General features: G+C 39.1%; 1 protein-coding gene and 1 long non-coding RNA gene across 2 annotated transcripts; one reads left to right on the forward strand and one right to left on the reverse strand.

Moving 5' to 3' along the window:
- Positions 1 to 19,968: 19,968 nt before the first annotated feature.
- Has2 (hyaluronan synthase 2) lies at positions 19,969 to 47,869 on the reverse strand. The gene is made up of 4 exons (XM_034517236.2): positions 47,732 to 47,869; positions 35,763 to 36,389; positions 24,248 to 24,349; positions 19,969 to 22,970 (listed from the first exon to the last, which is right to left on the reverse strand). Exons 2-4 carry the CDS (start codon positions 36,387 to 36,389, stop codon positions 22,041 to 22,043), a joined length of 1,659 nt encoding a protein of 552 aa, XP_034373127.1. The 5' UTR covers positions 47,732 to 47,869; the 3' UTR covers positions 19,969 to 22,040.
- Positions 46,215 to 48,215, forward strand: LOC143434080 (uncharacterized). The gene is made up of 4 exons (XR_013103273.1): positions 46,215 to 47,217; positions 47,390 to 47,541; positions 47,693 to 47,811; positions 48,078 to 48,215. It is a non-coding gene; the product is annotated as an uncharacterized LOC143434080 (long non-coding RNA).
- The last annotated feature ends 23,874 nt before the right edge of the window (positions 48,216 to 72,089 follow it).

Here is a 72,089-nt window from a genome sequence, read left to right on the forward strand (position 1 = left end):
ACAAAATGAAATTTTTCTTTAATTCTTAAGGCCTGATCCCTTATCACTGTTCAAATTCTACTGTGTTTTCTCCTAGAAGAGTCAGGTCTCTTCCCATCCATGCATTAGTCTCTTCTCTACTGACCTGGTTTCTGAAGACATAGCCTGTAGGTTGTTGTGTTCACTGTGCTGTTAGAAGAATGTAAGAGGATGATGGTCTGCATCTATATGTTTATGGTTTTATACCTGGTAGGTTAAAGTTGGACAGAGGCAAGAAGAGAACACTCTGACCCCAAAATATGAGACTAGGCATTAAGTTATGATAGCCTAATTCTCCTATTCATAAGAATTTAATGGACTAGAATTTAGGTCGACTGGGTGAGATTTCCACAATTTAGATAAGAGACATGGCTTTAGACTCTAATGTATTGGCTTGAAAATGTAGAACCAGAAAACGTCTGTTTATACCACTAGATACACAAAAGAAGATCTATTTCGTCCTCAAAGATGTCAATACCCACACCTTCAGCAACTTAAATTACAGAATCTATGACAGAAGTAAAATAAAGAACACAGTTTCTAACGTAAGTATTATAGGATGATTCTCAAAGCTGAATCTACTTCAACATGTATACAGCATCATAATAAGATGGAAGGTTGGAGGATAAGCAAAACAGAAGATGTGGTCCAGCTCACATGCAGACAAGGGAGTTACCCTCACTTTGGTCTGGACACTGCAGTCCTGTTCATTCAGCCCCAGATCAAATTATCCTCTTGGCAGTCTCACACTGGTGAGTCATGCTGGGCTCCCTGTCAGCTTCAATCGGTAATCCCACTCACATGAGCAGCTGTTTAGCTGCATCTCCCCCATTCTGGCTAGGTGTAGTGCAGCTCGCAGCCTGAACTGAGTTTACAGAGCCCTAAAATTGTTTCATTTACCAGCATGGACACTTAACACACAGTATAATGACCGTGGCACAGAGCTGAAGCCATCTTAAACTGCTATTAATTTGTCCTTTAAAGCTGAAAGTCTGTACAAATCAGTCAGGAATTAGACATAATATCTATTTCCTCAACCTATCATGTCCAGAATCAACAATTTTCTTCTATCTTCCTGGTAAAAAAAGAGAGAGAGAAAGAAAGAGAGAGAGAGAGAGAGAGAGAGAGAGACCACCCAGACTCTTTGTATCCATAGTCTTTTTTACAGAGGACTTGCAGAGAAACTGGAGGATTTAAGCACAGCACAGGAGTACTGCATGCTTCTGGGCTGGTCACACAGACTTTTTAAATTTAGTTCTGAGGCTCATATGTTACAGTGGAAAAGAAGCCTCCTTCACATTGACCTGGCCACACTGAGCAGAAACTGACATTTTCTGAGCACATTCTCTACTTAGATGTAGGCACATTGTGAGTGCTATTTTATTTCATCCTTACAACTTTGCAAGCTACACACACACACTCACACACACACACACACACACACACACACACGCACGCACACACACACACTTTCTGTTTTATAGATAGAATTGTTGTAGTAGAACTGGGGAGAGGGTAAGAATATTGTGTCAGATTGCACAGAAAACAAATAAATGACACAGGACTTGATTTGATTTTGCACTTTGTCTAGATTTAAAAACTAGTGAATAAGTGCAGATTCATTATGTAGACTCCACTTGGCAGTGCTGCAAAAGCAGTCAATTGGGGGAGATAAGGTCTGGAGTGTATGTGATTTGACTCCTACAGGGAAGGGAGATGATGAGATAACACACTTACTTTGCACATAATTCTAGAACAATGCCAAATGAATATTCAAGTTCGTGCTAAGGCCTTAAAAATGATTGGAAATTTTCTCATTAAATCTACCAAACTTACAGCTTTTGATTATTCTGCCAAAGTCTATTTTGTTCCTGAGGAAGAGGGAACAGAAAGAATATGAAACAGAGAATGGAGAGAAGTTTTAAGAAATGGTCTCTTTTGATATAATCTATAATATGTTCCTTTTTGGTAAAATATGGCTATTATACTCAACTCACTGCAGCTATGGTAACCTGAAGACTACCTGCATGAGGTCAAGCCAACATCATCAGAATTCCAATATAACTGAACTCGGTGCATTGTTTATAAAATAATAAAATGAATAACAGGTAAAAAAGGTGGGAACATATTGAAGATGTTTGTGTGTAGTGTATAGTTTTTGCTACCCTGCTTTAAGCTCCTGGTGGACCAAGCTACCAACCCCACCCAGGTTCCCTCAGATCCACAGATGAAAAACACACACATTCATTAGATTATTTTTATATTGCTTTAGCTCAGTTGTTGGGCACTTCTAATCTTTCATGGCTAGTGTGCCCTTCCCAATACTCTTAGTCTCTTAGCTCAGCACCCTAAATCTACCCTCAACTTTAGTTGCTCAGTTACCTTCTCCTTGTTCAGCGATCCAAAACTGACCTCAACTTTAGTTTTGTTTCTAATTTCCCACCTGGAGAAGTGGCCTATGGCTGCTCCACCCAAGATCTCACATGACTGGTCACCTTTTCTCTCTCTGAAGCATGACAAAATTTTTTTTCTCCTCCTTTGTATCTGCTAACTTGCCTGCAGGAAATCTAGAAGTCCTGCTTATTTCATTCAATTCAAATATTGTAATAAATGTAATTTAAAACCCCAGCGAAATGGATTCTCTGACTAAATATAAACAATAAAACTATAAACATCTTAGAATGGGATTTAAAGTAGAATATATGCAGGGATTGGTGAGTAGTTTTTTGGATACAAAAATCACTGTTCAGAAAATGGAAATAAATAACAAACTAAACTTAATGAGCATTTCTGACTTGAGAAAGTCACCCTGTGACAAGAATGACAAAGCAAACTGCACACTGGGAGAAGAGATATGCAAACCATGTCTGAAAAAAGACTTGCATGGAGACCATGCACAGAAGCACTCAGTACTTCAAGATAAAAAAGAAAATTGTTCCTTAAAATAAAGCCAAAGGCATGAAAAAGAAGGATGAATGTCATGGAAAGAAGAATACATAGTTACAGAATAAGCTCTGAACATTGTTTAGTGCACCTGTCACCAGGGAATTAAAAGTTAAGAGCATATCACAAGGTCACTAAACATTTACATGAAGAACTAGAAAATAATATTGACAATGGTGAGAACATAGAACATGGGCTCCTACACCAAGCTGATGGAAGTGTCAAGTAGGACCGCTACTGTGTAAAATCACACAGAACTGGAAAACCATCAGTCAATCAATCAAACAAACAAACATACAAGAACAACAAAAACAGAACCAAAAAAACCCAAATATGATAGCATCTTATCTTCTAATTAATCAATGGTACTTCTGGCCTCCTATTTCCAAGAAATAACACATGGCCTCACCAAAACTTGTACACCGTGTTAACTGCTTTATACCTAAGAGTTCCAAACTGAAAACAAGCCAAATTGACTTTCAGAAAATGTGTGACAGAACAAAGTGGCATAGCTATGCAGAGGAATATTACTCAGCAATAAAAAAGACTAATCCTTTGGTATACACAACTTGGAGGAGTCTCAAGAGAATTGTACTGAGCAGAATTATACATTGTCAAAAGGTCATGTACCAAATAATTGCAATTCTATAGCCTTCCACAAATAAATTTCAGGGATAAGAACAAAGCAGTCATTTTCAGGAGATAGATGTAATATGACAGGAAGTAGGTGTGCATACAAAGCTCAGGGAGAAGTATTAGTAGAATATCTTCACTGCCAGGACCACTGCCTGCATCTATCCATGTAAAAAATATTACAGGTAGTTTATCTACATACTCATGTACTAATTCTAGCTTCCTGGTGATCATATTATATCATCACAGTATACCATGTATCTGTCTAAGTAAAAGCTGGATAAGACTGGTCTGTACTACTTTTGTATTTGTGACTCTATATTTATGCCAGAATTAAAATATTAAAACTTAATACCTCAAATAATAGGCTGGAGTCCAGGCAATTTCTAATTCCTATGTATTATCACCCCATGTTTTCAGAAACACACAAAACTCCTGACTTACTATGCATTTCCTTTTTCATCAGCATTCCTTCTAAGTCTAGGTAATGTAGCAGCTTCATTCACAGCATTTAACAAATGAACTTGTTCCTTTTACAGTCACAAAGAGTCTGGATTCTGTTTCAGGTTCAAACTGGTTCTGTCAATTACTGGCAATGTAATTTTGTCCATCTCACAGCAAAATTGCAGAATTCTTTATTGCTTTGTTACTATGATGTATTATAGTATGCTAAAATTACTGATACAAGTCAATATAGAATCCCCAGTCTTTCTTTATTTTCTCTTTGTATTTATCCTATCTCTTTTCCTTCTTTCTAGCTGTATTCATTATAAAAATTTCTTTTTTATTAACTTATAATTTAATATTATTTTTTTACTTATTCACTTTACATCCTGCTCACTGCCCCTCTCCTGGTCACCTCCTCCCACAAACCTTTCCCATTCCCTCCTCTCCTTATATTCTGAGTGGGTGGGGTCTCCCTGGGCAACCCCCAACCCTGGAACTTTAAGTCTTTTCAATGATAGGTGCTTGCTCTGCCATTGAGGCCAGATAAGGCAGCACAACTAGAACTAGAACATATCAAATGTACAGGCAACAGTTTTGGGGATAGCCCCTGCTCCAGTTGTTTAGGACCCATATGAAGACCAAGCTGCATATCTGCTACATATGTGCAGGGAGGCCTAGGTCCAGCCAGTGTATATTCTTTGGTTGGTGGTTCAAACTCAGAGAACCCCAAGGGCCCAGGTTAGTTGATTTTGTTGGTCTTCCTATAGAGTTCCTATCCCCTTCAGGGCCCTCAATCTTTTCTCCTATTCTTCCATGAGAGTCCCCAAGCTCCATCCACTGTTTGACTGTGGGTGTCTGCATCTGTCTGAGTGAGCTGCTGTGTGGATCTCCTCAGAGGACAACTTGCTTCTGTCTGAAAGCATAACAGAGTATCATTAATAGTGTTAGACATTGGTACTTCCCATGGGTGGGTCTCGATATACATATATATGTATGTGTATGTGTGTATACGTACAATTTTTGTGACTATGTCTTGAGAAAAAGGAAAACAGCTGTTTCTTCCAACACATCTGACTACGACAATAGGTAGGTTAAAATTTATCATTTTTCTTTTATGAATTTAAAAAATTGTATTTTACTACATATCTCTAAACAGTTTATTCCCAAATTATGAGGCCTCTGTTCTCTTTCATTTGCTTTACGTTACACAAAGGGGTGAAGAGAGATAGACAGTCATCCTGGACATCATGGTTTTTACAGTGTCATATAATCGCAGTTTTCAGAAAAATTAGGAGATATCACTTGAGGCACCACCCATTAATCCCCTATCCTGTCCCTCCTCCTCCTTTTTTGCCTTTATACTGTTTAAATTACATGCAAGTATTAAGGTCAGTCCTAGGCTGGGGAACTAGCAATACAATAGATGCAAATAATCAAAGAACAAGCAAGGCAATAAACCCAGATAGTCAAAGAACACGCAGGACAATAAACAGAGTTCTCAGATCACTCCTGTGATCACTATTTCTAAGGGCTTATCGGGATGGCCAAAATATCTGAGCCTACTTCCCTGTCCTAGTCCAAAGTCATTTTCATGCCTGATGTCTACTTCTTTGTTCTAGCTTAAGATTTAGATTCCTGCCTGAAATATCGCTGACATTAGGCTAGAACAAAGAAGTAATTTCAGGCAGAAATCTAAATCCTAGGCTAGAACAAAAAGAGATATTTTTTCCCATTTTCAAAGAGGTAAATACTATGAAGTAAAGGGTTAGAACTTCAACACTTGCATTTATGCTTCAGAGTGAGAAGAGTCAACTTACAACAGAAGCAACTATAAAATGCCTTATGTATATCTTGCCTACAGCTTATGTAGAAACACGGACAGTTTCCTGTAGAACAATGCTCTGAGCCTACATTAAGTATACCATCCCAGAAAAGAAAGTGTATGCCAAGACTCTGACATGAGATATGATAAGAACAACATATCCAAGAAATTTTGTAGTAAGTGTGCTCTCTACTTTTATTACTGAAATATAAAGGTACATTTCATATTACTGTGTAGCACATATATTCTGTAATAGTAAGTTGCAGCTTTGAAGGGCCAGATTTTAAACAGCATCTACAGTTGGATTTAATAACAAATTTATGTGTCTAGTTAGTGAGGGCAAGTTTCCCTACACAAAAGCATCTTGGCAACGGATCTATTTTTACCTAGAGAGGAAAAGAGGAGCTAAGGGGTATTTAAAAGGACAGAGTCCCAACTGTTAGGAATTATGAGTCTGTGTCCTTGTTTAATGGCTTCCTGGACAGCTGCCTCTCCTGCTAGAGCAGCTCTGAAGTGCCACAGCACACCCACAGCCTCTCCAGATGCCTGGTCTGCATTGCCTTGGCTAGTGCATATGTTGCATGTGTGATGGGGGTTGCCAGGCAGCCAAGCCTTCTATCACCTATGACCTTGTCAATAAATGTTTGTCAACCCAGAGAATGCTGTGAGGAAACAAGTGTGATACCTACATCAAGGACTCTATGCAATTTATTTCAATTATTTTGCATAAACAGTCTCTGAATACTCCTGCAATAGCTCAGTGGTGTGTACTGGAAACTAAACTTGGCTCAGAAAAAAAAAATCTTTATTTGTGGTTTACTAGCCGTTCCTTTAGCCTCTGTACAGCTCAGATTCTTCTTTATATTTTTTAATTTATTTTATCTCTAATATAATACATCATCCCCTCCTTGTCTCCCAATCCTCCCAACACACACACACACACACACACACACACACACACACGCACAACTTCTGCCCACCATTCACTCTTCTTCCCTTCTTCCTTTCTCGTCAGAAAAGAGCAGGCTTCCCAAGAAGAATATCAACCAAACATGGCATATCAAATTGCAACAAGACTAGTCACAAGGCTGGACTCATATCAAGGCAGGACTAGGCATCCCAGAAGGAGGAAAAGGATCTCCGAAACAGGCAAGAGTCAGGACAGCCGCCACTCCCACTGTTAAGACTCCCACAAGAAGACCAAGCTACACAACCGTAACATATAAGCAGAAATCAGGTTCGTGCAGGCTCCTTCGTTGTCAGTTCAGTCTTTGTGAGCTATTACGAGCCCAGGTTAGTTGACTCTGTGAGTTTTCTTGTGGTACCATCTGCTCTTCTAGCTCCTTCCTCCCCCTCCTCTACAGGAAATCTGTATAATGTGGTACTGTGGATGGATTGCAAAGCATTTTGGCGTGCTAGGTAAACACTCTACCAAATGAGGTCTATTCCTCTAGCCCCTTACCTTGACGGTTCTTTATTTTTCCTATTCTCCACACTGCCTCTAATGATTCTGAATAGTGTTTCATGTTGATATAAATATATAATATATATATACATATATATATATACATATATATATATATATATATACATATATATATATATATTCCCTGCTTTATTGGGCTCTATTATCTACCACTCTTCCAACCCATATTCCACCTCAGTCTCTTCCAACACCCCAATACGAGGTTGGAGAGAAAGAAGGTTAAAGGGGAAAAGGGAGTGTAGAGCACTTTAGACTACTTCCTGCTGATTAGGGACATCAGGTTCCTTGGGGGCAAATCCAATCTCTGTGGTCAGAATAGCTCCAACCAGCAAGCCAGCAAAAGAGAGGGAGCAGCAGTAGCCCCAGGCCCTCTCAGGGCTCTCAAATATATACCCTCTTTAGAGTCTCCAGAATGCCAAACATAAATTATCTGCAGCTGGCAAAAGTCACGGCCCCGCTAGAGCATGAGACAAAGTTAGTGGCTGTGGACAATCTGAAGCAGCTCCATATCTTACACCTGGGATTAAGACAGAGACATACTCACATAACTTAAAGTGTCCAAAATTCTCACTACAACTTCATTATACGTGTGTGTGTGTGTGTGTGTGTGTGTGTGTGTGTGTGTGTGTGATGGCAGCTTTGTTTTTTGGCATAAGTATCTCCATTCCTCCTCTTCCCCTTTCTCCCCTAATCCTCTCTCATGCACCATCCCTTTTGTTGCTTCTTCGCTCTGTCAACAGCTTTCCATCCATGAGCTGCCTGCAATTGTGGGCTTCTGTTCAGGGGGAGAAATGATTTAGAGATTCCTCCCTGGAGATGATGAAGTAGACTTGAGAACAATGGACAAAATTTTCTCCAACGCCTTTGTTCGTGCCATCGTCATATCTCATACCTGTCATATTGGTGTCACTCTCAGTCACAATGGCAGACAAGAGTCTATTGGGTACTGTGATCTAGTCACTGCTCCCATAGGCTTCATGTCATATTCGTATGAGCACTTCCCTATCGCTCTGGGCTGGTAGGTAATATTCTTTTCCAGCCAATGCAAGCCTCAGTAACTAGAAGGCCAGTGTGACAGGATGGGCAGACACAGACCTTAGACAGGGAGCTGAACTTTCTAGGTGGAAATCTCTGTTCAATATATTCCTTATTTTGCCCAAGGATTGTAATATAATAGCCCTGTGTCCTATTGTTATAATTAAACTAGGGGTGATGGTTATGATAAGATTACCTGTCTCGTAGGAATAGTGTGAAGATTAGATTTGAAAGCATACAGGACTTTGAGTACATTTCAGAGACTAGAAATTCAACAAGTGTTTGTTCTTTTATCTCCACTGATTAGGCGGGGAGATAGATTCTGGGGAGCTGAATGATTATACCGTGGTTGCACAATTTTTAAATAGACAAGCTGAAATTTAACCCAGGCAATGTGATTCTCACAGCTTGTACTCAAAACCTCTAATACTGACCATCTAAAATAGGGCTTAACTGTGAAACCCATGAGCCACAGAGGAGCTGGCATCGTGCCATCTAAATCCACAGGCCAGGGAGTGACCGAGATGACAGGGCCTCACAGAACATCCAGGGGCTGGTGCGAAAGTGAGACGAAACTCTGTTGGGAGATTGCCCTGACACTCTCCCAACAGGGCGGAGGCATTCTGATTTAAACCCCTTCCAGCCGTGGATATTGAGTTGCAGCTAAGGTCAAGAGCTGGGATATGGGAATCCCTCATTCGATGTTTGAAGGCTGGGCTAACTAGAGTTTTAAAAGGAAGCAATTATTGCAGTTATTGCATTTTGCCTCCTTCCTTCCTTCCTTCCTTCCTTCCTTCCTTCCTTCCTTCCTTCCTTCCTTTCTTTCTTTTTTTTTTCTCTTGGGTTTGGTAGACTGAACTGGAGGACAGGCCGTGCTGAGACTGGGTAGAGAACAGAAGTTAGACACCCAGGCTAGTACAGGTTGCTAAACTGAGAATGGAACACAGTCTCTGAGTCCCAAGACTGAGAATGGTCAGGCTGCCCTGCTGCAGTGTTTAGCTTAGGTGTTGAAATGAAAAACCAAGGCAAGCACAAGCCCCACAATGCACCCCAGGTACTCACCTAATGGTTATCTCATGGATTCATTAGCCACAGCTGTGCCTGAGTTTTGACACTGGAGTGTTGATGATAAATAAAAGCTGTGACTCTATTTTATAAGAACACACACTTTTCCCCCCTTCCTTGTTATTTTTTATTATGTGCATAGACCTGAGCCAAGCTTTTCTGGGCTCCAGGACTTTCTTGTTTTGCTCTTTTTTTTTTTTTTTAAACTCCCTTAAAACTGGCATGGTGAATATTGCATGACAGAAGTGATTCAGAAGCAATCTGTAAAGCTGCTACATGGGGGGCCTAGCCAGGCTTAAATAAAAACCAGGATCGCAAACCCTGGGGGAGCCTAAAGTTTGAGAACAAGCTTTGCAACGGGGAAGATTGCCAGGAGCCCGCTCCCAGTCAGAAGAAGTTCAGGATGCTTAATTAGGTATTCCAGGTTGCTGTGTTCTCTGCAAGGCTTCTAGGAAGCAGTGTATATGGCAAGTGGCTCCTTGATTTGATGTTTTCTATTGTGATTTATTTTTAGTTTAAAAGTAGACTCTGATATGTTCATTTATGGAGCCCTTTTATTTAAAGCAGTGTTCATTGTTTTTCCCTTTGGTCATGTGTGTCCTTCACCATCACCGTCTCCCTTTTTATAATTCCTAGGCTTGAGTAAGCTCATGCAGATCCTCAGAGTAGAAAAAAAAAAAATTATTTTACAGTTTCTGGCCCAACATAGAGCTTATGTCTGAAATACACACTTCCTGCCTTGGGCCCACAAACGAGCCTGGAACCCAAGAGAGGTTTGCTCCTGTTCATGTAGAAGCAACGGATTTTATAGATAACTGCATTCACTTAACTAAGAGGATCTTTTAATTCCTCCTGATTACCAAATAATGAAAAATATCTTGGAGATGCTTAACTTCTAAAGTATCTGGACAGTTACTTAGGGAAGAGCAAGGGTCAATCCTTTCTCTTTCTCTCTTGCTCCTAGTTCTCTCCCTACGTTGTCACCTCACTTTCCATTTTCCCTCATTTCCTTTGCTGTCTCTCTTGCTCTGCAATGACAATTATAAATACCACTAACACTTGTCATGGACAGGCATAGCACTGCCCAAACACGATCAGGACCAGGTATAGATTTATTGCCTATCAACTCCCAAACCATTCATTTCCCCGCCCCTCCTGTAGGCATTTTTACTCTATTTACTGGATGAGTAAGGTGTGCTGATAGAAGATTTCTTCAGTTTGGCAGGAAGAAAAATTGCTTCTGGCAATACACACACACACACACACACCACACATACACACACACACACACACACACACACACACACACACACAATGTATATATCCAGCAAGACTCCTATACCATATTTTCCAAAGCTAAATATCTTCAGTGAGCATTTTATGTAGTACCCAACCGTAATAACCCTAATCAACACTGCACTGTAGCAAAGCATGTGGTTCCCCAGGACCAGATCCCAGCATCCTGGACACAACCTCCAGCAACAGTCATGGTTGAAACGAGCAGATCCCCCTGCAATGCTCCTCAGATGGCTTCGTGTTCAAGGGAGCTCCTTTGGGAGAATGCTTCCCTATAAGGGGCTTTTGGGAGCACTTTGGACAAAGAGAACTATTCCGGGATGGTTTAAGATGATGATTGTTTTCCATCACTGTGGCAAACTGTATAGGATAATAAAGTTCAGTTTACATTTTCTAAGCCTTCCATCCACTGCTGCCTCCTGATTGCTTTGGATCCATACCATGATAATACTCATTACTGTAGTGTGTGAGAAAGTAAACAGCTCCCCTCATGGAGACCAGAAAGCAAAACCAAAGAAGAAAAGGGGTCAAAGACCCAATGGCCTAAATTCCCACGCTTGACACAAGCCCTAAAGAATCCACCGCCTTCCAACAGCACCAGGGTCTTCAACACTTCTAACCTCTTTCTCTTAACAGCTTCCTCCGACATTTCACAGCATACCTCTTACTCTGCCTTTGTAGTTTGAATGCAAACCTGACTTCTGGAGTTACATGTATAGTTACAAACCAACAACACAAAAGATTCATACAATGGGATTATAAATGGACTGAAGCGATAAACACATAGATCATACATGGAATAAGAGAATTAAAATCATGCATGCATGCATGCGTGCATGCGTGCATGCGTGCATGTGTGCATGGGCAGCACACACTCGTTCACACACACACACACACACACACACACACACAAACCAAGTGTAGCAGGAGATAGCTCAGGAGGATTGAAACTCGCCTTGCTGTTCAAACTCGCCTTTCTGTTCCTAGTGTTGTTGAAACAGTTTCACAAATGGTAACTAGTCAGACAGTGGAGATGAGGTGGTCTACAGCCTGGGCTCTGTCTGGATAATTACCCCACTGTGTAAATCTCCAATTATCGTACATGAAAAAAAAATGAATGTGAAAAGCTTTCATTCCAGAAAAGAAATATTTTGTGGGTAGCAGGTAGGGCTTATTCTAATCATGCTTCCATTAACTCTAGATATATTATTAGTCTCTAATATTAATATATTATGATTTAACTTGTCCATAGTAGAATGGTTTATCTTGCTTAGGGAAAGTGATCTTTTTTGTTTTTTGTGCTACAGAGAGAGAGAGAGAGAGAGAGAGAGAGAGAGAGAGACAGAGACAGAGACAGAGACAGAGACAGAGACAGACTGCTTGATTGACCTCGTTTTACAAAGAACTTTTTGCCTTAGCATGAAGATGTGTGTTATAACTCTGAGCTATCCTCACTTGTACCTACCTAATGTGGTAAGATTAATAACTTTTTCCTTCAAGAAATATAAATTCAAGTCCAAGATAGGGTCCCATTTGGTATCAGCATCATCATTAGCATTTTGTCCGCCCCACAGTTGCCTGGCAACAGCCAGGTATGCCTGACTCACTATAGAAGGGGCTGCTGCTTGCCCCTTCCTTTCTCTCTTGCTCTCTTGCCTTCTTGTTCTCACTCTGTCCTGTCATCCTTTCCCCGCTCTCTTTCTCCATTCCCCTTCTCCATCTCTCTACACATGCTCATGGCCGGCCTCTACTCCTCTACTTCTCTACTCTCTCTGCCTTTCTCTGTCTCTACAACTCTCTCAACTCCCTCCCCATGGCCTGAAAAACTCTAGTCTATACTATACCATTGTGTGGCTGGTCCTTCAGGGGGAAGAAATTTCTCAGCATGGGCTTGCAGAGGCACCCTCTTACCCCACACCTGACTACACATCCACCAAACATACTCCTGTTCACCTTTATCAAAAAAAAAAACAAAAACCCTATCGTCATCATCATCATCAGTAGTAATATTATTATTACCATTATTGTTGTTGTTATTCAAATTTAGTGTTTTAATGATCCTCAGTACAGTCTCCTAAAATTCAACAGGATTCAGGGACAAAGAGAGAAAATTAATAGCAGGCACCACCTCAGGCCCCTCTGGCATCTAAACTACTGATTCTAGCATTTATTGAAAACACAAATGTTCTATCTAGAGGACACAAAGTCCTCTACTCTGGTTTTGAAGAAAAACGGAGGGTATCACGCAAAATTCTACCAAACTTTATTGCACATATCCTCTGCCCCAGATTTCCCCTGAAAGTGTAACTAAGCACTGTAGTGAAGCACCCCTAAGGACTTTAAGTGTACCAAAGGCTTGCATATAAGAGGTCAGATGTTACGGAAAGTTAGGAAACACTAGGCATGGTGCCTTTCCTTTGGAGGCACCAAAGCTTGGTATCATAATAGAATCTCTTGAGAAAGCAAAGTAGAGAAAATAAGGACTGTGAAGCAACTCAGGAAGCAATGAAATGGGTCTTGGAGTTATGAATTTTCCAGTGTTTGGGGAAGTCCGCTCTTGCCAGGGACAGCATGAGAAATCTTGTAAAAGGACAATTTGCTAATGAAGGAGAGGGAATTCTGCCTGAGAATGGAAAAAAAAAAAAAAAAAGTCTGAGGAAAAAGTACTTCCCATGAGGGGTTGAATTCAAGATCTCATGCAGACGTCTTACCAAAATGGCCACTAGGTTGTTAGAAAGACAGGTTCCTGAGCCCTGAGCAAGGTATTTTGACTAACGTTCCCAATAGGAAACCTGAAATTTAAATAAGCACAGAGCAGAAGACGCCATGCTTGCTTCTGATGCCTTAGGATGCAGCCAAGTGTCGACTACTGTTTTGAATGACAGTTGACTTACTCCCCAGGAATTTCCCTGGTCTGTAGGGAAATACCTACTGCTGAGTCTTTTCCTCTGCCTTCATAATAGCCCTACCCTAACTTTCTTGTAATTGCTAGTTGATACAGTCTGTGGGATGATAGAGACACAGTTTCTTAGTCCTTTGTCTGAACTGAGGTCAATCAGGAGGGCTTTTCTGTCTCCAGAATCCCTGGACAATAGACTAAGGCCTCCGTTCCAGATTAGTCCTCCTGTAGCTTTTTTCTTCTACCTGTTTGTGCCCCCTTGCACTAATTTACAGGTGTTTTTCATGAGTGTGTTTTTTGCTTTAAAGTATCTGGAAAAACAAAAGTAAATTACATCTCAAGGCATTTCAGGAGGAACAAATGTAAAATATATATGATATATTTTGACTTACTGTAAAAATTATATGATAAATATATTTCAGAGTTGACTTGAGGGGTTTGTGGACTTTAGGAATAACCAACCATGGTAAAGCCCTTAGTCCTGGATTGTGTAGTGTAAGCCTCCTGAGTTCTCTCTCATATCAGTATTGTCGGGATAATGAAGGCGAGGAGGTTAAAAGTGGAAGGGACATTACAAGGCGTCAAGCTTATTGTAGATGTGACAGTGGAGTGACAGTTACAAAACAGAAAACAAAGAAGCAAAGCAAACACATAGCCTAAGAAAAGTGAGAGCATAAAATCAAGAAACTCCAGGATGTGCCTTGATTCTAAGCAAATAAAAATCCTGCAAAAAAAAAAAAAAAAAAAAAAAAAAAAGAGCTGTAGTCATGCTGGGCAAAAGGCACAGCATCCAGCACCTCTCCACCTACCCATGCAGGATAGGGTTGAGGCAGAAACTTCCAGAACTTGGAGTACTCTAAGATATTTCATGGAAGATATGGTTGGCTTCAGTAGCCACAATAATACTGCTTCACTAGATTCCTTCATGTTGACTTGTATTACATGAGGAAAAAACTTATTGATTAGGGCCTGAGACTGACACTCTGTCCATCTCCTCTTATCTTCTACATTCTGGGCTCCATGGGCACCATGTGAAAGAGGGGAACCCTACTTCATAGCTATGCTTTCTTATAAGGGGTATGTAGCTCACATGTACTAAATCAAACTGTCTCTTTCAGTGTGCAGTACATAAATTATACTTTTCATATCAGGTAATTCTTCTTTGTTTCCTCTAGCATGAACGTCAATGAAATTCAATAATGTATTGAGTTCATATTAACAGAAAAAAAAGTGACATTTATGGACTGTACTGTGCCAGACATTCAAAGGAGGCAAAACTTAATTGCAGACTAAAATAATAACAAGACATCTGTTACACATAATCTTTTTTTTTCAGAAAATAATCGTATTTGGAAATCATGGTAAATAGCTAATAAAAATTACCCCCTCAGTTCAGACCAACTCAGCGATGGAACAAACTTCACAGCCTTCTTGTTCTCCCTCATAAGGGACTATTTTCAAACTTTAATGGGGTTTCTAACTGAAGCTTCCCATTAGCCAAGTGGACAGTTTTAAACACCTCCAAATAACGTTGTTGTTCTTTGCCAATTCATATATTGTGCCACTAATTGTCCTTCAAGTGTTTGTAGAGACCTAAAGCTCACAGATAATCGGATGTTTGAAGCCTCATAAAGATAATTAACCAAAAATCTCATGACTGAATCAGTGTCTACTGTACACTCTAAAGTTAAGTCTCCCTTCAGTTTACCAACTTATTTTAAGTAGAAAAACATGAACTAATTTACTTTATCAGTGGGTTTAGAGGGAAAGACTTGGTCCATTATCTGTTCTCATTCACAAGGGTAGAAGGGAAGAAAGAAGAGTTATTGCTGACCCATGTTTATCTGACTCCGGAAACTTAGCAGTTACATCAACTCTAGAGAAATAATTCAACTTTTATAAATGAATTCTTGCCCAGTGGTAATTTTGCAGGCTACTCCTTATCTTGTCTATGAAGGAAATGACTCAAGCATGAGGAGGGAAGATGGGAACTAGCTACAGCATCATTGGATTTGCCCCTTGCCAGATAAAGTCATCCCCATGGAGACACTTTCTTAAACAAACCTCATCCAGACTGGGCTTCTGTCCATACCGTGAGATATCATCTCTATATGCCCAGAAGTAATTCTGAACAATTTGGAAAGTGGCCACCTGCTGGGATCACAGCAACTTCAGCAGCCTCAGTCAGTCATCATCTGGGAAGGTCACTGGAAGTTCTCAGCTTCCTTTGTGCTCCTTGATTTCTGTGTGTCCTCTGCCAAAACTTTACTTAGGGAAAGTTACAGATCACAACCCAATACCTAGATCCTCGGTTATATGGAGTAAGCCTTCTTTCAACTGGGGCCAGATGTTTGAAAAGTAGTAACTTCAGTATATACAAGCGTAGTGTTTCCCTCCCTAAGACTCAAGACCCATATTTAGGCAGGAAGTTGTCTAGATAACAAAGACTGATTGAGAGCTTAAGTCCACATTCCCCTGGGATTGATAAAACCATTCTAAAGGGACAAAGCTCTAGTTTCGGAGTCTGCTCAAAATCAAACCATACATTTTTTAAAGAATTTGTTTGGGTCTGCTATGGAATGGTTCTTAATTCATGACCATGAATAGCATGGAAAAGAAACAACCTTCTCTTCTGTCATTAAAATAATAAATGAGGAGTAAATTAGTTTCCTATGTGGTCTGTTTTTGGCTTCAGTGGTGGTCACTCGGATCTAAAGTTAACTATCCTCAAAATTACTTCGGACTATATGTAGACAACATCACATTGTGTGGACAGAAATGCAGCCTGGACAACGTCTGATCAAGAAAGAGCCTCCACCTTTACAAGAAGTCAAAACCTGAACAATATGAAGAAAACACTTGGCCATGGGGCTCCTAGCCCCTATGGATAGATCTACAATAGGAGACATGGCAGAAATAGGATTGGAAAACATTATAAAAGCCAGAGTCTTGTGAAATCTGCTATGGGATTGTGTTTCCTAGAAGGACAGGGAAGCTTCGATGATGTCTCAAAATATGAATGCCTAACCTGATCAAGGACAATACTAACAGACTTGCTAATGTGGAAAGGGAGAAAACTCATGGGCCCTCAGTCCTAGACAAAGAATTACAGGTAACTAAGGAAGGCTAGGAATGGGAGAAGTAGTCTTCCCCTGCAGAGAGTCCCTCTACTTAGATAGATAATACCAAATGATCAGTTGAGAAATCAAGCACATGCAATTCTGGAGACTCTGTAAGTTGTATTCATTTGTGTGTGTGTGTGTGTGTGTGTGTGTGTGCACATGTGTGTGTGTGTGCTTGTGTGTAATAACAACAAAAAAGAGGAGACCAGGAACTTGAAAGAAAATGAGGCAATAGGAGGAGTTGGCATAGAAAATGGAGGAGTGAGGGTAGGTAGGTCAGAGGAAGAAAAAAGAATAAAGGAAAATGATGTAACCGTATTATTAAAAAAAATGTTTTGAAAATTTTCAAAGGGTTTATGGGAATGACATTATCTGGCAAAGGGGAAATCCAATGATGCTATAGGTATTTTCCTACTAGATTTATGCAGAGTTGATATTTGGCATTATACCATATTATGTGAATTCAGCCACATTTGTTAGCCTTTTCCGTGTTCCTAGTACAGTCCTTGGCTCTGAGATACAGAGTATGTCTGGGTTTTCTGATTTGTATGCCCTGTGTACTAAGGGAGTCACAAATCAAGGAAATAAATACATATTCCACTCTGATCATGATAAATTCTTTTAAATAATGTAACAAAACACGATAATAGACAATGGAAGAGATTAGAGGATCCCATTCCATAGCGTAGCCAGGAAAAAACTCTTGAGAAGGTTATCTGTATGACAAGAAGAAATTAACCATGGTAACTTCTTAGAGAAGAGTGCTTTGGGCAAAGTAAATAGTAACTGTTTATAGTCCTAGACAGAACAAGCTCGTCTTGGCCAGGAACAGAAAAAAAAATAGTGCAAATGTGTAATAAATACAGAAGAGGTATGTTTAACAAGGAGCCATGAAAAGAGAGAATGGTAAATGTATTCGGCCTCATGGAACATTGGAATCCTGAGCAGAATTGTATGTAACGGTATCTAAGTAGGTGGGCGATGACCCCTCAAATTGACGGTTTCATAAAAAATTTAAAAATATCAAGAGCAGATAAGACACAGAAGACTCTGACAATGAGCACCTTGTGCTAAGAGCGTGGGTCAAGACAGTCATGATAAGGGTAAAGAGATGTACAGGAAGGCAATCAAAAGATTGCCAAGCCTTACTATATCATGAAGAGACTTTAGCAGTGAACTACTGGTAAAGAGATGTACAGGAAGACGGAAGGAAGACATTTCTCTATCATGGGAAAACTCTGAGGGTCACCCCGTGTTTATAAACAATAACAGCAAAACAAATCTCTAGAGTTTCTCTGAATTTGAAATGGTTTTCCTTTCAGTTTTCATTTTTAAATATCTGTAACACCTCTACACAGGCGGTGGCAAGGGCAATGTTATACTCTTCTACCTGAAACAACTGTGGTATTGAATCAGAAGTGGACCCAGTGGAGTGGAATGAGAACTCCAATCCACTGAGCATCAACAACAGATTCTTCTTCCTAGTGTCCCAGTGTTTTTGGATCTCCTGATACCCTTATTTTGTCAGATACAAACTTGTCAGTACTGAGTTTTATTCTGGATATTAGCACACATTGGATTCTTACACACTTAATAAGAGAGTATTAGACTTTTATTGAAGCTATAGAAAAGTTAAAAAAAAAAAAAAAAAAAACTCCAAGGAAGAAATAACCAGGACATGGTATGATGTGGATTTTGATATCGACTTGATGACACCTGGACTTTTCATGGTAATATATTTCTGAATGTCTTCATGAGTATATTTTTGGCAAAGTTTAATTGAAAATGAAGACTGACCTCAAATGTTGGTGGTGCCATCCTTAGGACCAAGTTCTGTTGGAATAGAAAGGGTAAATTAAGCTGATCCCAAGAACTTTTCTCTTTCTGTTTCATAACTGCCAATGCAATCTGACCAGTTGCTTCATGCACCTGCAATATGATGAACTGTACCTTCAAGCTGTGAGGCAAACAACAAACAAACCTTTCCTTTCTACTTTCTCATTTATTCATATATATACATACATATATATACATATATACATATATACATATATATATCATACACCACACACACACACACACACATATATATACATATATATGTATGTATATATATATATATATATATATATATATATGGTCATTTACATATCACCTGTTCATGTTTTCTTTTGTGCTGAGATGGCAGAAGTGACAATTTTCATGGCATACCATCAATCTATCAACACTAGAAATGTGAACTGTCTTTCTACATCAAAAGATTGCCAAGCCTTACTATATCATGAAAAGACTTTAGCAGCGAACTACTGGAACTAGAATCAATAATGTCTTTGCTCTTTACTGAGGCTGTAATACCAGGTGAATCTGGTTTTATGGTAGTTGACAAAGAATTGAAGGATTCTTAGAAACTCTAAAAAATAAAAAAACTTTAAAATATGGATGAATTTAAATGAAACCTAGGAAAATAGATCAAAAACCCTCAAGCCAGGAAATGCTATTAGATGCCTCAACCTACTTTTTAAAAAATAATATTTATTATCTTTTTTCTTTGTGTAAAGACAATACATATTTAGCATCTTAGAAGAATACAAAAAGTATATACAGAATATGAATTAGTCATATTTCTAGAATTAGATATAACCACATTTAAACACGGGTCATTACAAAAAATCAGATGCTACTGTACAAAATGGTCATGTATATTTTAAGTGTGACTTTCTCCAACATTCTCATATAGTCTCTGGTTACATTGTTTAGTGGCTGACAGTGTTCCATTTAACTGTTATATAATGTAACAAACCATTTTACTGTTGCTCATGTTAGTCAATTTTAATTACTTTAGGATGCTGTTGTTTTATGAATAATGCAATAATAAACTTGTTTATTGCTTTTCTTCACTCTGTGATCTTATTGACATAATTAAAATTTTTCTGCTTTGGGCAACTTTGGAGGATGCATAAAAAAAAAAAGAACTCAGAGACAAAGATTAATTTAGTTGATACAGTTTCCTTATCTTTGTATCTATGATGGTTCCCAGATTTCCAAATAACACCAAGTTGGGAGATTTCTATGCAGCATAAGAATCATTTGCTGACATATTACTTTACACCAAGCATGATATTTTTCACACACTCATTTTAAACTACATAGCACTACAGTGAGAGAAACAAAACCCTTCCCTTAGAAAAGAGAGACGATGATCTTATCAAAAATATTTTATTTACAAAAAAATCAATTATACTATACATCCTATAATGGAAATACATTGAATAATTGCTAAAATAAATACAAGGCAATTTATTCAACTTTTTATAAGAATGAGAAAAATTTGACATTTGAACGTTATCAAAGCTTAACTTAGAACATAAATAGTTAAAAAGGCAAACTCAAGTTTTAGTTTCATTTATTGTCAGGGTGTGTTTGTTTCCCACAAGCTCTCCATAGAGCGAGAGAGTCGGAGTTTTTCAGAACTTGATCGAACCTCTTTGTACTCACAAGGTAGAATGTGCGGCTTTTCCTCATACAGTATCTTGCTACATTTGTGTTGGTGTAGAAGTCTGTCTGCATAGTGAGGAAGCAGAACACTGACACTCTGTGTCTGCTTCACCACAAGTGTTTTGTGCAGCTATTCTCTTGTTCTGAGTGTGTGTCTAACAGGCCTACACAGCACCAGCCACAAGGCAAGATAAATCATGCGAAAAGTCAAATTGAACAACTGAGGCCCCATAATAACTGAATTAGCCAAGTTTGGAGGAACTGGTGCATCACTTTTTGTATTTACCAGTTCTTAGTAATACTAATTACATGTTGACGTCATTTCTACTTGTGGAGATTTTTAGGAAGGCCAAGTGTGGAAGAGATGGAGAGACTACCTGTATAATTGAGAAGAAAAAAAAAATACCCTTCCTGAGAAGTAAAGATGACACTCGGAACACAAATATGCCAGTTTTGAATTGTGTTGCATAACAGTTACAGTTCACCCATGTAAACATCGCTAACAGGCAGGGTGAATTGGCAAACTCAGACACTAAAGGGAGGGGAGGAGAGGGGACACACTTACTGTGCGGATGTTAAAGTCTGCCACATTCAGGCCACAGAAGAAAACTTTTGATGAATTGCATCGTATTTGTCCCAATCACACAGATAAAGTCTCACCAGCTTTCCATTTTTTTCTCTAGGCCTACGCAAATACTGCCACTGTCTCAACAGAGAATCCGTCTTAGATGTTCACATTTATCCAGTACAAAGAGCCCAGTGTTTTGTTTTGTTTTGTTTTTCCAAAAACTAGCATTCCCTTTTGAAAAAAAAAAAAAAGTTTTCAAAAATTGCACTTTTCTACCCTTCGGCCTCAACTTTGATGACTGGCTCTTGTACACATGTGAGTATGTATTTTTACCTAAAAGTTGACAGGTATCTTGGCCCTTTCTAAAAGAAGTAAAATGTTAGAGTATTGAAAGTTTACATTTTTTCACAGAAATAACTGTTCAATTATAAAATGTAGAGGGAAAGAGAAACATTTTATTCTTTCATGAACATCAGTCAACCACGTTTCACATTGTAGGCAGGTTAATTTTTTTATAGTATGGATTTTTTTTTAGAACCTATTTTATTATATATATATATATATAAAAGAACAAAAGTGTATTTTGTCAGAGAAGTAAAATATATACTATGGTGTGAAATTTTGTTTTTAAAAACGGGATACAAAATTTAAAAACACAGTACAATTATATCAAAATACAGCATAGCCAGTGGCTTTTCAATTTTCCTTTGGCATTTCATTTGGTAAAGACAAACAACTTTCCTTAAAAACAAAAATAGAAAGAAAATAATCAGCTATCAAAACAGTCCATAAGTTAGGTTGGTGTAGGTTGAAAGAATGTTCCCTTGAGTTTTCAGAATCCTTTTCTTCCATGTTCACCCACGTAAAGCAGAGCAAGTGAGGTATATAGAACAAACACTGTCAGGTGGATGCACAGTAAGGGAAAAGTGCATAAACCAAGACGTCATCCCACCATCCTAAAACTGTCGGGTTCAACTGGACTTTCTTCTCACTGATGTATCAATTTGCTTTGGCAGAATAAAAAAAAAAAAAAAAAAAAAAAAAAAAAAAAAAAAAAAAAATCAACCCATCGAATGTTTTTGTTCAAGTCCCAGCAGCAGTGATATGTCTCCTGTGGTGGCAGGGTGTGATGCCACAATACTGTACAGCCCCGCCAAGAGCTAAGATGTGTGTGTGGGTCTCCAGCTGTGACTGCAAACGTCATCGTGAGATCATACATCAAGCACCATGTCGTACTGTTGCCCCTTCTTCCGCCTGCCACATTTATTGATGAGAACCACATACAGAGTCAAAAGCATGACCCAGTAGCATGCATAGATCAAGGTTCCCACGATAAGAACAGTCTGTTTGGATTCAGAAAATGGCTTTTTAGATTCCTTATAAATGGTGAAAATCACACCACCTAAAAGGATTGTAAACCACACGGACACTGGAATAAGTCCTATGAAATTAACAACAATGGTCTTCCTTCCAGATGTGCCCCACCCAGCTTTGTTTATGGTTGCGATTGCAAACATCTTGGCAGGAAGCAGACTTGACATGTATAACACTGAATAGAGAGACATGAAGACCATGACGATATTTCCTCTAAGGCAGCTGGCAAAAGATGACTTGATGAGACCCACTAGCTGGACAGTTAACAGGAAGAGGAGGATGTTCCAGATTTTACCCCGGTAGAAGAGCTGGATGACTGTGGCAATGAGAAAGAAAGGAAAGAATCCAGTGATAACCGCTTCGTAGGTCATCCACAAGTGATGCTTGTGAAACCACATGGCATTGTACAGCCACTCTCGGAAGTAGGACTTGCTCCAACGGGTCTGCTGGTTCAGCCATCTCAGATACTCTATGGGTGTTTCAGTAAGGCACTTGGACCGAGCTGTATATTTAGTTGCATAGCCCAGACTCAGCACTCTGTTGGTAAGATGCCTGTCATCACCAAAACTACATTGGTTACCCATAAATTCCTGATTGTACCAGTCTTCCACAAACTCATGTAGCAAGGAGTTTCTGTACATTCCCAGAGGACCGCTTATGCACTGGACACAGCCAAAATAAGACTGGCAGGCCCTTTCTATATTAAAAGCCATCCAGTATCTCACACTGCTGAGGAAGGAGATCCAGGAATCATACTTGTTTAAAATCTGCAAGTAGAAGTACATAAATAAAAGTTAGCTTTAGCCTAATAATGCCAAGAGGTCCCAAAGTATCCTGAGATCACTGCCTGGCATGAAGTCTGTTCTTTTCTCCCTCCATTTTGTCTTCCCTCCTTTCTGTCATTCTTTTATCTTGTCTTCTAGGGTTTTATATTAGGAAGTAAGCTTGGTTGGTTGGGTCTGTATATTAATGGATTTTTACTTCTTTATTTTCATCTTCTTGTGATATTATCTATACTCGTCCATGCTATTGGGCTGTAATGTCTAGTTATGATTTTAAGCATCAATCATCAATCCTAAATTTTCTCAGATGTAAATTACCATCTAAGATTTGAAAAACCTAAGAACCTAGAGAATTCCCTAAATTCTCTCTTAGTTTTCTTCATTCTCTATCTAAATTTTGTATGTTACTATTTAGACACCAATCTATTTCTTTGTTTATCTCATTGTCTTTATCAAAGGCATGCACACATGGGTCACACAACAATACAGAGGATCATTTCTTTGTGCTTCTTGTCTGTTATTAAGATCAAATGACATCAGATCCCATACTTTGGAAGTATTAACCTTTGCATATTTTCACATACTCACCTTTCTGTCTGACAAGCTTCAGCATCCTGTCATTAGTAATTGTTTCTCTGTTGCCAAAAAATCAGGAGCCATTTACTAAGTTTGTCTTTTCTTACTGTTGTGAATTTGAATGGCTATTTCTTTTTCTCTTTTGTGGTTCAGTTTATACATATTTTAAATTTTATGTGTACGAGTGCTTTTGCTGCCTATACTGATGTGTGTTATATGCATGCAATGCCCACAGAGCAGAAAACGGCAACAGAGTTCTTGGAATTGGAGTTATGTATGGCTGTGAGCCATTGTATGAGTGCTGGACCTTGAAGGTTCTGCAAAAATAGCAAATGTTCCTACAATTCAACCATCTCTCCAGGCCTTCATACTACATTTTTAACCAACTCCCTGGTGGCCACGCTGCACCCTGACAGTGCCTGGTGGATACCATTACTCATCTATACATTTGTGTCATATGTAACTTTTCAGTCACTACAAATACATGTTATATACCAGGGCTAAGCATATATGTTTTAAATTATTTCAAGTTAGATATGAAAACAGAATTACAATATATCTGATTCACATTTTCCAATGTGACCAACACCAAGACCACAGAACACTGGACCAATAAAACACCGAATGAATCAATACAAGAGTGTTCTGAAAGCCATCTCATACAAAAATAAGGAGGCCATATGTACCTGGACATCTCCCCCAACACCTCCAACCATAGGGTCTTCTTCTAAGACCTTCACCATCTCCACAGATGAGGCAGGATCAAGCATGGTATCTGAGTCACACACCTGCAAGAAAGAAAGCAGTGGATGACTTGAAGAGAATCATACTGTACCTCAGCCACAACTGAGATTATGCTCTGTACCCTTCACCTTATCCTCACAAGACTGTCAAAAAATGTCACGGATGTGACAGAAGATTCTGCATTCCATTGCCAACATAGAGTGTTTTTCCATTAATCTCAATACACTACTAAGCAGGCTAGTCCAATGATGGTTGAGTGTGGATCATCAGCCTGTCCCAGATTGCCAGGAATGTTTCACATTTTGGCAGCCGAAGCTTCCTGTTTCAGGTAATACCTCAGTTATCCTTTCACACACTCTAGGATTGGTTTTCTGCTTCTTCATCGTGCTGTATCAGGGTGCCTTGAACTTCTCAGTCTCCAGAGCTCTGAGTCAAATAAACTTCACTGTAAATTATCCAGTCTTGGGTATTTTGTTAGAGCAATAGAAACCACGCCTTGGTAAGAACATCACATCATGTATTAATGGGACATAGTACTCTTTTTCTCTGCAACTTGACCAGAGTGATGACTGCTACAGTTTGAATGTGGAATGTCCTCCATGATTTACCATGTGAACTTGATCTCTAGCTAGTCCAAACTTTGTGGAATCTTTACGAGGTAGCTCCTCACTAAAATCCTAAGAGGTGGATTTTGTAAATTTTACCTTGGTCTCTGTCCTCTCTGCTTACTATCCTTAAAGAAGTGAGCCAGTAGCTGCGGCAAGCTTTCTTGATCACAAAGCTGTCCTCCATCATGACTTCCCAGTCATGATGGGTTTTTATTCCTTCAAATCCTCAGGGGAAATAAATCTTCCCTTCCTTAAGGTGCTTCTTATCAGGTATTTGATTGCAGCAATGAGGTTCTGGCTGTACTCACATCATCATCATCCTAGTCCACATTCATCCTATCTGCAGTCATATTCAACATGATGATATTGTGGTCCAAGATGAGCTATACGTTTGCTAGTGGCCCCAGAAGATTATAGCATCTAGTGGCTTCGTCACTTTGTAATGTACGTATGCATGATTCATGGTGTTTGTCCAAGTACAAGAGTCACCCAAAGTGCACTTTCAGAGAATATTACCATTATCAAGCACATCAATAATCAAAATGAGCAATTTTGACAAGTCTCCAAACTTCTTTTAAAAATAATAACTTGAAAAAGTAAATATATTATAGAAGCATGGATTCTCAGGTGTTAAAGTCATTTATTATATGTAGTATTAGTCACTCACTGTATTAACTAAGAAATCAGAACATTTTAAAAAACAGATTTCTTTCACCTTTATTAGCAGCTATTTGTCTGAAAAGTTTTCTTGCTAATGAAGATTACTGGAAACAGTTATTAAATGTGCTATTGGAATTTGTGGGTTTAAATAACGTATGGACATACAAATTTAAAATGTAATTTTATCATTTTAGATTTAAATAAATAATTATAGTAAATTTGTGCTTAAATTGTAGGTTTTACTTTTTTGATTTGCTAAGTAGAAGTACTCTTTTATAAATAAAAAAATCTATTCTTCTTATTGTGGCTGTTTTGCTGATCTTTAAATTTTACATATAGATCAATAGAGTTGTTTATTTTGAGTAGGACTAAATAGGCAGAAGGTAGTCTTAAGTTTCTCATTATAAAACACAAGCATTCACTAATACTTAGTTTGAGGTTCAAGCATTTTAAGTCTGAGTAAGCTATATAAAGTCACCAAAACCTGACCTAGCCTCTCCTATGACTTGTTTACCACAGTTTGCATAAACCTGCATGCTGGGCAGGAGGCCTGGGCTAAGGGAAGAGAGAGGTGAAGGCACATAGTTCAGACACACCTTTAACCAGCATCCAAAGTTAAGGCCACATGTACCTCTATTGACTTAAGTCAGGAATGGTAAAACCAGAAGCTAAAAATAAGCTTAAACCAACAGGAAAGGAGCAATCCAGAATTAATGTTCAAATAGCCCCACCTGCTTCTGAATGTAAGCAAGCAAGGGGAACTGCCACTTCAAAATGGCTAAACTTGAACTGAACCTCTAAGGTGTGACATATTTAATTTGGCCCCTCCCACTGTGCAAAAGAAACCCAGAAGTTCTCTGAGAGAAATTGTTTGGTGAATTTAGCTATATCAGGAAAATAAGTTCTCAGAAATCTCCAGGGAAGGGGTTTGTTATCATAGGATTTAAAAGCTTTAAAGAATTTCAGTTTCTGGATGCTGTTTAGAAACTCAAAGCCAACTAGAAACTCTGTCTTTGCCAGTTGGAAAAAGCATGTGAGCTTAGGGCACCAGAACATTTACTTAATAAGATGTGAAATATACAGCTTTACTCTAAAATTCATCTAATAGAATATTGTATCTACTTTTCTCCTCACCAGTTAATAAAGAGAAATGAATGTTGGCTACCTAACTTAGCATTAGTACCAAGGGCAGACATACACCAGTTCGTGAATAGCTGAACCTCACATAAAGAAACGCTATAGGATGTGCTTTGCACACAGAAAATGGAGCACAGATCAAAAGTCTTTGTCCACACAGGGTATGGTTGTGAATTGCTGAAGCACATAATGATGAGTTATAAAGACTTCTCCGTAACAGATAATGCAAACGGATAATAATAACCTCTAAATAAACAAAATAAATATAAATAAATACAGTAAGCCCAATCTACTGTTGGAAAAGATCAGCCACCTTGGTTTAACCTCAAAAAGACTAGTGCTCTCTGTTTATTACTTCCAGAGATTTAGCCAACAGTTAACAGTACCTTCTCTATAGAACTACGTATTAATCTGGGATTGGCAAACTGAGGCTTAGGTAAAAACCAGCCTGCCACCTATTTTGTTATAATTGTTTAGGGGCTAAGAATGGCTTTATATGTTTGAATCTGAAAGGATTGTTTAAAAAAAAGATATTTTATAAAAAGATATTTTATGATGCACTTAGATTATATGAAATTCAAATTTCACTGTCCATGGTGTCTGGTCATGAGTGTTCTCATACCTTATCTTCAGTCGTATTCACACTACAACAAAGCCAAACAGTGGCAAAACATAATATTTACTCTCCAATGCTTTACAAGCAAAGTTCGCCAACTTTGGCATCAAAGGAGTTGGTTTCAGAAAAAGGCTCTGTTTTCACAAAGAAGTAGCAACGGTGCGGAGATTAAATGTCTTAAATCCCACTTTAAATCTTGCAGGCTTTTTAAAGATTCCCTTCCTCTCTATAAGGTACAAGAAGTGGGACTTAACAAAGCAGAGAATGTCAGCTAGTGTATAGATTTTCTACAGTGTAGGCTACTTGCTTTAAGAATAAATGTTCACAGAATCAAGAAACCTAAATTCATTTTTAATTAATTAATTAATTAATTAGTTAATATCCCAAGTACTGACCCCTTGTGGTCTCTTCCTCACTGAGACCCTCTCCTGTTCCCCCATCCATTCTTTTCTGAATGGGTGTCTCCCCCCACCTCCGAGTATCCTCCAACCCAAGTGCATCAATTTCCTCCCAGATTACGTGCATCCTCTTCCACTGAGGCCAGACAGGGTAGCCTTATTTGGGAATGGATACCACAGTCAGTCTACAGCTTTAGGGAGAGCCATTACTCCAGTTTTAGGGAGCCCGCATTGAAGATAATAAATATAGAAGAGAAAATGGGAAATAGCCTTTAATGCATTAATATAGGAGACAATTTCCTGAACAGAACATCAATGGCTCAGCCTCTAAGAGCAACAATTGATAAATGGGACCTCATGAAACTGAAAAGCTTCTGTAAAGCAAACAATGCTGTCAACAGGACAAAACATCAGCCTATAGATTGGGAAAAGTTCTTCCCTAACCCTTCATCTGATAGAGGGCTAATATCCAAAATATATAAAGAACTCAAGAAATTAGACTCCAACAACCAAATAACCCCATTTTAAAATGGGGTACAGAGCTAAACAGAGAATTCTCAACAGCAGAATCTCAAATAGCTAAGACACACTTAAAGAAACTTGAATTCTTGAGTCCTGTATTTTACTAGTGCATGCCTTTGAACTTACCACCATCAAGGTATGCTAGCAAGACCCTGAGTATATAAGCACTGCATGTGTTACAAAGCACCATACACCATTAGAATAAAGTAGGAACCCTTAAATTATTTACATGTTAAGGGAACCCAAACCTGAAGGATCTTTGCTATGTCAATGGTGCTCAATAGAGAGATGCACTGAAAGGGTCACCGACTGGATTACTTGATTATGTGCAGAGCATCTCTTAAGATGTAAACAGATTACAACTTACCCAGAACCATCTAGACCTGTCCAGAAACTCATAGTAATCTAGTTGTTATGAACTCCTCTCAAGAGTACTTTTCCACTAGTCTAAGATCCAAATCCAAAGGCAGTCTGTATGTTTGACTTGATCTTTTGAAAACAGTCTTTCCTTTCGGCTTCATTAGTGGATCCCTCCATATTTCATATTCATCTTAAATAGCAGTGTAAAATCAACATGGCTACAGGAAATCAGCACTGCTGTGGTTGACGTCTACTAGAAAACAAATTGAAAGGAAATCAAGACACCTTCTGGTAGTATTGGAGTAATCTTTTTCCTGTTCAACTCTTTCTTAATCTTGATCCTTCTTAATCTTGGCCCTTCATCTTAACCTTGAAGCTATAAGACCTATTTCTAGAGTGTTGGGCTTTGGTTTTGGTCACAGCTACAACTTAATTATAAAAGTAAATAGAAGTTCTGCTCCCCTGTCCCCAATCAATGTCTCTAAAAGAAAGGGGAAAGGGTGAGAAGTAAAAGAACAAACAAATAATCAGAAACAACAAAACCCCTCACCAGTACTAATGAGGAAACAGAAGATGGTGACACTCTTTCTATACTCCTCTAATGATACTCCAGTGTGAACTTACCATAAAAAGAAAAGAAAGAAAGGAAGAAATGGAAAAAGGGAGAAAGGGAGAAAGGGAGAAAGGGAGAAAGGGAGAAAGAGAGAAAGAGAGAAAGAGAGAAAGAGAGAGAGAAAGAGAATTTAGTGGTAGAGCACTGGCCTAGAAAGCACAAAGCCCCAGATTTAATCTCTAGACAGAAAGCAAAAGGAGGAGGAAGGGGGTGGAGAGGGAGAGAGAGGAAGGGAAGGGAGAGAGAGAGAGAGAGGGAGAGAGAATGAGGAGAAGAGATACAGAGAGAGAGGGAAAGAAAGGGGAATATAAAAGCATCACGCACGATGCAAGGGTCAAGAATAAACACTAAATAAAATACTTCCCAGTTCACAATCTGAAAGTTGCATAAACTTGGACTAGATTCTTAACTTGAGCCCCAAAGCTCAATTCTCTAGGCTTCTGTCCCTCAAGACAAACATATAGATTATTATTGCTTTTATCAAAAGTTTGTCATAATGGTTTCTTGGTAAGATAATATTTATAAATCATTTAGTAATGGATAGTTCAAATTAAATACTTAATACATAAATGATACACATGAAGAAGTGTAACAAACAAATGCCAAAGACATAAATTCATGTCTCTAGTTCAAAGAAGAGTTCTTGTTAAAGTGAGCATAGCTATAGTTTCCTTGAAACAGAGGGAAGCCAGAGCCTCACTAATACATGACAAATTTAGATCTCACAAGTGATTTAAAATCATAAGTGAAAAAAAATTAGATTGAATTGTTATTTAGTTGAGAGAAGTGCAAAAAGTAAGCACGCCTTGTTTTTGTTTGATTTTTTATCATAATTAACTAATGACTTAGTTGGGGTACAAATTAATCCTTCCAGTTTTTGTTCATCTCTTTTCTCCAAAGTTGAGTCCGTGAACACGATCCTGATAAGGGCCCTATACCGAGCTTTCCCCCTTTCTCTTCATGCCTTGTTTGTTTCAAGACAAGAGCTCATGCTACAGTCCCAGCTGGCCTCAAACTCAGGATCCTTTTGTTCAGCCTTCTCAGTGCTGTGATTACAGATGTATTCCACCAGGCCCAGCTCTTGGTTCCTTCCTTTTGATATTTATTGATATATTAAGGGCTGTGTGTGTGTGCGTGTGTGAGTGCATGTGCGTGTGCGTATGCATGTGTGTGTGTATCTGTGTCTGTGTGTCTGTGTGTGGGGGGGTGCTGTATGTACTTGTTAATACAGTTATATTTGTGTGTGTGAGGGTGGGCTTGCATGTGCTTGTCCTTGTTCTTCAGAGCTCTCCACATTTATTTTTTGAGACAGGGTCTTTCACAGACCCTAAGCTCATGGATTAGTCTAGATTGGGTGTCTAATAAACTTTTAAAAATCACTTATATTGGCCCCTACTTTCATATATCCTGAAGTGCACCCATTACATGTACTCGCTGTGTGCAGGCTTTTTACTTGATGACAGTCAATGGGGGGCAGGGCAAAGAGTAAATTAACAAAATTCTGAAAAACAAGCAAAAATGTGCTTTTCTATGGGTACTATGAGACGCTTTAACAGATATGTATCTTATGATACTTAAACCTAATTAATAATCATTTGCCTTAAGAAAGAAAGTGAAAATGAGAACTGAGATACATGATGAGAATATCCTCATGACTTGCGCATTGTCTACTTCATTCATTCAAGTAGAAAGCCAGTATTTTGCTAGAAAGTATCAAAAGATGGGAGGATCTAGAATCATAGTAAGTTTAGGCTTGATCTTAAAAGGACTTGCTGGATCATGTGTTCTATCAGGTCCCCCCCCTCCAAAAAAAAAAAAAAAAAAAAAAAAAAAAAAAAAACACCCGATGATAGATAGATAGGTAGATAGATAGATAGATAGATATAGATGATAGATAGATAGATAGATAGATAGATAGATAGATAGATAGATAGATAGATAGATAAGCAAATAAAATGGATTCAGCATGGATCAGGTTCACAGAAACTAACAATAGAGCTGTATCTCTTCCCTATGTAAAGATGTTCTCAACCTTATGTCTCCAAATATAATATTCTCATCGCTAGCATGGAGAATATTTCAGTTTCTTAGACTTGTTACACAGAATTGAAACTAGGCACATGTTACACAAAGCAATTATTATTGTTTATGATGTCTGTGTTCTCTAATTTTACATGAAGATAGGAATAGTAGTTATTAAAAATATTTCTAGCATAAATCTATCATTAAGCTTCTCTGAGCATTTTATTAAATTTCCAAACATTGGTTTTTTTACATTCTTATTAGTGTTTTTTTTTTAGAACTTTGTAGATAAATATGCCTAATCAATATATAAACTCTTTGTACTTGTGCTTCTACTCAAATGTCTCTTAATTTAATAAGTAGTTTGACTATTAACACTGAATCATGGCCAGTAACACATGCCTGGAGAAAAACTAATCTCCATGAAGCATATAATAGCTTTCTTGTATTTTGAATTACAAGAACCCGTAATACATGAGTTCAATTTGAAAACTAAACTATCAACAAAAGCACACAAAAATGTATGGATTGTAGCATAAATGGCTATAAAGATAATTATTAAAACAGCAAAGCAAACAATTACCTTGTTTGACCCCAGTTAAAACATGCACATTGGCTCACTCACAATTTTTGTCAGTGTATATGACTCCCCATATATATTCATATTTGTAGAATATATTGTATATATTCTACAAATATGAATATTGATTTGGAGATGAGAAGAAAGTTTTAACGAATAGGAGAATTTGAAAATATAGAATATAAACCCATGAGTTTTTCAAGATGTCTGAGTGAATAAAGAATGAGAACAAGTAAGTGGAAGACCTCAGTTAGAGTCTCTAGAACCCATCTAAGACTGGGTATGGTTGCATGGACATCTCTAATCCTGGTGTCTCAATGACAAGATGTGAGGTGGAGAATAGAGTATCTCCAGAACCTAATGGGGCAGCTAACCTGATATCTGTAGCATCTAACTCCAAGCAGTGACACCGGAGGACCAACACATGTAACACATGCTATAATATTGTTAGGTTAAAATAGTGGTAAAATTGACACTTGTAATTCTCCTTTTAGAAAATGTTCATATTTGTAGGAGTGTTTCTACTTGGGAAATCCCTAATGCACACACCAGGGGTTTTGGCTCTTTTTCTTTGTCTCACAGACTGCTGGCTACTTTGCTATTATGCATGTTCAAAGATAAAATACATGAGTCAACAGCTGTATAACATGGATATTGAAATATGTCTTACCTTCTAATATGTTATGTTAAAAATTAATCTTAAACTTTTGAAAACCCAGGAAAATATCATGGGTATATATTAGAAAGCATTGATTCATCCTTGATTACATATTTTGTATAGATAATTCAACTTAGTTCATTGTGATATTTAAATAGATTAAAAAAGATTTTCATAATGTGTATTGTTTTAATAAATAAAATAACCAAAGTGAGTATGCTTTTGAGGATGTAAAAAAAAAGACTCTTCTGCTTTAGAGAGGCTTAGGCAGTTAGGTTAGAATATCTCATTTCTTGAAAAAACGGTGTCATTTCAAAGTGCATCCATTCAAATGTCTAAAATCTTGCCTTTCCTCTTTCTCCCTTCTCCACCAGTAAAGTTTATTTTCCTTTCACTGTGCTTCCTCACTTTATTTTTTTGTTCTGTTTTTCTACCCTCTCTATCCCTGAGAGCAACAACCATCACCACAGGGAAGGCTGCTACTACACAACCTTTCCCTGTCTGGGAACTCCCTCAGTTCAGGAACAATGCTAGATGTTTGAAAGGCTACACTTTGGGGAAAGTAGTCAGCTGAGAAGACAAAGGTAGAGTTCACAATTACTAAAGATTTATTCCTGAGCAGACCAGAGAAAGTCAAGAGGTCTGTGGAGATTAGCTAGACGGGACAGCATTGATGTAGAAAGTCAGTCAGGTGGAGTGCTATTGAAACAGGATCGATCCACAACAGAGGCATAGTTTTGAGAACATTCAGAAACAGTATTGTTGGGTTTCTCCTTCGTAGGTGGTGAGATCATCTGTTAGGAGTTAGGCAGGGAGGAGTTTGGACAGGGAACTGGGAGCATGGTGAAGATATGAAATAATAGGTCATGAGAACAATAAGCCAGAGATCCAAAGTCAAGTGCACAGAGTACTGAAGAGCACCAAAGACCAGCTGTGACTAGAAACCAAACGTCTTGGCCACACCTCTCCATGGTGAGTCAGTATCTCGAAAGTACACAGATGGTCACAGTCTTCCTTAGCTCTCTGCCCCCCAGTATCTTTTCCCATGGGGCATTGCTTCTTCCTCTCCTTAAGACATTTATCCCCCAGGTTCAGCAGTGCTTTGTCGCCACCTTCTTCACACCTCTCTGCTTTTTGTACCAATTTGCCCTCTACTTTACAATGTCCAAACTTTGGATCAGCCAGAAGAGAAAATTAGAGTATTCTGTATTTAGCTTGAACCTTAAGTAGCTGCCATTTTATAGTCAAGCATAGCTACCTTAAAGGAAATTTGATGAGGGACAACATAGGAGGGAATGTCCAGCTTTAGGATACTAAAAGATTTTTAATCTTGCAACTAGATGAGAGTCTTAGAAGGCCTCAGAGGCTAGATACCAGCAGCTACTGGGATCAGTCTTAGAAGGTTTAGCCTGGTAGAAGACTGCAACAGAGAGCCAACTGTATCCTTTCATATTTTGTATTACTTTTTCCTGGACAGGCACAGTGCAAAGTCGTCAAGGAAACAAACAAAATTCAAAACAAGAATGATGGGAAAAGGGGGGCGGGGTGGGAGGAGTAGGTTAAGAAAAAGGAAGAACAGAAAGAGCGCACACAATGATGTCTTCATTGAAATTGATGAATGTAACTAGAATTAAAGGCAAACTATCAAAACAGATGTTTTCCCACTTAAGGCACAAAAGCTTATTCTTTGTATTCTAAGTTACTGTCATATCTTCCTTGAGAAATGTCCTATCATCTTCCTACCTAGCTTCCAAAGCTAGAGCATGCACAGAAACATCAAATGCCCAGAAATAATTGAAACTTACTTAATACCAAAAGATCTACCACTGAGAAATTAGGAGACAAACAAGAGAAGACTTATTCAGGCTCCATGGACTGGAAATTAATATGCAAACAGAAACCAGTGAAATATCTCCCACTCTTAAAACAGTAACTGAAATTCACCCCACAATAACAGATGGTGTGCACTCTATATTTTAGCATAAATTAGAATGTACTAAATGTACTGTAATAAACAACATATTTATAGCAAAATCTTTAGCTATGCACTATATAGCATTATAACTCTTGCTAAGCCCTAGGGATGTGTTGTTTGATGTTACTACTGTAAAGTTCTTTTAAGATTGGTTTATTCTGTCTGGTAAACTGAGGCTCAAGGCAATTGACTTTCTCAGTCAACAGGTAATTGTCACCATAATTAGATTCTCAGGCAACGACTCTAATTACTCAATCTCTGCTCTTTCTCATTATTGATCCTGGGAGCATGATATGTGTCAATAAATACCCCTGAACCATAGAATCCCCACTCCTGACAACAGGGTTTCACTTCTGAGGATGGACAAAAGGCCACAGCAGCTGGCTTATGCCAGACGTATTATTTCTCTTTTCTGGATCTCTTCATGGTCAAAATCTAACTGAAGAAGCTACAAGCAAATTAAGATGAGAAAATTGCCCCATGTTTGGTGGGACCCAAGGGAAGAGAAGCCTTACAGAAAGCTACAAGGTAATTAAGGAGAGACAGAGCCTGCTTGATTTTCCAGCAAGTACACAACATCCCAAACTCTTTCAAAGGTCAAGTTGCAGTGAGGTAATGCTGTTTGGGGAGTGAAATAAACATTACTTTGGTTTTGCTCCCTCTACGATGGTTTCCCTCCTCCTTTTCATTTTCCTCTCTCCCTCTGAGTTTTAAAATTCTCAATCTCCTTACAATCAAAGCCATCCTCACCGCTCCGCTTTTACCTCGTGTCTACCCACCAATCACTGTCTGGTCTTCCCTTCAGTCTGCAGCCTCTCTGAAGAACTTTCCACTCAGGCAAGACACTGTTTTCTTACAGAGCTGCTGCTACTGCTGCTGCTGCTGGTGTGTGTGTGTGTGTGTGTGTGTGTGTGTGTGTGTGTGTGTGTGTGTGTGTGTTTAAACAGTGTGTGAACAAGGATGTTGGATTTTACTTGGCAGTACTTAGAGGGTCAGAGAAGAACTAAGGAAAAGGGAGAGAACGAAAGGAGGGGTGTCCTGTCCAAATAATCCAGATTTCTAACCAATTGCATATACAAGGAAGCACTTTCATAGATGCTCTTAACAGTTTTACAAGGTTGGGTTTTTTTTTTTTTTTTCCTCCCTGTCTTTCAAAATGCGCTTTTAACAGTCATGCTGTTTTCCAATGGGCTGAAAGGAGCACTGTGTTCAGAAGGGACAAGGATGGGCTATAGCATAGGACTGGAGAGATACAAAAGCTGCTTTATTTCGATGTATGTTTGCCCTGGCACGCATTTTCGAACCTACCTGTACATAATCCACGCTTCGCCCCAGTGCTCTGAAGGCTGTGTACATGACTTCTCTCTTTCCACCCCATTTTTGCATGATGCAAATACTTTTGTTAGACAAGACCAATTGGGTTACATGTTGTGAACTTTCTTTATGGGACTCTTCTGTCTCGCCAGGTCCCTTTTCGTGGAAGTTGTTCTTCCAGATGTAAGTGGCTGATTTGTCCCTGCCCATGACTTCACTGAAGATGTCCATCATGTAAAGATCATCATCTGAATTTCCATCTATAACCATCACAACTTTAATCCCAGGGTAGGTCAGCCTTTTCACAGATTGCAAACATTTCCGTAAGTAGTCGGGGTCTTCTTGATACGCAGCAATGCAGAGAGCTACAGTCTTGTTCAATTTAATGGGGGTTTCTAGGGACTTTTTCATTTTCCGGTGTTCCAAAAAGGCAAAGAGGCTTTGGATGATGAGGTGTGAGGCTAAAAAGGCACCGTACAGTCCAAAGGAGAAGTAGTAATTATCTGTTTGGATAAACTGGTAGCCAACAATATAAGCAGCTGTGATTCCGAGGAGGAGAGACACTCCAAAAAGTGTAGTTCCAATTATTCTCAGGACACATAGAAACCTCTCACAATGCATCTGCAATACAATCAGAGATACTTGTGGTTACTCACTCTGGTCCCTTGCTTATCACATATAGATATCGTGGGTGACAGGAAGAAGTGTAAATGGGGTGGGTATTTGGAGGTCACCCACCTTTAGTTTTATTCACTTTATATTCATTGTTTGAAAATTTCATACATGTATTCAGTGTGCTTGATCAAATGTTCTTGATCAATTCTAGAGCCTACTTCCTCCTTTCCAACTCATCCCATACTGCCATCATGTCCCCCTCCCAACTTCAAGTACTTTCTTCTTCTTCTTTTTTTTTTGTTTTTCTAGTCCACTTAATCCATTTACTGCTATCAATGTATGCATGGCACCTACCAGGGAAAGCATCACTGATGAAAACAGTTCCCCGGGCAGCCATCATTGCCAATCGCTCCACCAATAGGACTTGATGTGCCCCTCCCCCATGCAACATTCAGGAACTGTAACACTCAGTTTCTCACTTAACTCACTATGTTGACACCAGGGCACATCTGTAAAGTCAGATGCCTTGATAACACAACTCACAGGACTGTTTCAAGCCTCAAATGAGTGGGTAGTGCCAGTATATGTCTCAATGCATTGAACACATACCTTGATAGACTATTTCCAGAGTCTTGGGCCCTATGTCTATGGCAGCTCTTTCTGTATATAGCCACAGTTAGGCATCATATTAATATTGCCTAAATGCAAAGCAATCATTTTGCCTGCTCAATACTTTCTTCCATCCCTAATTACAGATGAGTAACAAATCCACAGGAGACTCTGCTGAATTTCCCAACTATGACTTCACATCATCTCTAACGCATGTCCCTAGGCTTACATCTTCTCTAAGCATCTGGATGAGGTTAGAGATTAGAAAGACTGAGTTCTGGGACTAGCTTATCAGTAAGCCCTGTGACCTTGCATGGATCATCTCACGTCTGTGGATCTCAGGGGTTTTGTTTTTGTGTTTGTTTTCTAAGACCTGCTCAATGACAATGTTTTTTTTTTACAAATTTACATTACATTTACAAATTTACAATGAATTTTTACAAATTCCTCTTTGACCTTAAGATCCCTAGATATCCTGTGTAAAGATCTTTCAAAGCTCAGATGTCTGTCACTTCTGCCCACCACTGTCAGTTGACACAGTCATGAGGATTAGAAAAATAATAGCATAATAGAACAAAATGCATATTATTAGAATAATGTCATTATTGGGTAAAAAAATAACATCTTCCTAGATTCCCACAGCTGAAGTCCAACCTAAATGAACAGACCTAGCAGGTAAAACCTTAAGACTGTTTTAGGTCTCAATTCACCCCTAAATTCTGCATGTATCCTAAATAAAATTTGAGTGTGTGTATGTATGTACAAGTACATATGCACCTGATTGTGCATGCATGTGAAAACCAGATGACAACCTCCAGGGTCATGTGACTCCAGTGCTGCCTACCTTTCATCCATCCATCCATCCATTCATCCATCCACCCATTATTTATTTATTTATTTATTTAGAGTCAAGGTTTTTCACTGGTTTGGAATTTGTCAAGTCATCTGGACAGTTAACCCCAAAAATGTGTGTATATATGTCTAAAAAAGATTTTAAGTAATTTAAGAGAAGGAAAGGCTATTTTTTTTAATCTCGCTTTGTAGAAATTAACTACCACAAGATGCATAATTGTAATAAAATGCAGTGCTCCTTTCTCCAGGCTTTCATATCCACTTTGGGAATTGATCAGATTTGCATATCATTAATACATAATAACTTATGAAACTGAATGATTTTGTTTTAAATGAAAAATTTGACAAAAATTATCTCTATAAAAAATCTCTTTTTTGTATGTTACTTATAGTTTCCTAATTCTTATCAAACTGTAAATATGAATATTCCATAGGAATATGGTATCATCTTGGCCATTAACAACTGTGTGGCCATTTTCTGCATTCTATCGCATTTAATTATACTTAAGTCGGTATGTGCTACACTGCTCAGAGATTTCTTTGGGTCATTCCACCAGTAATGTTACCTCTTTTAGTCTACAGACAATATAGTGGAACTACAACATTGGGGACTGTGAAAATTTAAGACGTGCCTCTTCTAGTAGAAGAGAGAAAGATTTAAAAGAGACGACAGTCTCCCTCCAATCTTCATCCTCATCTGGTTTGAATATGTTTCTGATAAGTCCTGGGTGAATATATCACCCCAATATGAAAAGAGAAGTTGGTTATTGAATTAAATATGGAATGTAGTCACTCACCAATCAAGGTAGCTGTGTGAACTTGTGTCAGCAATAACTGGCTTACTCAATTTTATATATATATATATATATATATGTCATTAACCTTAGTATAATCAAGAAAATTCAGAGTAGGTCAGAGACCACAGCTTTCTACCTTGTAGACATCATTGTCTTCTGTTACATGGATATGATCATGCTCATCAGACTCTTCAAAACAACGCTGTGCTGAGGAGCAAAGTGAAACAGTATGGAGAGTGTTTCTAAAACCCGGAGTCACAACCCACTTTAAAGGGTCCATTGGCTAGGAAGCTGAAAAACATCCTGAACAAACTACAGATGTGAGTTACACTCTGATATAGAGGACACCACAATGTGAGGTATGGGGGTCTGGTAACAGCAACCTTTGCACAAATGCAAAGTTAGATCTGCTGGAAAAGGGTGAGCTGAGGAGTTTTCCGTGAGAGGTGAGCCAGGACGCCAGCCCTTGTTAATTAACCCAGCTGACAGGATGCTGAACACTCCCAGAGGGCACATTAGCCAATGCCTAAAGGTGCTGTAAGCACCAGACTTGGAGCTCGTCATTTCCAAGACATGAGTCATTCTCACAAGAGTGAAAAATTTCAAGGGGACCAAAGCTTTTGCCAGGGAGAAGCTTAAGTGTGTGCTTAGCTGGTGCTCAAAATCACCATCACTAGCAGAAAGAGCAGCCTGCCAGGCTTCCATTATTCACATTTTCCCTGCCTTTTATCAGCACACATGGATGTAGAGAGTGTTCACATAGCATCTGCTGGCCTCAGCTGAGGTGGGAACACCCTCTTACATCATAGGCGTCTACAGAATGTTCTTTTGAAGCCTGGGAAAGTTGCTAACAAACTGCAGAAATGTGGTTAGAATTGAACCTTTATACTCCTGCTACAGTCGGTACTGGCTAGTGAGGCACGCGAGCATCTCCAAACAGGCCTAAGAGCAAAGAGCATTTTGTGAAGCCTGCTTTGCCAAGCAGACGCATTGATCTCAGGGAGTGACACACAGGATGTGTGTGTGTGTGTATGTGTGTGTGTGTGTGTGTGTGTGTGTGTGTGTGTGTGTGTGTTGTGGTATATGTGTGATGTGTGTGTGTGTGTGTTGTGGTATATGTGGTGTATGTGTGTGTGTGTGTGGTGTCTGTGTGTGGTGTGTGTGGTGTGTGTGTGTTTGTGTGTGTGGGGGTGTGTGATTTAACTTCTCTGGGCAATTTCATAGATGTGGGCACCATATGTGTAAGACTTTCTGAGACAATCCTTAATTCAAACACTCTGTCACACAAACCTACTTCTCTGCTAAAAGAAAAGTATGTCTATGTGGCTTCTCTGTTCATTTAGAGAAGCTGGGTTACTTCAGTCCTCGATCCTAAGATGATTTAGAAATTTATATTCTGTATATATTAAAAATTAAAACTTGAGTTTGGGGAGTGGCAGGATGAGAGTTTTAGCTCATTGACTTATAAATAGTAACTGGACTTGGACTTGGTAGCAATTACTTAGTAAATTCCATTCTTCCCAGAAATCTAGGTTAAAACAAAATGTAAGAGGGTTCTCAAGTACAGTATAATCTTACTATCTATCTATCTATCTATCTATCTATCTATCTATCTATCTCTATCCATCCATTCATTCATTTACCTGCTGTTTTTACTAATGTATGCCATGACATAAAATGCTGCCTGATTTATAGTTAATGTACAGTAAGTATCTATTAAGTGAATGATATTTCATCAAAATTGTCATCATCATCACTATTTCGCAGAGGCTGCTAACATTCATTTATCATTTATAGATAGTAGAGGAAGTTTTTTTCATTTTAAGGCATGATATTTTTCACCTTAATGTCTATAGGTGACTAGCATATTAATAATCGCATATACATGTGAGTATATGACAAAGAAACAAACATGTTGAGCACTGAAGTGACCTATCCAAAGTCACGAACCAGGAGTAGGACCCACACAGTGTCCTAAAGTCAGTTAGCATTTGCTGAGAAATATTGAATCCTTATAAGAAATTAAACCAGACTCTTTTGTTTCTATCTAAAACAAACCAAAACTGTATAGTATGAAGAAAGAAAAGGAAGGACTTTCAGGTGTGTTCTTTGGTGTGTAGAGGATGAATGTGAAGCCAGATATTCAAAACCAACTAGGCTTCTGTACTGTTCCACATGCACACAACTAAAGAGATGGAAAATAGTGTTGCTTCCCAATAAGCTACTGGCCCATCTATGCAAGTGTAATTTTAATGGCAGCAGCAGTAATCCCACCTTGCCATGAGAAAGACACTACTGTTCCAAATGCTGCCACCTGTGGATGGGGACAAAGCTTTACTGGTAGCCCATCTCCCACGCATGAGACCCCAGGTCAGCAAGCATCAGACAGAGCCTGTTCCTCACCCTTGACCTTTCATGTCATAAAGACAGGAAGCCAGTGAATAACAAGAGGCTATGAGCTGCTCTCCTTGTCTGAGGACCCTGTTGAGAACAGAGTGCTCACAGATTTCATATAGATCATCTTCACTTGATCTGGGGAGCTGAAGGTCACTCAGATTTGCTGCATGAGCATCTGGAAAAAGCAACTGAGATTAGTTCAGAGGGCACCTTCCCAGTGTTTACGATTTAATGACTATGAGGAGTCCCAAACCAGCTCTACAAGACTTCGGGACAATGAAGATAATAAAAACAGAAGATATGCATGATCCCAGAGAGCAATTATAAGTTGCAGTCTGCGCAACTTTATGAGTATAGGGGTCACGCTTGGGGTATGAGGGATAAGAAGATCACCTTTTACGCACTGAAAGGCTGTCCCCTGAGGTCCCATTCTGTTCACCAATCCTCACACAGCTTTGTAATTTGGCTCTAATGACTTGTGGCTGTATGTGTGCATGTATGTTGACTCTTCACCTGAAGAGATTATGAGGCCTAGACCAGACTAGCAAAAGTATTGACATCAGATGTACTTCTGTTTAAACCCAGCTTTGTCATTCATTCCAGAGAATGTGGCCTAAGGAAAGAGAGTGAATTGAGATCTTCCTTTTAATCACTGGGTAACCTTGAACAAGGTGCATAAGATAAGCTACCCTCAGTTTCTTAAACTATGGGATAGTGCTATCATATGGAGTCACAAATAAAGATAATAAGATTAACAAAAAGGAGAATTCTGTTCAAATACTTAAAAAGAAATAACTATTAATGAGATCTTTGTGATTCTGTTTTCTTGAAATACATATTTACTTGAAATATGGTATATATTTAAAGATGTTTCTTTTGGTCATTATTGATACAAGGCAATATTTTAATGCAAATAAGAAACAATAATTGGTAAAGTAAACTTCTGCTTCCTCTCCTTCTCGTTACATTTTCAAATCCATTAAAGACTCTAAGTTGTGACCAATATGTAATCACATCAAGGCACAGAGATGACAGGAGTCACTTAAAGGATATCTCATGAATGAAAACATTACTCCAATCTCTATGGATATATAAAATAAAAGCAGCACTGGAACATAAACTTTCTTTACTATAAATTCATTGAAATGCTTTATAAGTGCTTCATTTTTAATCCTATAGGCCTCCTATGCTATGCACAATCTGTAGAACTGGGAGTATTGATGCAGGCATGGGGCATCAGCAAAGATAATGGCCACTTTCATCTTCATAACAAAAGGGATTCACAGGGGGAACTTTCTGCCAGCTGGTCATGAACAAAGTACAGACAGTGAATGAAAGGTGAGAAGGTGGTGTTTCCCAATTATTGCTGTAGATACAATTGACCTAAAGACATATGGAATCAACCGGCATGCTGCTGATCACACCATAGCTCCCTGATACAAGCTGCAACTTGAGTAACACAAGATTTTAATGTACAACAAAGCCTGAGCTAGCCATCACTGAGTTACAGTCCTCCTTCCCCATGATGGGCACTATATGGATTATATGGTTTCCTTCTGTTAGCTTTTTTTTTTTTTAATTAGAAATCTGAGCTGGAAGTTGAAGACCATGGGAGGCCAAGTCTTCATATCAGAGCATATCAATGCTATTCTCTTCCTGTGACCTGCACTCTTTCTTCATCTCTTGAAGTTGCCTTGCTGTTTCCAGCCTTATCTAGGCTTTCTTACTAACAACCCTGGAGCCAACTAGGCAGGATCAGAACACAAAGCCTTTTAATGGCCCTGTCACTCTAATGGAACTTGGGGTTTCAAATGACTCTCCGCTGTGCCATCAGTTTTAATCATGTGCTTCTCTGACATCAGTCTTCCAACTGCTAGTGGCTCCTGAACGTCACCATTCTGCACAGTGTTCATAGTGGAAGAGGAAATCACAATGAACTGACATGGAATCTTCTTTTGACTTGGACTTAGAAACTTACACTTTAGGTTAAAATGTTACACAATAAACTGCCACACAAACGTCCAGGCTCTGTGACGTGACATTGACATGACAAACATTTCTGTATTAATGTTCATTTTGATTAGAGAACTGTCTGCTCCGGACAGCTTCCTATATTGAATTCTAAGAAGAAATTGAGCATCCTTGGAGTTACTCCAGTTGTGGTGAGACAGCCACTAGGCAAGAATTGCCACTTTCCTTCTACAGACAAATTACTGTCCAGAAAAGGACACACTTGCAGAATAGTCAACTGATTATATCTGCCTAGACAGAGTAATCAGCCCTTAATAATTCTGCAGCACTAAGGTCTGTCAGATGATCCTGGGCCAGAAGGCAGAAGAACAGATGCTCCAACGTTTTGAAGTAGAGCGAGTGTCCAGGTGTTCAGAGGTTTCTATAAATTGGCTAAGTTTTAGAAGATATGCTTTGTGCTTCCCACAATTATAGTTAACTCAGTCATTCTGGATTTCTGACGGGGTTGAAAACATAGCTATTTACCTTAAGAGAAAAGATTTGAGTGGATGGTCGTCAGCTGACATTCATCCTAAAGCCAGGTTCAGAACTAAATGTTTTAGTTAGGATAGATGACAGAGGTGCTGGTTAGTCAACAAAAGGATGGGCTGGGTATTAGGACTATCCTGTACCTCACTGGTACAAATTGGCATAATTATGCTCTAATTGTATTTTGAGAGAAAAGTTTCATTTTAACAGGAAGGGTGATGTGTAGGAGGAGCTAAGGTAGGAGGAGTACTGAGAGGAAGAAAAGGAGTAAGAAGAGGAGAAGAAGAAGGAGAGGAGAAGCTAGGTGATGAAAGAGAGAAAGAGGGGGGAGACAGGGAGGCAGATATTCATGTATCTCCACCAGTCAAAGATAGTTGTTATATCTAGGTTGGTCAGTGGGTTATACCTCTGATTGAACAATTCCAAACTTATAAAGCCTATGATTAACATTGTTTTAAAAAAATGTATAAATGCAAAAAGGAAAAGGGGGCATGGGATAGGGGTTTCCTAAGGGGGGTGGGAGGGAATGGGGATAGGGGATGCCATCTGAAGTGTAAATAAAATATCTAATAAAAAAAAAAAAAAAAAAAAAGAAATCTGAGCTGGAAGTTGAAGTCCATGGGAGGCCAAGTCTTCATATCGGAGCATATCAATGCTATTCTCTTCCTGTGACCTGCACTCTTTCTTCATCTCTTGACATTGCCTTGCTGTTTCCAGCCTTATCTAGGCTTTCTTACTAACAACCCTGGAGCCAACTAGGCAGGATCAGAACACAAAGCCTTTTAATGGCCCTGTCACTCTAATGGAACTTGGGGTTTCAAATGACTCTCCGCTGTGCCATCAGTTTTAATCATGTGCTTCTCTGACATCAGTCTTCCAACTGCTAGTGGCTCCTGAACTTCACCATTCTGCACAGTGTTCATAGTGGAAGAGGAAATCACAATGAACTGACATGGAATCTTCTTTTGACTTGGACTTAGAAACTTACACTTTAGGTTAAAATGTTACACAATAAACTGCCACACAAATGTCCAGGCTCTGTGAAATTGTGTAAATCTATAGGTAGTAAGAGAAAATGATTCAAGGCAAGCTATATTAACTTGCCTTGAATAACTCATGGCGATGGATTTTTCTATAAAGAAAGCTCTAACCCCTATTCAGTTAATGCAGCAGCTTCCAAGAGCTCTGTCCCTATCCTCGCAGCTTCTAGACGAACACAGCCTAGGTCTGCATGGCTGAAAAGAACTTAGAAAAGACACAGAGCTCACTTGTTAATCCCTCATTCCGTTAATTTCCAAACTGCATACCGTGCAAGATGCAAGAAGTTAATAACACACAACTCCTTATTATTCATTCTCAGATTTAAAATTATATTTGTAATAAAAATCCCCAAAGGGATCTCCACTTTTAATCCAGATACAGACTTAACCCACAGTGCCAGAAAATCTTGGTTGGAACAGATGACACAAATGGAAAGGTGTTTATGAAACTCAGTGCTGTGACGCTACATCCTATACGGTCAACGACAACGAGAACGGCAAGCTAACTTTCTAGTAAAGATCTCTTAGTCACTCATTGAGCAAGTCCTGTTTTCCTAGACAACAGCTGGCTGTATACTGTGTTTACCTTCTGGAGAGAGTGATATTCAAATGTTATGCTAATCACTAATCTGTTACGTATTTGGACTTTATATGCTGATGACTTTGTTTGATAAAGTTTGGGTTAAGCTTTAGATATAACAGAAGCAATGTAGGTACAATGTATCTAATCAATCCATTTGCAATGCATACCTCAATTCACCTAACTCTGGTAATGTGTATGGGAACAAGAAGAGGAAAGATGATTTTCCAGATACAAGGCTTTAATGTAGAACCTCCATATAGGACTTTCGTTTGTCTAGAATTGAGAACAAGCGACACATAACATAAATGCCACATCTGTGCTTTATGACTCTAAATTTTCACTGAAAAATGTGAAAGAACCTTTCCATCTTCTAGGAACACCTGTGGGAGAAGAGTACTAGTATTCAAAAAGCACGATCTCATTTGAATTACTAATCTTTCCTAGGAAAACGTAAACATTAAGTTTATGAATGAGTCCTTTTGCATAGGCTGGACGACAAAGAACAAAGATTTAAAGTTTGGGTTCGTTTTAACCCAATTATTTTTGTAGAATGTAAAATGTCATCCAGAAATAGGTTGCGGGGCATGGATATTTGTTTTAGCTCATTCCACGGAAATACATCTTTCAAGTCAAAGTCCTTATATTCTCAGATCAAATACGTATTGTCCATTCAAATATTTATCCTTAAAAAAAAACTATTAAAAACGCATCCCACCTCCAAATTTAACACCTCCAAAAGTACACTGCCTTATGCCTTTCTTCAGTGGGAAATCGCAGGCTAAGCCTTGAAATCTACAATGGGCTGGGAAGCTGGTCTCCCCACTTCAAGGAAGCCCATCTACTGTTCGCTTTACACTAAGCAGACCTTGAGTGAGTATGTAAACTCTGGACTCTGGCTGGGGGGAGGAGGTGGAGCTTCCTGGCCAATCAGAGCCTCCAAATCTATTTCATCATACACCCCTCCCAGGGTGTGACATCAAATGCAATCCCAGTCCAGCCACGTGGGTTGAAGGAGTGTAGCGTTTCTGTGCAGCTGCTACAGAGACTCATTTGGCAGTAAAGGGTCCCTGGAGGTAGTGAAGTGAGCTGGGCGGGGCGGGGCCTCCTAGACTTCTACAAGTCCCAAGCCAGGACGCGGTTGCTGCAGCTGGCTTCCTAGTGTCAAGGGTACCCGAGTCAAAATAGTGTGGCCAGGAGTTTTGGGGGAATATCCAGAGCGGTGCTGGTAGAAACCCGCACCTACGACTATGTAATGAGACCTGGGTCTTAGAAGCCTTCTTTTTCAAATACTCAAATACCGCCTATGCTTTCAGCCCTTCTTCCAAGTCTTAATGGTCCTTTCAGAGCTGTTTCCCCTGGGCTGCCTTTCTTAGGCCAGAGGAAGCTGCCTCTGTCGCCACGAAGTTCTCACCCTTACAACAGACCATCCTTTCAGACCCGCCCTCTGGTTCACCGGGACCGATTTCTAAACCCTGGCTCACTCTGGGCGGGAACCACCGTGACGAATTCGGCCCAAGGTGTTGATTATGCCTTCTCTGGCTCTCCTCCCACCTCTTCCCAGGCTCCCAGGGCCCCTCGACCCCACATTGGGCAAGGGGCTAGAGACAGAGTCCCCAAATCCCTCACACAACAGCGTCTCCAGCTGCAACGGAGGAAAGGAGCGCCAGCGTGCTCCGTGCCACGTCGGATTTGGCTCGGGACTGGGTGCAGCTGCGGGAGCGCAGCGCTGTCCCCGAGCACGCCCTGCCCATGAGCTGCGGGCGGGCCGGCCGGCGCAAGGAGGGATGCGCGCTCATCTCTCTCCATCAGTGGCGAATGCCACAGGCTGCGTGAGGGACCCCTTGCCTCAGAAAGGTTTTCTCAGAGTGGCTGCGCCCGGATGCTCGATGCCCGGACACTTTAATGGAGTTTGGAAACTGCAAAGGAGTGGAGGCCCTGGAAAGTGGGGGAGTGGCTGAACCAGGATGGTAGCGAAAGGAGGTGGCGCAGGGCTTTCCTTCCCGGGGTCTCTTCCAGCCTAACGTAGCTGGAAGCCCGGACTGTTTAACCCTTTCAGTGTAAGCCAAAATTGAGCTTTTGTTGTTGTTGTTTATCCACCCCCACCCCCACCCACCCCCGTGCGCAGAACTGTGTCAGGGTGTTCCTGCCCACATACTGGTGGGGGCTGGGGGAGAAAGACGGGAAGGATAGGAAGGTAAGGACAGTTGTGAATGAATTTTCCTTACACAGTGGAAATCCTTGTTTTCTAACTTGGGAGCCCCTTTGACGCTCGGGAAGATGCCCAGTGGAAAAGTACACCTCGGGACAATCAGCTTTCCTTGGCCACGCAAGTTACCTGTGCGCCCAGAGAAGCAGCGGATTTCATCGGATAAAAACCCAGGGTATGCTGGAGACTTGATAGTGATTGGCAATATTCCCTCATATGCAGTCTGTTGGGGTGGGGGACTTCAGACCTCAAATATTTCTATAGAAACTAGGTATTTTTTTTTAAAGCTCTGTTGATAATTTCTTCTCTATCCCCGATCTATCTAGGGCAGTCAAAGTTCACCCAAAAGCGCCTGTATAACGTACCTTGTTTAGCTCCTGCTCATAGACTCGTCCTGCGCCTGTGTGGTCCCGGAGGGTCGCGGAAGGAAGTTTCCAAAATTGAGGTAATAAAAAAAAAAATCAGATGAATTTGAGACGACCGGCCAAAAAAAATAAGAAATTTAAAAACAACATTTAAAAACAAAAAAGATGGGGGAGCCTTAAGTGCTTGGTTCTCCCCTCTTTGAGAAGAAATTTTTCTAATATTCTCTCTATTATTTCCGTTGCATTGAAGTCTTCTAATTCTTTTTGTTAAATGTGCTTTGAAAATAAATTAACTTTTCCCCCTATTTTGCTATTTGCTCCAATCCCCTTCCCTCCGACAACGCAGTCTCTTTTTTCACATCAACCTAAAAGCCCGGTGAAGACTCAGCCTAGCAAAAGCAAAATGAAGAAGTCTTTGGCTGGTTCAAGTCCCCGGTTCAATGGGCTGCTCGAAGCCAGGACTGGGTAATTCTTTCCAGACGCCTTGACTTCTCCTTCTTCGCTGTTGTTGCCTTTCTGCCTCCTCCAACTTAAGGGGGTCTTAACAAGTGAGCCGGTGGGTGTTTTAATAGGACGGAGGAGGGAGTGGGGGGTGAGGGGAGTGGAGGAGGGAGGTGTAGACTGGGGAACCCGGAGGGGAGGGACTGGGCGGGATGAGAGGCGGGGAGGAGTGGTAGGGGGGAGAAATTGGCCATTCAAAGCCCTCTCAGAGCTAGAGGCCGGTTCTAAACTCCAATGAATTCAATTAACTTGATTGTTAACGTGTGCAGAGAAACGCAGCGCACAGATGCTGACCACCGCCAGATACCTCTCCTCGGGCAGCGGCAGCGGAGCCGGGAGTCCAGCAAATATTGCTGAAGTCTGTCTAAGTTACAAGGATTCCCTCAATTTGATAAACTCCCTGTTGCATATAAGTGATTTGTTTTAAGGCCAAACGGTTCTCTTAGGCTAAATCACTGTCCTGGGAGGGATACAGTCTCTCTCTCTCTCTCTCTCTCTCTCTCTCTCTCTCTCTCTCTCTCTCTCTCTCTCTCTCTCTGCGCTACCTGGAGCCTCCCCAAACCGCCTAGGACGCTAAAAAGAGAGCGACGAGTCTGCCATTTGTTAACCCTTTCTCCCGGCCAACTCCAAACTTTCGAGGCAGAAGGCAAAAGGCAACGTCTCTCCCCTGCAGTTTTCGCCGTGGGTGGGCTGAGCACTGAAATGAGAAAAAAAATTTAATTTCTTTTTTTGTCTTATGATTCCCAGACATGAAGACATGCAAAAGATTTTCGAAAGGAAGTGTATAATAATGGTGATGGCAATCATCCTGAGAATGTGTACAGAAGCAGTCATCCCATAAGGCTTCTGAAATTACTTTTGCTTCTTGAAAGACTTTTATTTAATGTTTTCAAAATACTATTTTAAAATTTCAATGACGCCAAGACTAGACAGTTGTTTTCTCGGTTATTTTTTTTCCCCAACCTAAGGGCATCCGCGCCCTTTTTTCCTTGATCCTTGCGGTCCCCGCCCCTGCCCCCACCCAAAGCAAAAAGGTAAAAGGAAAAAAAGTCAATGAGATGCAATGGGCACTAGGTGGCGCTGTTTAGGAACGAATGAAAGCGGATTTAAGCAGTAAGGCTAAAATTGAAATCTGGTAAAACCTTACTTGCCTTTTACTTCCTTTTCTGTTCTTCCCCATCCCTCCTCTCCTTTCTTTTATTTCCCTTCTTCGTGCTCTTGATGTGGACTTCGTTTGAGTTCTACCGCATCTTGATGTCTGGGTTATGTGATCAGGATAAGCTCCGAATATAAATTTGGACAATAGTCAAAGGTCAGACAAAAACAGAAAAGTAGAATAAATCGCGAGTGAAGCTTGCAACAGATCGGGCAGGTGTGGAGTTGAGGGACGTGAATAGAGATGCAGAGTTTGACTGCAGTTCCAGGTTGTCATCAACCGACCGATCCTCCCCCCTCCCCCCCGCACCACCCCCCCTCCCCGAGATCTGGATCAGCAAAGCCAGTCTCCCCACCCTCATCCCAACACATCCAAACACAGCCATTTCACTTCTGGGAGGCATCACTTGGGACTTCATACCACTCTGGGGAGACTCACTTTCTCACTTCTCCCACAACTTTCTTGACTTTAGCCTTTGAACTCCACCTGAGGTGTTTAAACTGTTTCAAAGACTGCCTTAAATTTTCATCTCGCAATTTCATCTCACTTAATCAGACCTGAGCTTCCTGATTTTTCAGTGCCTGGGAAGTGGTAAATTTACTATTTTAAAGTATTGCTCAACTTCTACGCCCTGACTTGTAATGTAAATTAAACTGAGTTGGGAGTAGAAAAATCGCGGGATGCCAAGTCTCTACCGGTAACGACTCCCCAGTGGCCTCAGAGCTTCCATTTCTATATCTCTAAATGCCTAAATCCCTACAAGTATTCTAACAGTTGCTCAGTAGTGTTAAACCATCCCTATGCTAACAGTTGAAGCAGCAGAACACCTAGTAAAACTGAGTTTCTTTATTAAAGAAAAACACGTTTGTTGTTTCTCCCTTGTAATTCATAACCAGTAAAACAAAGTTGCATGTTTCCCACCTGTGGGAGAGTATAAACTTTGGTTCTACATCTGTGCACTTCTGCTTTCCCCTTCCTCATAGAGGCAAGACAGAAACTATTAGCACAGTTTAAAGCTAGAAGATAAAATTCCCTATAAGCAAAAAGGGATCCACAATTTAAAAGTCCTTACACTCAGATAACACTTTTGATATTTATTGTCTGTGGGATTGAAAAGGCACTTCAGTTTTCTGGAATTCAATTTTGTAACTGCTAGTCGAGAAAAAAATCAGAGAAAAAGAACATTTATCCATGTATGTAATCGCTCTCTCTCTCTTTCTTTCTCTCTCTTTTTCTCTCCCTCTACCCCTCCTTCCCTTGCTCCCTCCCTCCACCAGAAGTCTAAAGCAAGAAGGTCATGAATTCAATCCAGCCTGGGTACTACCTGTCTAATAAATAAATAAATAAATAAATAAATAAATAAACAAACAAACAAACACACAAACAGACCAACCATCTTTTAAAATATTTATATCACATGTTGATACTGAAATTTGTTGGTTCACTGGATTATTCTGATATCCATATTATTAATACTACACTATTAAAAAAATCACACTCAATTAATCATTATGCCCATTATGTCCAAGCTCATCCGCTACATATTTTAATACTGGAGCCTTTCATACCCATTTTGAGGAGTGCAAATTTTCCACATGGGGATTTTCTCCTGGATGCTTAGTGTTTCCAGCAGCAGCAGCACCACCCTCACCATCACCCCACCATCACCACCACCACCACCACCACCATCACCACCACCACCACCACTCCCACCACCACCAGCAGCAGCAGCAGAACTACCCCCACTATCACCCCCCACCACCACCACCAGCAGTACCACCCCCACCACCACCACCACCACCACCACCACTACCACCACTACCACTACCACCACCACCACCATCACCACCACCACCACCACCACCATCACCACCACCACATCCACTACCACCACCCCCACCATCACCCCCACCACACCACCACCACCCCCACAACCCCTCCCCCCCCCCCAGCAGCAGCAGCAGCAGCAGCAGCAGATGCTGTCAGTTGCTGACACTGTACAGACAGGTTTGCTTTGTAGGAAAAAGAATCACTAAGGTCAGCACTATCAGTACACACCCATAATCCCAGCACTTAGAAGAATGAGACAGCAGGATCTTGAGTTAAAGGCCAGCCTGGCCTATGGAGTGATGCCCTGCCTTAATAGTTAAAGGAATCAATGAAAACAACGAACTGTTAGGAGATACCTCATTGGAGTAAAAAAGGATGTTCTGGGAGATGCATATCTGTTACAAAACAAACACATGGAAGCTTCTCCACCTGGCAACCATGTAATTAAATGCACAGCAGAAGGCTTTTTCCTGTGCATCCCACATCTTCACATAGACTCTTAGAAACCAGTAAAATCAAAGGTTAAAATTGCTCAGCAATTCTCACTGCTTCATCCAGGGCTTTCTCAAATGAAACTGTCCTTTGCTCATGAGTATGTTTGGGGGTTACTTCAGTGCAGTGATGTTTTTTTTCCTTCCTGAAAGCCTGTCAGGTTACCCACTACTTTCTGTGTCAAGGCAACAAGGACGAAGATTAAAATAATGTGTTAGAATCATTATAACTAGCTTTGATAGTCTTGAAGAGTCTTAGGTTTCTGTAAGGACTGAAAGATTACCATTTTATGTTATATATACTAAACGCTGTGGCATGTGAGTCTGTGCTTTTCTTGTTCATTTTATTTGCTGATAGAGATGAGATGTAGAACTAGAGACAGAGATGACAGTATATGAAGCATAGACATAGGAAATACTTAATGCTCCTTATGACAAAATGACACTCAGACTAAGACAAATACAAGGTAACTTTTGGCTTATTGCATGATATTTAACATGTTTTCTATGACATTAATGAAGCAGAGGGTAGAGTTCAAAGTGGGGCCCAGAAGGCTTTGTCTGGCCTTAAGAATTAGCATATGTAAAACATACATATAAAACAAATGACAAAAAAGAAATTTGGTGTTCATCCATCCCATCTGCACCTCCTTGTCCATCCCCTTCACTCCCTCTGCCCTTCCTACCGCCCTCCATGTCAGACACAGTAAAGCCAGCTTACATCTCTGCATCACTCTCTAAACAGATATTTAAGATGCTAATAAGACAAAGGACATGCATAGTTGAATGTAGACCTAACAGAGCATGTGCACAAAAAGCCAAAGTGCTGGAGGTGTATGTCATAAAAGCTTTGGTCCTTCCTGCAGCCCCTTTGAGCTGCTACCCCCTCACCCTGCACCAGCTTCCTCCCTCAGAACCTCTTGCTTTGCTTGGTAATGTCTATGTGTCTGCCCCATTCCCTGTTTAGGGACAGAAGAATCAGAACCACTCTGGAGGAAGCCCTCCTCTCTGAACCTTGATATAAATCAGTATGACTATCTTTGTACACTGAGTAAGAACTAAAACACAGCACCTCTCTAGTCTACAAATGGTTACATTTTTAAAACCAGTTTAAGCTCAATAATAATGAGAAAGAATCAACTTTGAATTTACTTGATTTGATTGTTGTTGTTATTTAGTTTCCAATTTGGTTGATACCAAAAGGTTTCAAATTCACATAGAAACCAGATTATCAAATTGCTCTTCTTGATAGCTCTTTAGTTAAATCAGAAAGATAACTGTAGAGGTTATTACTATTAGTGGTAGCCACTGGATTTGCCTGGATTCTGAGAGATATAAGCATCCATCACACTCAAGACAGTAGAGTGAACTTATCAGAAGATATCAAGGTGCATGCTGCTTCACTGATATAGCTTGAGGAGGGTTTTCTTTTCCTCATAGTTTTTGAAGAGGTCACTTTATATGCCAGAGCTACAATTTGCAAGTCTTTGAGCATTTTTAAATGAATATTATTTGAACTATTTTTTTAAGGTGTTCAAAGTGAATGGGAAAGAAGAAAATCCAAAACCCACTACACACCCTTTATGAACATCTATCATTGGTCTTATCCATAAATGAAGAAAAAACATGTTCCAAACTATTATAAGATTCATGCTAAATACCCCAAACTAGGTAATTTGAGTCAGTCTTGTTGACACACACTTATAGTCTGCGAAATTGTGCAACTGAAGCTGGGAAAATCATGAGTTCGAGGCCAACCAAGGCTTCTGCTGAAATCATTTCAAAAGAGCAAACCAAATACACCATACCCCCACCCACCCACCCATACACACACACACACACACACAGAGAGAGAGAGAGAGAGAGAGAGAGAGAGAGAGTCAGGTAGGTATTCAAAAATAAGTAATGTGAACAATTATAATTTGACTAACAATTACTTTCCAGGTTAAAGGGATCACCACATCACTACATGGATCATTTATTTTAGTTTATATTAATTTTTATTATTTACATTTATTTTGTGTTTTAGTGGGGTTTTTTGTGTGTATGTGTGTGTGTGTGAGTGTGTGTGTGTGTGTGTGTGTGTGTGTGTGTGTGTGTGTGTGTGTTTGGTGCCCCTGGAAGCCAGAAGAGGTTGTTATTGACAGTTTTAATCTGTTATTTGGGCATTAGGCATTGAACCCACATGCTCTGTAAGAGCAAAAAGTGATCTTAACAATTGTGCCATCTCTCCACCTTGGGTCAATTATTTTAAATGGAAAAACAAATCCTTGTGTCTGGCATAGGATCTTGGCATGCTACTTTAATTACAGAGTAATTACATGAGAACTTAATTTTTATATTATTACTTAATTTTCAAGAATGATCTCCCACTTCACTTACGTTTCTGATTAGAAGTTCCCTTATGTAGAACAAATGACATCTTGTTCACTTGGGCATTTCAGATGCTGGCTACAGAAAAGGATAAGAATATCCTTAAGTGCTACTGTGTTAATCAAGAAGAGTATGTTCTTAAATAAGTGAACAAAAGCAGAAAGTGCTATTCAGGGATCCTGCAAGATAAGTAATTGTCTTTTGATATTTTAATTGCCTTAATTATAATGACAGAGGGGACAATTTTATACTGTGTATGTTTGTTCATAAACAATAATTTCTTGGCTGTAGAGATGGATTAAATACCTACATCACAAGAATAATCTTCAATATCACAATAATTAAGTATAGTTCATGTCACTGGGAGGGTATATTTCAAACTTTGTCATCACAAATAGATATCAAATGTCTAAGGGGAGAGAGGGTTGGCTGGCTTGATTTGACCTGTATACCTTGCTATAAAATATTAAACAACAGCTTTTATGATATACATGTTTACAGTCCTTTGTCAATATGTAATTAAAACCACAAGTAAAAAGAAATCAATAACTTTCCTTAAAAAGTCTGTGGTTATATCATCAATTCATAAAACTTAGAAACTTTACACCTTTGGAATGAGTAAATTGTTAAATATGAACTCATTTTTACTTGAGATTATATTGGCTAAACTTGCTTGGTTAAAAAGACCTTTTTTCATATTTGTTTGTTTTTGGGGGGTTGTTTGTTTGTTTGTTTGTTTTGTTTTTTTGTGTTTTTTTTTTTTTTTAGATAAACTGCTTCTGTTCCCAAAGTAATGCCCGTGGACTCAGAAATAAGCATGCGATTTCACAAGCTCCCTTCTGCCTTCCCAACCTGTTCACTGAAATCTTGAAAATCCTATTCCAAGAGAAACATTGGGATCTCTTTGAAAAGAACATTAAATTCTAAATCTTCCAAATTATTTAGAAGCTATGGTATGTACTTAATAACTATTTTTTAAAAGGGGGGGAAATATTTTCTCTAATGACATACACCCATTTTCTTTTACTTTTTAGAAATCAATTTGGAAGGAAAAGAATGTGAGGGGACTTTAGGTACAGTGGGAGAATTCTGGGCCTGTTAGATTCTTTGAGGATTTATTAGTGTCTCTTTACTCAGGTATTGACCTGATTTTACATCTTTAAAATAATGTAAAAGCCCAAGTTTCATCAGGAGTTTTCAGGAAAAAACAAAACAAAACAACAACAACAACAAAAAAAAAAAACCCTGAAAATTCAAGTGGCAAAAATTTTGGAAGACATGTCTGAACCTACACTGTAAAGTGAAATTTCCTCCCTTTAAGGAAGAAAGGTGCCAGCTCCCACACCCAGTTATGGGAATTACCATTCTGATTGCACCTAAGGGCAGCTATTACTGCTGTCGATCTAACCACCCTTCAGAAGTGCCACTCCAAGCCTTAGTCACTTCCTAACTAACCATCAGGGTAACTTGAGAGTGAAAGCAAGAAATGTTGGCACTTTTCCAAACACTTCTCTTCCTGAATTGTAGAAATAGTCTCTCCTGTAAAAAGCTCTTCCTAGCACCTTGAAAGTTCCTCAGATGTTTCAGGTTGACATAGGTATGAGGGCTAAGGGTGGATATGCATTTGGGTGTGGGGTTTTGTTCTTGACCCATCTCTACCAAAACAGAACCTGCTGTTTGTTCACATAAAAACTGACAGACATTTTCAGCAAGTACTTTAGGAAGTGCTGTCTATGTTAATGACAAGCAGTTTTAAGAGTCAAAAAAAATATATAAATATGTATTTTTCAAAGTGGTCTGAGGATGCCCTCCAGTGCATACGCTAGACTGCTTTACAAAATGCAGATTGTGTTCTCGGGTCTGCAGAACTCATCAGAACCTTTAGTGGCTTCAAGGGAACATGGTCAGAAAATTTGGGAAGCCTCCGGGTAGTCCTTATGCACTCTGAAGCTTGGGGTATTAAGCTTCAGGTACATGGGAGTGGACAATGAGGTGCCCATTGCCTTTTACACATGGCTATTGGTAGCCATGGCTTTTGTCTGACACTGTTTGACCATCAAAAGAGTAACAGCATTTTTTTTTTCCAAGATGCTACTTTGAGTTTTGCAGTACTTCCTGTTGATGGCTTTACCCTGGATACAGGTCTGTGTAATCAGTAGATTACTTGATAACATATTAATCCGTGAGACTTCCCAGAGAGTTGGAAGCCAGTGAAAAGGAAGCTCGCTAAGCTTAACGGCTCCTTTTGGGAATCTCTACACTTGCTTTCTGCACAGTCTTGGGAAATTGCTTAACTGCCTAAGCCTCAGTTTCTTTATGTAAAATGGATGTGGAAGTGAAAGTTCTCCTTCAAAGTTCACCATGGGACATAAGCAATGATGTTCTTTGAATGTTCTTAAAAGTATGAAATAAGTGTTAGCCATAATTGCTAGAGCTGTCGACAACACTGTTAAAAATGACATCCCTAAGAACTTGCTCTTTGGTTACAGTGAGAATATTCGGTATTCTAGCTTAACACTAAAAAAAGCCAGTTGATGCTTCTTGAAGACTTAAAAGCTGCGAATCTGACTTTCAGTGCTGACACACATTCCCTTTTAAAGTACTGAGTAGCCACCAACAGCAAGTACCTAGTCCTTACGGAGCTTGTTACAGTAAAAACCCACCACATCTCATTGAAAGTATGGGACGCTCCATGTTGAAAGTTTAAAATGCTCATTTGAGACAGCTTACTGTGGCTTGAAAGTCTCCGAACACACAAGAAAATTAATCAGCATTGAAACCTGCTGAAGAGGTGATAGGGTCAGGAAGTGCTGCTTAGAGGGCAAGATTAGTGCCCTGTTGCACTAATCAGAATCAGAGACTTTCTGATTCAGTCTGAGTTTTCTCTCTGTGAGTGCTTGGTTGTTCTTCCTCCATGAGATAAAATAACAAGAAAACATTTGCCTGGACACATGGAGGAGTTCAAAGTTCCTAGCTTCCAGAGTCATTTTTTTCTCTGAGTGCCAGAGAATTCAGGAACAAGACAGAGTCAGGGCTGTCAGCTTTATCTTGTCACAGCATAGCTAGGGGGAAAAATAACACACACACACACACAGAGAGAGAGAGAGAGAGAGAGAGAGAGAGAGAGAGAGAGAGAGAGAGAGAGAGAGAGAGAATGTGTGCTGTGTGCGTGAGAGATAAGGGAGAGAGAGAGATTGTTTGCAGCAAATGCTTTTTACTCTGTTGCAAGATTTGTTCTTTCTTCCCTTAACGTTCAGTTAACTGCACATTGATGCACGCACAGTGCCTCCTAGAATAGGCAACCAGAGCATGGCTTTAAACCTAAAAATATAAAAAGATACTAATATAAAAAAGTATAAAAAGATACTAAGTGACCATTCATTTACTCATTAGTTTCTTTAGCCAATATTTATTAAATGCATATACTTTTAAAGCTTTGACTCGGATATCCTAAGAGATACAGAAGTGAATGGCATACTACCACCCAGCGTCAAAGAAACCCTGCTGTTAAGAATTTATTTTGGCTCCTCCAGCAGAGCAAGATGCCCAAAGGAAAGAAGACCAAGGGGAAGAAGGTGGCCCTGGGCCCCCGCCTTCGTCAAGAAACAGGAGGCCAAAAAGGTGGTCAATCCATTGTTCCAGAGAAGGCCCAAGAACTTCGGCATTGGGCAGGACATCCAGCCTAAAAGAGATCTAACACGCTTTGTTAAGTGGCCCCATTACATCAGGCTGCAGTGGCAAAGAGCCATCCTCTATAAGCAGCTCAAAGTACCTCCTGCCATTAACCAGTTCACCCAGGCCCTGGACAGGCAAACAGCTACTCAGCTGCTTAAGCTTGCCCACAAGTACAGGCCAGAGACAAAGCAAGAGAAGAAGCAAAGGCTACTGGCCGGTGCTGAGAAGAAAGCTTCTGGCAAAGGGGAAATCTCAACTAAGAGACCACCTGTCCTCCGAGCAGGAGTCAATACAGTCACCACCGTGGTGGAGAACAAGAAAGCTCAGCTGGTGGTGATTGCCCATGAGGTAGACCCCATTGAGCTGGTGGTTTTCCTGCCTGCTCTGTGTCGAAAGATGGGGGTGCCTTACTGCATCATCAAGGGAAAGGCCAGGCTGGGGCTCCTGGTCCACAGGAAGACATGCACCACTGTTGCCTTCACACAGGTTAACTCGGAAGACAAGGGTGCTCTGGCTAAGCTGGTGGACGCGATTAGAACCAATTATAATGACAGATATGACAAGATCCGCCGCCACTTGGGGAGGCAACGTCCTGGGTCCTAAGTCTGTGGCTCGCATTGCCAAGCTGGAAAAGGCAAAGGCTAAAGAACTCGCCACTAAACTGGGTTACATGTACACTAAGTTTCTGTACATAAATATAATTACAAAATTATCTTCCAAAAAAAAAGAATTTATTTTGCTAAAAGGCAGAAGAGGATATTTGAGGAAACAATACTTATCAGCAACAACTATGTGGAAGAGAAATAGTTAGTTCTATTAACTTATGCCAAGTCTATCTAAATTATACAGAACATTTTAGCTGAACGAAGTTTCTCCTGTCACTGTATTATAATATAGAATTCTGCTACAAGAGGCCAGAAAGATTCCTCAGTGGGTCATAGTAATTGCAGGTAAGGCTGACTACCTGAATTTAATCCACAGAATTTACACAGTAGAAAAGAAACAGCTCCAGCAAGTTGTCCTGAGCTTCACAAAGGTGTTGCATGTGCACGCACACACACACACACACACACACACACACACACACACACGGGGGGGGTAGGGGAAAGGCAGGCGAAACAGAGAGACAGAAACACAGAAACAGAAAAACTGTCAATGTTAAAAAATTAAAATTTAAAAAATTCTGCTGAAAAAAAAATTGGCATTTTAGAGCGTAGCTGTATAAGTAGGAGGCCTTACTTTTACCAAAGGAACCATAAAATTTGGAGAATATGTCCTCCATGGTTTCCTTTGTATTTTCAATACTCAGACCATGCTCTACATGAGGCAAGTGTTCTACTGCTGAGAGCTACCTCCATTCCTTCGTTTTTTAAAGACAAGGTCTCACTTTGTAGCCCAGGCTGGCTTCAAACCTACATTCAGACCTCCACAAGACCCTTAAAGTTGTTAGGTTTAGGAGCATGTGACACTCCCTGCTCCCTCACAATCTATTTCTGCATTGACTTCTGAAAGGTTAGAAGAGCAATGCCCAAGGCTAATAAGCACCTTTTCCTTTTGTCTGCTTAATGAGGTTGATGTTTGTTGAAAATCTTGTAAAACTTATTAAGGTAAGGGAGAAATGACATATTTACTAAATTCAGAGAGCTTACTAGTGACAATTGAATCTGATTTATCTTTAACATATAATGTGCTATCTGGTACACAGAATTGACTAGAACAGAATAAACAGTGTTGTGTTTTAAGTAGAAAATGTCCCCCAGGGGCTCTTCTGTTTAAATACTTGCTTCTGAGTTGGAGGCATTGTTTGGGAAGGTTACAGAACCTTTAGGGGGTGGGGTTTTGCTGGAGGAAGTACGTCTCTAGGGTTGGGCCTTGAGGCTCTGTAACCTGTCTCCATTTCCTTTTTCTTTCCTTGACACCTGACTGTTCTGTCGAACAGCCCCTTGTTGATTCAGCCATGAGAGGCTAATAACCACTCTAGAGGCAGTGTGACCTCAGAGAATGGAGCTGATAAATGAGACTAAAGTTTCATCCAATAGCCAACTTTATTCAGACCATCAGACAATTTATACTCTCAGGGTTAAGAGGAGTTGCATGAATAAAACCTGTAATCCCAAGGGCAAGCCACATGTGGTGGGCAAGTCACGTTTTTCCATAGAAGTTTATAAACAAATAATAGCCAGCCAGTTTTAATAAATAATCTGAAGAGAACTCACTCCTGTCTGTCTCTAGGAGTGTCACAAAATCATAATCTAAGAACAATTTGTATTTTTTTAAGAAATTGAGGTCACGGGTGGGGGGGAATGGGGATAGGGGATGCCATCTGAAGTGTAAATAAAATATCTAATAAAAAAAAAAAGTTACACACTTTAAAAAAAAAGAAAAAAAAATAAATAAAATAAAATAGAAAAGAAAAAAGAAAAAAAGAAATTGAGGTCACTGGGCTGGAGAGATGGCTCACTGGTTAAAAGCACTGACAGCTCTTCCTAAGGGGTCCTGAGTTCAATTCCCAGCAACCACATGGTGGCTCACAAACATCTGTAATGGGATCTGATGCCCTTTTCTGGTGTGTCTGAAGACAGCTACAGTGTACTCACATACATAAAATAAATACATCTTTAAAAAAAGAAAAGAAAAAAAGAAAAGAAAAGAAAAGAAATTGAGGTCACAAGATTCTTGTCTTAATTTGTTGGAGTTTTCTAACCAGCACCCAGAATTATCCTCACATGAGTCCATTCCTAGACCATTTTTCAACAGGAGGCATCTGGAAATGAGAGGCAAAAAAAAAATAGATAGATAGATAGATAGATAGATAGATAGATAGATAGATAGATAGTCGATAGACAAATAATAGATGAATAGTTAGATAGATGATAGATTGTAGACAGACAAGCAGTTAGAAGTAAAATGAATAGAATATACAGATATTTTAATAGTACGATACAAAACATACTTTGATAACCACTGTTCCATATTTTGATAGATGAAATTTGTGATTTCCACATCTTACAATGACTGACCCTATTAAGTTTTGATTAGTCTTCCAGTTTTCAAAAGGAAAAGAAAGCTAAGAAACTAAATAAGAAAATATACGTGCTAAGAACAGAATGGAAGTTAGATAATAATAATAAGTGTGTACCAGATGAACGTCAGGGCTGCAATTTTAAATAGATTGTTCTGCTTTGCCCCAATTTTGTAACTGTTTCTTTGTGTGGTAGGTACACATGTATGTGTGTGTGTGTGTGTGTGTGTGTGTGTGTGTGTGTGTGTATGTATTTGTGTGTATATACACATTGAAATCTTCAAGGGACCAATAATCTTTTCCTTCTCATAGTCATATACATATGAAAATCAGTAACAATTTATAGTATTACCAGATTCACAGAGCAGGGACCTGACCTTGTGGGAATGTTATCAGACCAGTCTCTGCCAATTAAAATCATGGAGTGATTATGAAGCAAGGAAATATGTATTGTTCAGTATTGTCACCAGAAATAAACAAGGGGCTAGCATCCAGCTAGCCCTGTTCTCTGGACACCAGTGTGACCTTTAGGTATATGTGTGGAAGAATCAAGGATGAAAGCAAGGAAGAGGTTTGCATAGCTGCATTCTCCAGCAGTTCTAATGGAGCTGTGGTTTTTCTATTCTTGTCTCAGATCTGTCTGTAGGAGGACAGATGACTCCAGAGAAAGTTTGATTGCTTGAGGGGACAATTTGCTGTTCATCATAAGCTGATTACTGCCTTGTAGGGACTTGTCATAATGACTCCTGCCTGGGTGAGGACATCCTGAGTTCTCATCATGGCTTCATATGCCCTCAAGACTTGTTGTTTTGGAAAGCTTAGGGGAAAAAAATCACTCTTATCTTCAATCTGGGGAATGAGACAGCCTAGAAAGATTCAGGTTAATATATCAGTATTACAGAATTTCAGGCAGTTCTTAGACGAATAAACGAGGTGTGTGCAACTGAGCAGATACTTGACTCAAAGTTTAAGATGGCAAACGAGATAGCTATAGATCCAACTGAGTCTTGGCTTTAAGCAAAGAATCCTTTAGATTGCAATAGGATAGTAAGAATACTTAGGTTAATCTGAACTCATAGTTAAGTATTTTAAATTTGTGGTTTTCTCCTTTACATCTATTCTCAGTTGGAAGTATTCTCTTCTCATTGTGAATTGTAAATGGTATTTAAATTCCATTTAATAATTTTATTAGTTATTAATATGACAGGGCCAGTACCCCTACTCCTGAAGAGCTCCAAACTCCGGAGACCCTTCCTCAAGTCTTAGGACATTGCGGCCACCCAAAAATCACAAGAAACCATACCTGGATGCAATCAGCAGAGGTTTATTAGGGGAGGAGCCGGCGGTCAAAACGACAAGCTCTTTAGCTCCAAGAGCAGGGTTTTGGCCTCAACTGGTGGGTTAAAGGGTCTTTTACAGCATTGGGTGCGGGGAGTAAGGCATTTTCGAGCGCTTACACATGAATGTTTGCATTTTCGCACGCTTACACATGATTGGTTGTTTTACAAATTTTGAACATAGCACTGGGAAGACCAAGGGAGGGGTAGCCAAGAACAGTGGAACATTTCAGAATATCTAGCCCAAATGATCTAGAGTCATGTGAGATCACTCTGCACACTCATTCTTCTCAAAAATGTGGTTTTCACCATGCTATTGTGTCCTATTCTGCCATTTCAGATTACTATCTTTACTTTTTCCGGCTATAGGGCTATGGCCCCACCTAGGTGGTAGCATCTTTATCTGTAGTCAGGAATGCCTTCCTGCCTTGGGCGAGGCTTGGGAAATGTAATCAGGCAAGTGTCCTTCACCTGGAATGTGAAGGCCTGAAATCTTATTTTCAGTTCCGAGTTCTGTAAGGCGAAAAATCTACACATATTTCATAAAATGGCCTTCATAATTTTTCACTCTACACTCCAATAACCTAGACAGAGTCCTATAGAATCTTTAATCAGCTTTACCACAGTTACTGGGCAAATTACACCTACTCTATTTTTCTATACACTAGACCGTTAATTCCCCAGCTGTGGTCCCAGGTACTTGCTGTTTGAAGTCTCTTCTGGGTTATTTCTGCTCCATTAGCCTGTCCTCAGGATCCACCTCTCCTGGCCTTGTATGCATGACTCATCAGAAACAGACCTCAAAGGGGCCTCCATTTCTCCCCTTCGGCTTTCTCCTCCTCCACCCTGCTGGTCCCTATCAGTGGAAACCCCTACCTGGTAACTGAAACTTGGCCTAATTCTATTCTCTCAAGTAATTGTCTGTAGCCACTTTTATTTAACCAAAAAAAACTTTAAATTTAAGAGCAAGGTTTACACAACAAAGACTGTTTTATGTAAGAATTTGCTTGTCTCAGGGAGGGGAAGCAACCACATCCTCTGGTAAAGAATTTAGCATTTGAAGACATAGCCACATGGGATCAACCCCTCTTGGTGAATTCTTGGTAGTCTCAAAACAGTGAAGTATATGCATGCAGTTTTGCTTCTGGGCTTTATACAATTATTCTGTTGATCTGTCTTTATGGTAGGATCAGTAGACTTTTCTAATATATTTCTAATATATTTTGAAATCAGATATTAATGCTTTTGGTTTTGTACTTTCATTCAAGACTAATTTTCTGTTTTTTGTCCATGTGAGTCTTAAGATTCCTTGATAAGAGAAATAGACAGGGATGCTTTATAGTGGTAGGGTACATTTGTGTCATTTCCAGAGTTTGCATTCAATCTGAAGCTTCCCCGAATCCCACCCCCTGCAAAAAAACAAAAAAAAACAAAAAAACAAAAAAAAAAAAACAAAACAAAACAAAACAAAAAGAACAAAAATAACAAAATGTGTGAGAGAGATTTTTTTTTACCCCTGAAAATAATGTCGCTTTAATATGATAGAGAACACATTCAATCTATAGATCATTTGAGGTAGTATAGACATCTTACAAGTAGTAACTTTTCAGTTCAAGAACAAGGATATAAGATTTGTCACCCTTGAGGTCTGTTCTTCCCTATCACGTACTATGTTAAGATAGCTTCCTCTGCTCTTCATTGATAAAGACACTTTATTGTGAATGTGTTGCAGCCCGAGCTGCCCCACACTTGGGGGCCAGAAATGTTGAGAATTGCACTACCCCAGGTTTGGGGGCCAAAATGTCTCAGACCATTCTGTCAATGTTGGAACCCGCACTGCCAAAAGCCTTGGGGGCTAAACTGTTAGAGCCTGCACTGCCCCAAGCTGCTCTGGTCTGCAGGTAGGGGTTCAGCAAGAGAGAGAGAGTGAGGACAGACGTGAAGAATGGAGACCAGACAGAGTGTGATTCAATCCCGTTTATTCTTCAGTCTCTCTTCTTAGTCCAAGTCCCAAGTCTTGAGTTCCTAGTCCCTAGTTCCTAGTCCCTAGTGCCTCCAAGTTCCAAGTTTCTTCTTCCAAGTGCTGAGTGCCTAATACCTCTGTCTAATTCCAACTTCCAAGTTGTACTCCAAATTGTACTCTCTAACCTAATTCCTAGTTTCAAGTTGTACTCTAAGTTGTACTGCCTAGAGCCAAGTGTCTTCTACCTAATGTCAAGTAATCTGTTGTTCCTCCAAGTTGTACTCTCTAACCTAATTCCTAGTTCCACGTTGTACTCTCTGAAGTGTCTAATAATCTGGTTTTCTTCTGTCTGCCTCTCGCCTTTTATATGTCTCACTTCTAAGCCATGCCTCTTTAAGTCATGCCTTTAAGTCATGCCCTTAGGCCTTGTCTCTAAATCTGATCTCTAAGTCATGCCCTCAAGCCTTGGCTCTAAATCACACCTTTAAATCTCACACACCCAAGGGAAGATCCTGGGTATCTAAAGCAAGATGTTATCAGAATGTGCTCAGCTGTTGTAGGCTATTGTAATCAAGTCTCTTGCCAGGGTATTTGGCTCAAGATGGCTGCAGGCATGATAGCTGCTTTCTGTTGACTCTCCACATGAATGAGTGTTGTCTGGTCAAGCACAATTTGTCCCCATATAAAGGGATGATCATGTGATTTTTTTAGCTACTAATTTGCAGAGTTAACGCACCATATTTATTGACTATTATGTATTAAGCTACATTTAAATTCCTGGAATGAAATTTATTTGATCATGTCATATGATCCCTTTATCTTGTTGTTGCTTTTTGTTTATTATTTTTTTTAATTTATTATTAAGAGGAGTTTTGTGTTTACATTCACCAGGGATCCTGCTCTATAGTTTCCTTTTATGTAGGCTAGCTTTAGTAATAGAGACAGGCTTCCTAATCTGCATTTGAAAGTATTCCCTTCTTTTCCATCTATTGGAAACATTTAAGGATTGGCAGTGGATAACTTTTTGCTGAAACTCATTTGTTTCAGATCTGACAAGTTTCTTTTCTTCTTAACTTTGGGTTTATTGATTCAAACTACATGCTAATTGTAATTTTATTAAAATTTTGTACTTCTTCATTGTTTACTTCTGGTTTATATGTTTCTAATAATGTATCCATTTTTAGGTTGTTTATTGATTTATAATTTTATCAGAGTCTTCTGTGATCTTTTTATTTCTGTTGGGGCAGTAATAAATTCTCATATTTCACTTCTGATTTTGATTACTCAATCTCCTTTGTTTTCTTAGTCTAGCTAAATGGCAGTTTTCCCTATCTTTTCAAAAAGCCATCTCTCAGCTGTAGTGATTTTTAACAATTGTCTTTTTTATTCTCTGCTTGATCTTTGTAAAGTCTTTCTGCTAATTTTGATATTTCCCAAGTGGTAAAGCTTTTCCTTGAGGTATAGTTAGGTTATGTATATTTTAAAAGATAGAAGTTCTCATGAGGTAACCTGTGGTTCAAGCATGTTTACATGGCATATACATAGATGGGAAATTTTCAGGTTCAATCCATTGTGATCACACACAAAATCTGGCCTTATTCTAGTCTTAAATTTGGTGAGGTTTGTTGTATGACTTACACACACACACAATATATCCTGGGAAAAGATTTGTGTGAATTTGAAGGACGTGTTGTGAGATACAGCTGGGTAGAATGGTCTCCAATGATCTGTGTTAGGTTTTGGTCTACAGTTTTATTCAGATCTTCTAGTCTTCCATCCCCCTCTTATTTCTTTTCCTTCTCTTTTTCCCTCTTTTCTACTAAGTAGTCTAGCCTGGAGTACACCTTGTGACCCTCCTCCCTAAACCTCCCTAGTTCTGGAATTACAAGAGTATGTCACTACTTTCAGTGCTCTGATGTTTGAATTGGTCTTCAATGAAAATTAGTATCGAATGCACAGTATTTGACTTTCTCAGTTGTGACACAAATGTTCCATTTCTTTGCCTAGACTTTCTATTGTTTCCTTTGTGATTTTTCCTAATTACTCATTTGTATACTATCTTAAAATAATAAAAAACAATGTTATAATACTATTTTAAAGTCATTTCGAGAGAATTCAGTACATATGCTCCTTCCCTTTGTGTTAATAGACACAATTTTATTTTCATTTATTTGCAGCTCTTCCTTGTGTTCTGATAAGTAAACTTGATGTAATATGTGAAGAGACTATGGATTTCATTTACATCTCAATATAGTCTTCCTCTGACATCATTGTGGAGAGAGAAAAGTTTCATAGCTCATCTTAGGCAAATGAGGGGAGAACTGGGTTTTCCACTTGACACCTTAAAAAGGATCTCATAATTATTAACTGATAAAGCTGGGATTTGTGTTGGCCTCCAGCCATGTGATCCTGTCTGGGAAGGGGTGGTGTGGCTTGGCTCTTGGTGTAGCCTCATTGACAGGAGAAATGTACAGCCTTTGGCTCACTGAGACAATAGTATAGCTCTGTGCTATATTAGCTCCCTTGGGTATCATTCCAACACAGAGCTGGGGTAGTGTCTTGTTACTGCCAGATAGCAGAGGCTCTTGGGTCCCTAAATCTCTTCCATTGCCACTTTAGGCAATGAGGTGTCATTACCACCTGGCAGGTAGTACTGCTTTTCTGCTAAGTCTTTGGCAGCATGCTGACAGAGGATGTTAGAGTTGTAACACCTTCTAGACTAGCATCTAAAATCTAGAGCCCTATGAAGGGGTAAATCTAGCTCCCCACTGGGCTTTTGCTAGCACAAATGGAGGGATGGCACAGTTATTTCTGTGTTTCCGGAAACTTTACTGAATGTTTTCTGTCTTTCTGGCTGCTCTTTTCTTGATATTTCTGGCCAAAGAAGTGAGGGTCCAGTAGAGATTTTTGTTGTCTGAATTAATGGATCTTTCTAAGTAATCAACTTGTTTTGTACAGTGTGATTTACAAAGCATATATACTTATATTCCTAGAAGAATCACAAAAACTCACTCCTGTGTCATTCCTTATATCCCAGGATCTCTAAATAGCCTCCTTTCTCTACCTTTTAAGCTTTTCTTATGCTTGTCTTATGTGATTTCCAAGAACTTTAATTGAGCACAGAGAGAACTGTGGAAAAGCATGCATATTTTATTTTTCCCAGAAGCAGTTTTAAACTTTAAGTTTTGCTTTAAGTTTTAAACTTTATTGAGATGTATTTACTATCTGAAGTGTATAGATATTTTATATGGATATATGTCTGTGCACTAGGTGAATGCCTGGTGCCCACGGATGTCAGAAGCGTTCATCAAATCCTCCGGAAACAGATTGATATATGGTTGTAAGTCACCATGGGGATACTGAGAATTGAAACTGGGTCCTCTGCAAGAGCAGTCAATGCAGTTGACTACTGAGTCATCTCTCCAGCCTGGGTTTATTCTATTTCTCAGAACTATTAAAATTCACACCTTTAGGAAACTCTTCATAAATCCACAAAAGTAATGTGTAGGGGAATTAATAGATCTATATAAACTAAGGATCTTTTAAGCTACCAAATTAGAATGAGAAACTTAATCTTTTGAAAGCTTCTGTACTGGGATGGAATTTTAAGCATTTTCTAAGTTCTCATACTTTAAAGAAACCCAAACAAGGCATGGCATAAGTGGCTTTATAATGACATGGCTTCTAAAAGAAAAATGTCACTAGTCAGCACACTTCTGTCTACTAGTGCCAAAGCTGTTTAGCAAACTACTTAAAATTTACTGTGTGTGTGTATGTTTATGTGTGTGTGTATAATGATATTTCTCAATATTTTATGATACTTTTGAATATTGAGTTGGAAAAAAAAGACAATCAACGGCTACATGCTGCAAGAATTTTATTCCCCACTTAGAATTAGTTAATCCAGAAAGTTTCATCTGTCCTTCAAAAGTTTTGATTTTCCTGCAGTAAGAACTGAATTACACTAAATGAACTGTAAATGGGTTTGACAGACAACTAAGAAAATTCTGCCTGAATTGTGATTTTTAGTTTAATACTAGTGCCTTTGCAAATTGCCTTGGGAATATATGTTTTATGAGAGACTGTCTTTATTTTGCATGCAGTCACACACACCTTCTCACACTTACATATGGATACGCTTTGTAAAACTAAGCTAGGTCTGTCCTTGCACCTGCACTTCTGGGTGGGATTAGCTTGACATGCAAAGGCATGGAATAGAGATATTAATGTTGTATTGTCTTTGGACAGCAGAACAGATGCTGTCTAAAACAGCAAAGACAAGACACCTGACTGCTTTCCAAATGTCAAGAATGAATAACAACTTTTCACAGTCTAGTGTCAAAACAAATTAAAAACAAACCAACAGGGAAAAAAACCAAAGAGGAATCCATCCATCTTTCTTCTCAAATGGCTTTAAGAATAAAAAGGAAGACAAATTCAAAATTTGATCTCTCCCAGAAAACTAGATTGTATTGTATTTATTGAGTCTCAAATCTTGTACACATAATGGCAAAAGAAGATTTGTTTTGGGGAGGGGGGGTATATAATTTGTTCAAGAGTTGTGTAAAAATCAGAAAACTAATTGTTGATAAACATTTCTGGGTTGTGGTTTTTTTTTCTTTGTATTCTTCACTAGCTCAGCTAATTTTCAGTATTGAATATAGTTACGATTATATGACTATTATATTATATAACAATTATAAGAGATACGGACCTAATAGTTTTGAATACTTCAGTTACATCAGGAAACAGATTTTAAACATTCTAATGCAGAGAGTGAATGTTTCCAAATATGTTAGACAATCTTTATTTTCTTAATGTTGAGATGATATATGTATTCATACTGTACCTACAATCACTATATCTTCATGTGAAGCAGATAAAGCTCTGGATTCTACATCTGACAAACCAGCTGGAATTCCCTCTTCACTGGCAACTAATTCATTGAGAACAACGTAGCTCTTGAACCTTTGGTTTGCATTTGTGCTGCATGATGTTACAATACTGACCTCTAATCCCTTAATGAAAAGTTTGAAGAACAGATAGATTAATTTGTAATATAGAAAAGTAAAGTATTTTTATTTATAAAATTTTATTGAGGAAGTTGTTTAATGTAATTTAGATACATATCAAACCAATTAGGCCCTATTCATGCACCCTGAACAGTGGAAAAAAATGGATACTAACTGTCCTTGCTATCAGCAAATTTACAGCTCTATAGTAATACAGATGACTAGTGTGAATTAAGCTTCACTGTAGATGAATTCTGTGGCTGCTCAGAGGCAAAAAAAAAATGATCTTCAAGATTGTGTAACTCAGAAGCAGCTTATAAGGGAAATGATATGTTGACTTTTTCTTTATGGTTGCACTTTTTACAAATTCTTTTTATGAATTTTATTTCTTCTCAGTCTCTATTGCTATATTCTCTCACTTAAGTAAAAAAAAAAAAAAAAAAATGACAATGTTATCTCTGTAGCACCAAAAAGTCAAACCCACTTATTAGCAAAGAGCACAGTGAATGAGGTATTAGTCCTGAAAGCCTGCAAATGCAGCTTATTAAACTTAATGTTCCTAACAACTCTGCTGATATGTTTTAATTTTTTGAAGATATCTTCATTAAGGTGCAATTTTTTTTACACCACTGCATTCACATAGGTAAAGTGTTTACTTCATTGACAGTGTGTAAATTGTCAGACAAGCATAATTGTCACCAAAATTTAATTATAAATCATTTCTATCATCCTGACAAAGGGTTTGGAAATTCCAAATGCCCAGAAATCAATGCAATACAAGCATTGCTTGTTATCTAGTAATCTAAAGATATATATTAACATTTTAAATGGATTTGAGGCAACATTCCAATAGTAAACCTGCTAATACCTATATAATGTGTCAGATAAATGTTCATTTTAAATAGATAAAGTCTACGAATAAATATAATGTTTCAAATCAAGCCAAATTTTAACTTCTGAAGCATCTTATATCAATAAACCCAGTAAATGGATAATGAGTTCCAGGTTTCAGTTTTAGAATTGACAAGAAGGTACTAATCTGAAATAGTCACCTTCAGGGATCATAGGGAGAGTCAAGGGTAAGGTGCTTATCACAGTACAGTTATACCGCACATCTCTCCATGAATGTGTAAGGTGCTAGGTTTTAGTGCTTTTGATAAAATTTATAAAGCCCTCTCTACACCGTAAGAAGACTTGGCTCCAGAAACCTTGACTATTTAACTGGCTTGAGATATTGTTGTGAAATGGAAGGTAATAATTAATATACCTTAAGTGTCAAACACTGCATCTAGCATTTTGCTCATTATTATTCATTAATTCTTAATTCTGATAATTAATATTCATTAATTTAATGTTTGTATGAAATATATGCTGCAAATGGGAATTATGGCTTTCATTACATAGATCAAAGCTTATTAAATTTTTTCCATTCAAGGTCCCTTTTCACTAGAGACATTTTATCAACTCTAGGTATATAACTCAAGCATTTTCTGATAACAAACCATAAAACTTTTTATTGAAAATAATTATTTAGTATACATATATTATCATTTATTAAAGACTAAAACAAATGTGCATAAAATAAGATTGTTGTTTTTCTTTTTTACATAATTAACTAACTTTTGCCTGAATTTGATATGACAATACATAAAGATGCTTAGTAGTTTCCAGAGTTGATCAATATTTTATTTTATAGTCCTATTGCCTTACAGACAATTCCACTAGGCATCTTTCAGGAACAAAAACACCTTACATTATCATCTGCAGCCAGGAATGACAACTTACAAGACGGCTTGCTGCCCTACTTTCTCTCTGTTCTCCTATTCTCTCTCTTTTTCTGTTCCCACTTATTCCTAACCTGTCTCTTCTTTTCTTCTTTCTTTCTTTCTTTCTTTCTTTCTTTCGTTCTTTCTTTCTTTCTCTCTTTCCTTTCTTTCCTTTGTCCTTTCATCCTTTCTTCCTCTTTTTCTCCCTTCCTCTCTTTCTCTCTTCCTGTCCTTCTCTTTTCTCTGGATCCATACCTTTCCTGGTCCCCACTCCCCTTCCTTCCCCTCATAATAAATCTTCTTTATACTAGGCCTGTCTTATGGTGTGATTCCTCAGGGGAACATCTTGTCAAGGCCCAACAAGTGACTTTCTCCCTCCTCATTATATGGCAATATAAAACGTAACAGTCATCAATGTTGTCTCACATAAATATGTTATGCAAATGACAAAAGCATATTCAGGACCATTTCAGAAATGGTTAGCCATTATGTCTAAATACTGATCCAAAATTATTTTAATTTTTTAGAATGTAAGTCAAGCCAGAAATTGAAAACAAAAAATTTAAAGATGAACAGAATACAAGGTAAAAATACACAAATTTGATGATGACACATTGTGACAGTTAGCTTTAACTGTCAATTTATCATAATCTGGAATGTTCTGAAAAGTGAAGGACTGTCTAGATTATGTTGTCCTGAGAGCATGTCTGTTGGGGATTATCTTGGTTACCTTAATTGATGTGAGAATATATTATAGCCTAAAGGTTGGTGGTACCATCCTGTAAGTTGGTGTATACCAAGTCAAAAGTGTACTTATGCAAACATGTATACATCTGTTCTTTCTCTTCTCTTGATTATGGAAGCAACTAGCAGCTTCAGGCTCCTTTAACCTTAACTTCTCCACAGTGATGGACTGGAACCAGGAATCGTGGCTAACTATATTATGTTTTCTCCATTAAAGTTGCTTTAGTCAGGTTTTAGTTTTGTGTCTGTTGTTGTTTACTTATTTTTGTTTTTGTTTTGTATCATGGCTATGAAAATAAGACACAGAATGCCTGTACGTGCTAGGAAACTATTGGTCCTTTGTTTTCCACAATTAAACAATCATATTTTTTTTAGGATCAGAGAAGTTGTATATATAGTGAAAACATTGCAATTGCCAGCCCACAGTAGCATACAGCAGAAGGTAGAATGTTCTAACAGCACTCACTGACAGTGACTAGGGTAACAGA

The sequence above is a fragment of the Arvicanthis niloticus genome, chromosome 13 (assembly GCF_011762505.2).
Source record: "Arvicanthis niloticus isolate mArvNil1 chromosome 13, mArvNil1.pat.X, whole genome shotgun sequence".
Lineage (NCBI taxonomy): Eukaryota > Metazoa > Chordata > Mammalia > Rodentia > Muridae > Arvicanthis > Arvicanthis niloticus.

Coding starts and splice junctions, on each gene's coding strand:
- Has2 (XM_034517236.2), bottom strand. CDS start 36,389: ATGCATTGTGAGAGGTTTCTATGTGTCCTGAGAATAATTGGAACTACA. Junction 24,350..35,762: donor GAAGCGTGGATTATGTACAG/GTAGGTTCGAAA, acceptor TCTTTCTTGCAG/GTGTGTGACTCAGATACCAT. Junction 22,971..24,247: donor GTGTTGGGGGAGATGTCCAG/GTACATATGGCC, acceptor TTCTACTTGCAG/ATTTTAAACAAGTATGATTC.